Here is a 51,536-nt window from a genome sequence, read left to right as displayed (position 1 = left end):
TGCTGGAATGCAGTGTTTTCCTTTCTCCAAACATAACGCTTTTCATTTAAACCAAAAAGTTCTATTTTGGTCTCATCCATCCACAAAACATTCTTCCAGCAGCCTTCTGGCTTGTCCACGTGATCTGTAGCAAACTGCAGATGAGCAGCAATGTTCTTTTTGGAGAGCAGTGGCTTTCTCCTTGCAACCCTGCCACACACACCATTGTTGTTCAGTGTTCTCCTGATGGTGGACTCATGAACATTAACATTAGCCAATGTGAGAGAGGCCTTCAGTTACTTAGAAGTTACCCTGGGGTCCTTTGTGACCTCGCCGACTATTGCACGCCCTGCTCTTGGAGTGATCTTTGTTGGTCGACCACTCCTGGGGAGGGTGACTGTGGATTGGTGGAGTCCAAACTCTTTAGAGATGGTTTTGTAACCTTTTCCAGCCTGATGAGCATCACCAATTCTTTTTCTGAGTTCCTCAGAAATCTCCTTTGTTCGTGCCATGATACACTTCCACAAACATGTGTTGTGAAGAGCAGACTTTGATAGATCCCTGTTCTTTAAATAAAACCGGGTGCCCACTCACACCTGATTGTCATCCCATTGATTGAAAACACCTGACTCTAATTTCACCTTCAAATTAACTGCGAATCCTAGAGGTTCACATACTTTTGCCACTCACAAAGATGTAATACTGGATCATTTTCCTCAATAAATAAATGACCGAGTACAATATTTTTGTCTCATTTCTCTAACTGGGTTCTCTTTATCTACTTTTAGGACTTGTGTGAAAATCTGATGATGTTTTAGGTCATATTTATGCAAAAATATAGAAACTTCTAAAGGGTTCACAAACTTTTAAGCACCACTGTATTAATATACGGTGATTACAGCCTTGGTGTATGTCAGAGACAAGATGCCAATAGAAAATAATAAATCAGCACAACATTTTCAGTAGAGAAGAATCTTATTCAGAACCACATTCAAGTGGTTGAGGAACTTTGTATTAATGTCCATGGTTTTAAAACAGGATGTTTGACAAGCTTATTGTCAGATTAGCTTTATTTTAAAATGTGCTACATTGGCACATGTTGGGTAGGGGTGTATATTAGGCAGTTAGTGAACAGTTAGTTGGTTAGTTATTTGAGATTGGTGTGATGGAAGCAGAAAAAATAGTTGTAAATAAGAGTCTGTTCTTTTTACTGATCAAAATATAATTATTAGATGATTATAATTTGGGGGTGGTATGTGCTGGGCACTGATGTATTACGTTCTTTCTACAGATTTGATTTACAAAGTGCGAGGTTTAATGCTTGAGCACTTCTCAGATCTTCAGCTGTGTGTTTCAGTGCTGCTTCAGGCTCTGATTCTCACTACTGAGTGAAAATAGATCAGAAACCAGGAGTAGAATTTGCATTTTGAGTTCTCCTAAATGTAAATGATCTCTAACATGGATGAATAACTCACAGATTGGAGTAAATGGCTTCTTTTTACACAATAATTATTATTACTGTCACAATTATTAAAGACCCTTAATTCAGAAAAGTTGGGACAATATGAAAATAAGCTATTTCATATCGTACCTTGCAAACTTAAGTGTTTTAGTATATTTAAAAGTGTTTTAGTATATTTATGCTTTAGTTCCAGCAATTTAAAACAAAAACTGCTTTAACACTATTAAATGATTCAAAATTTTTTGAAAATGACAATTCTATTATGTGCAGATCAAGGGTCAAGGCAGGTCAGTTTGCAAAAGTAAAAATACACAAAAGATCCAACAGTTTTAAGACAATTTTTATACATTGAAGTTATTAAATAGAAATCTGCTGCTTTTATACGTAAAAACAGGCATATGTGCATGGTGTGCAATACTAAAGGGTGACAGTGTCAGTATAAGAGTTGTAGTATGTACTGTGGGTTACACTTGATAATATACAACTTGTTTTAGAGCAATATGATAAAAGCTATTGAAGTTATTAAATAGAAATCTGATGTTTTTATACAAAAAAAACAGGCATGTGTGCATGCATGGTGTGCAATACTAAAGGGTGACAGTGTCAGTATAAGAGTTGTACTATGTAACGTGGGTTACACTTGATAATATACAACTTGTTTTAGAGCAATATGATGAATATTTTAAAAACCATTGAAGTTATTAAATAGATATCTGTGGTTTTTATACATAGAACAGGCATGTGTGCATGGTGTGCAATACTAAAGGGTGACAGTGTCAGTATAAGAGTTGTAGTATGTAATGTGGGTTACACTTGAACAATGCTCAATGAGTGATTGTAAAACCTTCAGGTATAATATATAATACATAATATTAACAGATTTAAGAAATCCAGACAAATATCTGTATCTGTACATAAATGGCAAAGACAAAACCACAACAAATATCTGTGACTTGTGATCATAAAAGTCACGTTAATAATAATAATAATAATAATAAACATCAATTATCGTGTTTACAGGCTTTTATTTTAGCATTTAATGTACTTCTACCCCAATTTACATATTTAAAATAAATACATAGTTTATTGATAGTTAATAACGTGTGTAAAATTGAAATAATTATCAACTAAATGTATTACTGTAAAACTTTTTATTTAGACTTTTTACATGTAATACAGCACAAACTGCCTGATTAAATAAAATGTCACAATAAACATGAAAAACACAACAACCATAATAATAATTCATGTCAGGCATCAGGGTAGCATACAAGTATCATTAAATGATTACATCTCACACTGAAATGCAAAAGTCACATGTTTTTATGTTACTGGAAATGATTTAAATATGCAAATGTGTTCAGAATGAAGAGGAATGTCTTTATAACCAGGTGGCAGAATCTTATACATGTATGAACCTCTGGTTACGGTTTCATGGGCACCAGAGAAACAGGAAGCATCTGTTCTCTAAACTGGAATGGTGTGAAACATGTAAAATGACTGATGGTAAAAAAAAATCTATTAACTTTCAGCAGCATTAAGCAGCATTAAGATTTCAGCAGCTGCGCTCATACAAATTACAAATAATTTAGAGTTCAAATATCAAAACAGTATTTCTGTTTTATTTTGAAATAATGATTTTAACATCCAACACTAAAATGTTTGTACTGCTGCTGTCCAGCCCAACTTGTGCTCAGTCAACTCAATTGACTATGACCACATATTTGTTTATTCATTACTGATTTATTATTATTAAGCCATGGGGGGTCCTGTCATTCTAAAATATGCATTACTTTAACAATTTGCGATGGGAAAACACTGATGGATCCTAACAAGATCTAGTGAGTGGAATGTAATCTTTTGTTAATAACATATCAGTGTAAAGAGGGAGGGAATCATAATGAAACGTTAACCTTTTAAATAAATAATATTGCTGAACAAAACAAAGTTTGGACCCATAATGTAGACAAAATAAACTTCCACTATAGTGAGAGAGTGCAGTATGCAGTATGACATGCAGTATGAATAATGAGATGTAGCCTAGTAGTGATTAACTAGATTGGATGCTGTGGATCCTGTTTGTACCCACACTCGCTCATGAGAGCCTCCAACCTTCAGCTTCACTTGTGATGTTTAGTTTAGATACTGAATGAGCGACCAGGTCTCAGTTCTAATGCTCTAATCTAATTTGCATTTATGGCATTTAGTCAAACTGACTTACAGTATTGTAACAGTATATTATCTAAGCAATTGAGGGTTTAGGGCCTTGCTCAGAGGCTCAACAGTGACAACCTGACAGTGGTGGGGCTTGAACCAGTGACCTTTCGGTTTCTAGTCCAGTACCTTAACCACTAGACAACAACTGCCTAATCTGACAATTTTCTTCAATCTAAGTGAACATGAACAGCTCTTAAAAAACCCCTCAGCAACACTGCTCACATTCAGAATTAATTCTACTCTCTATTTCTTAATATAACGTTTCCTAAAGTCTCTTGTTTAACTTCTTTTTTTTAATAAATCTCTCTGGAACAACTGCCAGCATACCAGCTCAGGCAATAAGACTCACAGACTGAGCACTGAAGTGTTATTAACTCAGGCTAATATAGTGCTGAGTACACGTGTTGCTAATGAGCGTTGATGAGCGCAGTGTTTCATGGGAAATGTAGTTATTCCGCTTGGCGCTTATTTAAGTGTCAGTGTCATTTAAAAACACAACAAACTGTATAAATTATTATCAAATTACTTTCAGTGATGTTTCTATGATGAAGCCAAAGAGTTCAAACAAACGATTAAACTGCACGTCAGAACTTTGCATTCTCTAAATACGCCTCTGTATTAAACCCTTGTGGAAATTTTGCCATCTAGTGGTAGAAAGTAACAACTGCAGTTTAAATGGAAATTTGCCATCTAGTGGAGAATGTATGGCATTACATCAGCTCTAATAAAACCCCAACTAACAAAATTACGTTTTGAGAACATTCCCCAAACGTTCCATTTTGGTTGTGGGAACGTTGCATTGGAATTTTGTGCAGTTTTCTTGATGTTCTCAGTACGTTTTTTTTTAAGTTATGAAAACGTTCATAGAACGTTACCTAAACCTCATTTGCAACCATAATTTAACGTTCTGGGAACGTTGTCTTGGAATGTTCTAAGAACATTTTAAATAAGGTCCTCTGAACGCTCCCTTAACGTTCCATTTTGGTTGTATGAATGTTTCATTAAAACCTTCCCTCAAGGTTATTTTGTCAGTTTCTTGTCAGTTTTCTTAAAATTCTCAAGACATTTAATACAAGTTAAAGAACATACCCAAAAACATTTTAAAATGTTTTAAATGTTACTTTAACATACTTTTAACATAACTACAAATAATGTTAATCCAAGACAATGTTAATCCCTCTGTCTCTGTGATATATTGGATAAAGGAGATTGCAGGCAGTGCAGGCATGTAGATTACACTCGATAAAATACAACTTGTTTTGGAGCAATTTCATAAATATTTTAAAAGCTATTAATATGCTGAATACTCTAAATGCTAATGAATTTATGAATAAAAATCAGTTTCTTATTATGTAATAAAGGGTAAAAGTGTCAGTATAAGAGTTGTAGTACGTAATGTTGGTTACACTTGATAAAATACGACTGAACACAATTATGAGCAGTTAAGGGCCTTGCTCAGGGGCCCAACAGTGTCAACTTGGCAGTGGTGGGGCTTGAACAGGCAACCTTCTGATTACTAGTCCAGTACCCTAACCACTGAGCTATCATTACATGCAAACTCCACACAGAAAGAACCCGGGCCTCCTCACCTGGGGATCAGTGCTACCCACATAATATTATTATATTATTATTGAGCACTGATGTGTCCTGCTGTAGTGTTAGAAGTTACTACATTATAAAATGGACAATTTGAAGTAGCAAATACAATCTAAAGTAAAAATATGGGGTAAATATATTCTATATTCAAATCTTTAATTTGCCCAGATGCTTTAGTTTCCACATGTACACAACGTCAATGTGATTGGTCTTTAGTTTTGAAATTTAGAATGAGGAAAAATGCAGAATTTACTAGTTTAAAGTAGAAAAGAAATCGCTAAAGGCTGCTATAGTTTAAAACAGAACTAGGGAGAAGTCGCCGTCTAGTGGTAAAAATCAGCTACTACAGTTTAAAGCGGAAATGTGCCACCTAGTGGCAAATGTATAACATTACAGCAGCTCTACAAAGCGCTGATGAGAGACTGGAAAACACAGAACATTTCACTTTTGGACAAATAACTGATGCACCGAGACACTACAGTTTACAGAAATATTTATTAATATATACACATAAAACATGATTATTGCAAATAAACATTCTGCTGTTTTCAAATTCTGATCTCATTCTCATTTCTTCTTGCTCTCTGCCCGTGCTAACAGGTTGGTATCAAGCAGCGTCTGTGGTTTCTTGGTCCTGTAGGCTGGAGATTTGGGAATCCGAGGCCCCTTTACAGTGACAATGTGTGGAAGAAGTGGAGGATTTCGCAGACAAATCCCCGCCCCCTCGGGTGCATGACCTCTCAGCAGTAGACGCTCCCCTTCTGCCGCTGTTACAGCAACCCAACCTGAGGAGGAACTTTAATCATTAGAAATTTTATACACATTTTTATAAACAAAGAGTGGTGGGGTTCGGGAAAGAAGGTGAATCTTCTCATGTTTGGTTCCTTCACATGAACAGTGGTCTCTTTCTGGAACAGTGGGCGCTCCGTGTGTGCTGTTGTCTCCGAATTACCTGCTGAAGAGAGTTTGATGTCCGTTACGGCGGTGTTGATTCCTCGACCCTCGAGCTCGAAATCCTGAGACACCAGAGGAGGAAACTGCTTCATCCGCTCCTCTCCACCCATCGGCACCTAAACAGGAAAGAGAATAGGGTGAGTTTGATATCAACAGGACTGAATACATACAGTGTATTCCAGCACTAACTCACCACCAGCAGCGGGTTCCCGGCGTGTTTCTGGTAGACGGCGTCGGCTTTCTCCAGACTGCTGATGTGGACGGGGATTTGGGACGAAGCCACGACGCTAAACCAGCACGGCTGATTCCCCTGCGAGAGGAGAGGAGAGATTTTAACACGCAGCAGAATCACGCGGGTCAGCGTTTCATCTGACCGCAGATCACAGTGTGATGCCACCGTAACATCACCACTGGTATCGGCATTCCTCAAGTTCCAGGGGTTTTAATCCCAGGCTGGCAGTTCATGGACCTGGCTATTGAGTGGACACATCAGTGCCCCCTTAGTGCAGGTCCCAATTACAAATAAAAGATTCTCACCTCCAGATAATCGATGCGTGCCAAAGCTCCCAGAAACAACACCATTCCAGGCTTGAGGACAAACGTCCTGGGCGTGATGGCATGCGTGGGCACCACCAGCTTCACCTCCTTTTCGTTCAGCAGGCTGAGAATCTGCCGATCACCAAGCAACAAAACAGAAAAATACGGATTTAATACGACGGTCACGCCAAGATACTCTCAGAACACGAAACGCAGCGTGACGCTCTCACATCGTTCTCTTTCATGATGCCCGGCGTGTCGTAGAACCAGTGGGCATCTTTGATCTCGTTGTAGCTCAGCTCGGACTCGGGTTCGGGATCCGGGCTGGGTTTGCCCCACGTGTCGTCGTTCAGGTCCTCTCCGAAACTGAGGGTATCTGGGTCGAACTCCACCAGGTCTCTTCTGGAGGACTGAACGCGGAACGTCCGTCCAACACGACCTGCAAATCAAACCAGCCGTGCAGCTTACAAAATAAATCACATATGTATAATAAATCATAATCATTTTTAATTCACTGCTGCTCATTACAGAAACGTTCGATTCCACTATAATGTTCTACCTGAAAACAGCTTCATTAACCTCCGTTATCTCTCCCACTCTTACCGATCAGGTAGCCCTGCTTGCGGAAGCGCTGGATTCTCTCAAGCTCTTCGGGGTCGAGATCCTCCTCCGTCTGAAGCGCCGTCTGTCTGAGTCTCTCGGCTCGTCTCAGCAGCCTGTACGGTGTCGGGTTGATGATGGGAAATTTCAGCAGGTTCAGAGTCGTTCCTATTACAAAAGAACAGCAGCAAGATGATGTTTCTGTACAAGCATTTCACAATTTCACCAATCCTGCTGCTGTGTGAAGCATCGCGACCTTAAATATGTTATTAAATGAGTAAAATAATCAAGTTCATTTCCGTTAACCTTTAGGCTGAACCACACTGACAAAGTCTCACATAGAAACTCTGAGAGTGTGATAAGAAGGAATGAAAATAATCATCCTTTATACTCCCATCAGTGGAAGTATCGTGGTCAGGTGTGCACATACTTTTGACCATTTAGAGAATATCAGACTGGATTTAGATAGAGCAAGGGCATCACTAATGGATCTGTCTGGTTTCAATCTGATCTTGAAACTGAAGAAAATCAGTTTGAATAAAAGCTCGGCACTGATGGACCACGCCTTACCAGGCCAGGGTGATATGGTGGCTTTGTGGATCACATCTGAAGCTCTGGACTTGCAGTAATCCGACTCCAACAGGGTGTTAAACAAGGTCGACTTGCCAGCGTTGGCAGTGCCAACCAGATACACGTCTCCTGTATATTTCCACGAGGTCTGGAGTCTGGTGATCAGGTTCTCGATGCCGTAGCCCGTCTTTGCGCTGATCAGATGAACATCTTTGGGATCTCGGACCGGGACGCCGGCGTCCTCGCAGTGCTGCACCAGCTGCCTCCTGATCCGCTGGAGGTAACTCTGGGAGTCACCCGGCAGCAGGTCGGCTTTGTTTCCCAAGATCACGATGTGCTTGTTCTTTCCCACGAGATGCGGCAGGTCCGGAATGATGGAATCTGGAAGGTCGAGGAGATCCACGATGAGCAGGACCAGCGCTTTTTCAGGTTTGATACCGCTCACAATTTTAACGTACTCCTCTTTGGACATGGTGATGTTGAGAGCTTTCTGATGGTGGGTGAGGAGGAAACAGCGCTGGCATATCGCCCTGCTGAGCTCCTCCTCTTCTAATAGTTGCTTATATTTCTCACTGGGCAGATACCCTGGAAGTTCAGATGCCACACAGTGCATGACGGCTCCACAGCCCGAGCATGAGATGTCACTGACGGGCATTTCGGCGTCAGGGTTTCCAAAGGTCTTGTGCTCCTTCTTGGATTTCTTCTTTTTGGAGCGCTCCAATGGAAATCCTACATCGTGGAACTCTATATGCGATTCCAAGTCTATCTTCTCCTCTGGAACATCTTTTAAAGATCTTAGCTGCATCTCGAGAGCTTTTTTCTTCAATCCAGTTCCAGTCTTTTTGTGCTGCTTTTCTTCGTTCACACTTCCTATCTGATGAACCTCCTCAGGGATTGGATCTTCCTCCTCTGGGGATTCAGAAAAGTCCAAAAAGACAAATTCTTCCTCCTTGTCAGGATCCACAGATGTATAAGTCTCAGAAACGCTTCTTTTAGAGGAACCTGGTGCCTCCTGAGCTTTCTTCTTAGTGCTGTAAAATCTTAAACATTCACTCCTGTATGAATTACACCCGTGATTTTTGGGTTGGAACACACAACAGAGGGCTGAAGGGGGTGAACGCCCCCCTGTAAAGCCAGTCTGCTGATGATGCCTCCATACTGGTCCACATCTCACAGTCTTACAACTAATCCTGAACCTCAGGACCTGCACTAACTTCAACATGATCAAAATAATAACCAATTATTACACACTCTCTCTATATATACATACTCTCCCTATACACACACACACTTTCTATACACCCACACACACTTTCTATACACCCACACACACTCCGTGTACACACAATTACACAGTAGATCATTGCTCGGTGTGTAAAAGCTCCGCCGACATTGAACACACGTGAATTACGCAGAAGTGTTTTTCTGTCGCGCTAAAATGACGTCACGAGAGGTACATAATAAGAGCGGTTACAATTTTTGATACAACACCGGCATGAAAAACTCGCATATGAACGAATATTTAGTTTACATGTAACAACAGTATAATAATAATAAATAAAACCTCTTGACAATAATAAAAAAACCTCAGTTATTAGTGTTGTTTTCTTTTTGTCAGACTATCCGGTGTTTGTATATTCCTTATATTAATGTTTGTATTATTTGTTTCTATTTAGTAAATCAAGTAATTATATAAATCTTATGCTGTTTATTTCATGCATTTATGTAAGGTTACATTTCTTCAAAAGCTTATTATTTTATTTATGACTTTATTGCTAAAAATTAAAGTTATATTTTATACATGTTTACATTAGTTTAATAGATTATTAAATCATTGATTTATTTATGACTAGTACATACAACTTAAGATATTAAATTATGGATGGAATAAATACGTTTAGGAAAACGTGATTTGTGTTAAATGACGTTGGAGGTGTTTCATTATTATTTTTTATTTAAATATATTGATAAACTGATTCAGATTGATTAATACATTATTGTTTTTAATAGTTTATCAGAATTAGAATTAGAATCTTTATTGTTCGCCAAGTACCAGATGTACAAGGAATTTCTCTTGGTGCAGGTGTCAACAAACATACATAAAATAATAAATTAGAAATAATACAAAAGGAATACTATATATATAAGCATAGAATTAAAATTAAAAATTGTGGCAGTGACATAAACAACAACAGGCACTGTGCAATGGAGATATACACTGACACTGACAGTACACTGACAGACCTAAGTATAAAATAGAAATTGTATATTATACATAAACATAGGATATACAAGTATTTACAAGTATTTTATATATTTTAAGATTTTTTGTTTTTTTTCTGAGGATTTATAAAAAAAGATATATAAGAAAACTTCTACTACTACCACTCCTAATAATAATAATAATAATAATAATAATAATAATAATAATAATAATTGACGGGATGTTGATTTTGGTAAAGACGAACGGAAGTGACGTTGCTCAGCGCTGCTGTAGGTTCTAAATAGAGCGCGTTTGTGTGTAGTCAGACCGGCTGCGTGTTTATTTATCTTTTATATAAAGCTAACTTCCTAAAACAAGATGTATGATCAAGATGAAGGTTTGTTTAAACATATAAGATATGATCTCATATGTTTTTGCTTTTGATTCTCTTTTGTGTTTTTTTATTTAATAAATTAACGTATTTTACTGATCTAGTAACGTACCAATATCGGTTAAATTATGTTTCCCACTCGAGTTCGGGCATAAGTCCCGCCTCGTTTGATGCGATTGGTTTGTTGTGTTTAATGTTGAAGTGTTGTCCAATACGTCAACCTTTTTGTGAGTTTTAAGCCAATCACGTTGAAGGAGGCGGGAGTAGTGGAATACGGGTAGGGAATAAAATCTGCTTGTCTGTTCACAAGTGTAGTTAGCATTAGCACAAGCCCTTAAACTAATAAACTAGTTGTAATTATAACTGAATCCAACCATGAATAATATACAATATATTAAGCACTATGTTTTGTACTTATAAAGTGTATAGTATATATAACAACGTGTTTAAGATCAGAAAATAATACTGTTGTTCCAGTTTGCTATGCTATAACGTTCTTGTATTTATGTAATTACTAATAACTGGATCTTGCACTGTGGTTGATTTTACTGTTTGTACGTCATTTAGTGTTTACTTGGTTATTGTAGAGATATTTAAGATACAGTTATTGTCTTTTATATCTTCATAATATTCTCTGGTGTTAGTACAGAAACAGGCTGGTACATGGTCAGGGTCTCTGTCTCCACTAACTACATAACAGCCCTTTAACAGCACAAAAACATTCCCATTATAACATTTATGTTTGGAATGAATTGCCATTTGCTCACAATCCACTGTTGTGCTTTAAAATGTAATAGAATAACAGATAATGGTAAAACATGTTCCTTTCTAGTCCAGCAATAACACTTTTCTCCACGTTGAGCATTTTACAAGGTTCAGTAACACTTCTACAGGGAGCTGTGCCACATTTACATTTAACCGTCTGCTCATGATTTTATCAAATGTAGGGAAAAAAAACATTAACCGTAAGTTAGATTGTCTTCCCACTTCTTCTTTATATCCCGTCTCTTTTTATCTGATGTATTTCCAGATGTGAATATTAAGCAGAATGTCCCAGTAATATTCCCTTAGAATATGTTTCTTGTAGCATTTGTGCTCCACTCTGTTAGACCCTCACAGTCACACGAACACACGAACCACTGTACGTACATGGAAAAATAAATGGACCCACCACCTTGGCGTTTACGTAATCTTTTAGTTAGCCATGATAATAGCCATTGCAGCTGACATGGCGTTGTTCCTTGGTATGTGTTGGCACCTTGTCCTGATCTAAACCCTATCACTGTTCTCCTTAGCATTGGTCCCCAAAGTAATTGTAACCTGTAAACTAATGCATCAGGTTAAACTCAAAAGGACGTGCACTCACAGGATAGTGAATCTGCCCCAGAATGCACCACTTTGTTTTGGTTCATTCCAAAGCCCTCTTCCTGAGCAAAAATCTGATTATGTTTATTTTAGACATCCAGTATGATGAAGACGATGATGAGATCACCCCTGATCTGTGGCAGGAAGCCTGCTGGATTGTTATCAGGTAATGCGCTTTGAGCCACACGTACACAAATCTATTCCAGCCTCAAAGATCAGGAAGGATTTAGTGCCAAAATAAATCGTGTAAACTTGTATGTTCTTTATTCTCCAGTTCCTATTTTGACGAGAAGGGTTTGGTGCGACAGCAGCTGGATTCATTCGATGAATTCATACAGATGTCTGTACAGCGTATCGTCGAGGATGCGCCGCCCATAGACCTACAGGCCGAGGCCCAGCACACCTCAGGAGAGGTGGAGGAACCGGTGAGCACACGCGTTTACACTGTTCTTGTCCTGCTGATATTCCACACAAAAGTGTTCATGTGATTTAAATGTGAAATTAATTGTTGGATATTTTCTTTGCAGCCTCGATATTTGCTGAAGTTCGAACAGATTTACCTGTCCAAGCCCACACACTGGGAGAGAGACGGCGCTCCCTCACCCATGATGCCCAACGAGGCACGACTCCGAAACCTCACGTGAGTTCACCTGTTTACCTGTTCGCTTGTTTGTTTACTGCATTTAGCTCATGTGTTGATCCAGCATAAAATAAAGTCTGTTTTTGTTTTCCTCTGTAAACATTTGTTTACTTAAATATAAATACTCAGCAGTCTCTGATTAAAGCCTTTTAGGAAGTGATACGGTGAAATTGACGGCTTTCATCTTCATCTAAAGTGGGCTCTGTTTAAAGGTGGTGCTATCAGTCAGTCAAATGGGCACCATTGGCTGTGCCTGAGGGAGGGAGAGGGTTGAATGGTAATTTTATTGCTGCTCTGCACTTGCACGTGGCACGTGGATAATAGGCTCGGTCCTCTGCCAGTGCGGGGGTGGTGGAGGCGGCAGGAGAATTCCAGCAGGGGAAGTGGCAGTGATTAGATTATGAGAAATATAGTGTGTGTGTGTGTGTGTGTGTGTGTGTGTGTGTGTGTGTGTGTGTGTGTGTGTGTGTGTGTGTGTGTGTGTGTGTGTGTGTGTGTGTGTGTGTGTGTGAAAAAAGAGCCTAGTGGTTAAAGTACTGGACTAGGAATGGAAAGGTCGCTGGTTTAAGCTTAACCGCTGCCAGGTTGCCAGTGTTGGGCCCTTAAGCAAGGCCCTTAACCCTCAATTGCTTAGACAATTTACTGTCACAGTAGTGTAGGTCACTTTGGACCTGCTAAATGTCAAAAGCGTGAATGTAAATAAGATAAATAATCACATAAGTAGAATCTTAGTTGACTGATGCAGTATATTTATGGACTGTAGAGATTCGTCTTGTCTTTATATTAATAAACCATGTGAATGTATGGATTGTTTAGGTACTCCGCTCCCTTGTACGTGGACATTACTAAGACTATAATAAAGGAGGGAGAGGAGCAGCTCCAGACTCAACACCAGAAAACCTTCATCGGCAAAATTCCCATCATGCTCCGTTCCACCTACTGCCTGCTCAGCGGCCTGACGGACCGTGACCTCTGCGAGCTTAACGAGTGCCCGCTCGACCCGGGCGGTTACTTCATTATCAACGGCTCCGAGAAGGTCCTAGAATCTGTCTCACGTCGTCTCTGAGGTCCGGACGTGTTTTCGGCGGCAGGAAACTGAACCCGGTTTGTGTTTGCAGGTTCTGATCGCGCAGGAGAAGATGGCCACCAACACGGTGTACGTGTTCGCCAAGAAGGACTCCAAATATGCCTACACGGGCGAGTGCAGGTCCTGTCTGGAGAACTCGTCCAGACCCACCAGCACCATCTGGGTCAGCATGATGGCCAGAGGAGGACAGGTAACACACACACACACACACACACTGATCTGTCCTGCTTTCTTCACCATGTTCATGATACCTGAGATACACTTAGACCCTGATCAGAATTTAATGCTTTTTGTCCTCCTTCTCATTCCCAGGGAGTGAAAAAGAGCGCGATCGGTCAGAGAATCGTCTCCACCCTACCCTACATCAGACAGGAAGTGCCCATCATTATCGTTTTCAGAGCCTTGGGATTCGTGTCGGATCGAGACATCCTGGAGCACATCATCTACGACTTCGACGATCCAGAAATGATGGAAATGGTGCCGTATTACTATTAAAACATTGTGCCAAAACAATATGACCACCCATGGTAGCAGTTACGAGGGATCTTCAAAAAGTTTCCTCACTTTGTGGTTAAACACATCCTGACAGAATACCCAAAATACAGCAGCGAAAGATGTAAACTACATATGCCCAATACATTAAAAGGAATCTTTACTCAAGATTATTCAGAAATAATCCTAAAGTACCTGAATAATATAAAACTGAACATATATATACAGTATATATATAATGCAAAACAAATAAAACAAGCATGAAACACCGATTCCTGCCGTGAATGTCATAGATATGACAACATATATATTATATTATGGTTATAAACGGTGAGGGTGGAGGAGGAGTAATCGCTCATGTCTGAGAGACGCTTATAGTCCGGATTTATCTCAGATTTCCACCTTTTTAGACATTAAGAGAAGCTTTAAGGGGAAGAAGATTTTCATGTGATGATGATGATGATGTGAAAGCACTGGCGCATCAGTAGCTACGAGCTCAACCAAAAACATTTTTTGCTGATGGCATGAGTAGCATGAGTTAAAGAAAGTGCGGAAACTTTTTGAAGAACCCTCATATTTGGTAGCACTGGTACATGTGAGCCTGAGGGATCTGATGATGGTTCCTCGTAGTTCAGATCTTGAAGTCAAAAGAGCCAAATCATCTCCAAACTGCACACGGTGCTCACAGGCTCCTGACAGGATGTTGGGCAACCAGGTTAATCAATATCAGAGGGTATGAAGGTATGACGTCTGGTACAGCCAATAGAAGAAGTTGGTGCTATCAGTCAGTCAAACGTGCACAATTGGCTGTGCCTGAGGGATGGAAAAGCTCAAAGTTTGCGTCGTGTCTCTACATACGCAGTGCGGCTCTGTTAGAGGGGGCGGATAATAGTCTCGGTCCTCTGCCAGTTCAGGGGTGGTACAAGCAGCCGTGATGAGATTGGGAGAACTATAGGGGGAAATCGGGGCATCAGTGCATCAAACCGTTCTGTGTACATGGCTGCATGGGCACAGTCCAGTGACTGGAGCAATAGAAGAAGGTCGTCTGGTCTGAAGCATGATCCCTAATTTGGTACCAGATCCCACAAGCTGTTTAAAGAGCATATTAGGCTCCTAGGTGGTCATAATGTTTTGGCTCATTAATATAATATTCGCATGTTCAGTAGACTCTCTTGCCCTGTACAGGGTGGCATCAGGTATCACGTATTCATTACAGGTATTTTGTTGTTGTTATTTTAGGTGAAACCCTCTCTGGACGAGGCGTTCGTGATCCAGGAGCAGAACGTGGCCCTGAACTTCATCGGCTCCAGAGGGGCCAAACCGGGAGTCACCAAAGAGAAGAGAATTAAATACGCCAAGGAGGTGCTGCAGAAAGAAGTGCTGCCCCACGTGGGCGTGTCCGACTTCTGCGAGACCAAGAAGGCCTACTTTTTAGGGTGAGTCCGTCTGATACGTCTGTACATGCACTAATGAAGCTTATTTTCCATGTGACCTGTTGTTATTATATATTTTTTGGTTTGTTTTATTTTTCAGGTACATGGTGCACCGACTGCTGCTGGCAGCTCTGGGCAGACGAGAGCTGGACGACAGGGATCATTACGGCAATAAAAGACTGGATCTAGCCGGGCCGCTCCTAGCCTTCCTGTTCCGAGGGTGAGAGCACGGCATCTGTCTCTGTTTACCCCAGTCCTCCTTCCTCTCTCGGACTTTATATTAATTATTTAACTTTAATTGATTATGCACGAGTGGTGCAATACATTAGTTTGATTTATTTACTATTTTTTTGTACCTTTAGCCAGATGGGTGTCATTAGAGGAGAGTAGAATTAAAGCTTTTAGCAGAGCTCGAGCGGCTCTTCCCTTATTTGAAGGTTCTGTTTTATTGTTGTGGCTTGCATCAGTAAAGGTGAAATACGTTTAGGGAATTGGATACGACTAGATTAGGAGAAAAAGATAAGTTGAACAGTCGAAAGGGGCAGGGAATCTAAACAAACAAGCAGCTCTTCTATAGTCAATGACTTGGAGTTAAAAACAAAAGCAGTTAAAAAGTTCATTATTTAAAATGCAATGATATAAACGATTAATTAATAAATAAATGGGGTAACTTCTTATAAAACAAGATCAGAGGAAATCCTCAGATCAAAGGAATCCTGTGCTAATGGAATGACGTTTAGAGTCACGTTCTCACACGTCTCATGTTCTCCCTATAGGATGTTTAAAAACCTCCTGAAGGAGATCAGGATCTACGCTCAGAAGTTCATCGACCGGGGAAAAGACTTCAACCTGGAGCTGGCTATCAAAACACGGATCATCTCTGACGGCCTGAAGTACTCGCTGGCCACCGGCAACTGGGGCGACGTCAAAAAAGCTCACCAGGCCCGAGCCGGCGTCTCTCAGGTCCGATATTCTCGCACAACAGTGAAGCTGTGGTCTGGTAGAAGGACCAATTTCATAAAGCTGGTTGTGTTTACGTTCTGCTCTTCAGGTGTTAAACAGACTGACGTTCGCCTCCACGCTCTCTCACCTGCGCCGCGTTAACTCGCCCATCGGCCGAGACGGAAAACTGGCAAAGCCCAGGCAGCTCCATAACACCCTGTGGGGCATGGTGTGCCCCGCCGAGACGCCCGAGGTACAGATACAGAACGTCGAGCATCAAACCTACACCCGCACATACATCTGAGGTACTGATCCCCCCCCGAATTCTGTGTGTTCGCAGGGTCATGCCGTCGGCCTGGTGAAGAACCTGGCGCTCATGGCGTACATCTCTGTGGGTTCTCAGCCCTCGCCCATCCTGGAGTTCTTGGAGGAGTGGAGCATGGAGAACCTGGAGGAGATCTCGCCAGCCGCCATCGCAGAGTCAGTACCCGCGGTGCCACCTGCACCGGATTCGTGCCTTGTTTAGTGTAAACCCGGTAATTAACATCCAACGACGCTTGTTGTGTATTTTTTTTCCAGCGCTACGAAGATCTTTGTGAACGGCTGCTGGGTGGGGATCCATAAAGACCCCGAGCAGCTGATGAACACGCTGAGGAAGCTCAGGAGGCAGATGGACATCATCGTGTCTGAGGTGAGAATCATTTTGTGTCTTTATATTGCGGATAGATGAAGGTTGATGATAAACTGGTGCTCAGGTGGTGCAGTGGTTTCGAATCTCAGCTCTCAGCTCTGCTGCCGGCAGGCTGGGCGCCTACACAAACAGTGATTGGCTCATTCATAGGGAGGGTGCCGGAGGGGATTCCTCATAACTGATCCATAGTGCTGCACAGAGACGGGGGATGATGGAGATCAGAGCGTGGCTCTCCATGCGCGATCCAGATCTCTGTTTTGGATATTGCACACGTGCCTGTAGGGGTGTGTGATAGCCACGGCTCTCCTCGGTCAGGATTGGAGGTCGGCAGCAGTACAGAGGAAGTGTAATGCAATCGGGTAATTGGATACGACTAAATTGGGGAAACAATGCTAAAAAACTGACCCTGACTGGTTGCTTTACTGCCCCCCAGGTGTCGATGATCCGTGATATTAGGGAGCGAGAGATCCGAATTTACACCGACGCCGGGCGCATCTGTCGCCCGCTGCTCATCGTGGAGAAGCAGAAGCTGCTGCTGAAGCGGCGCCACATCGATCAGCTGAAGGAGCGAGAGTACAATAATTACAGGTACATACAGACCGCACCTGATTTACGTCCATCACTGGGTTGTATTGACTTCCAAGTGCACTACTGACATGTGTGTGTGTGTGTGTGTGTGTGTGTGTGTGTGTGTGTGTGTGTGTGTGTAGTTGGCAGGACCTGGTAGCGAGTGGTGTGGTAGAATATATCGACACGCTGGAAGAGGAGACTGTGATGCTGGCCATGACCCCAGATGACCTTCAGGAAAAGGGTGTGGCCTACTGCTCCACCTACACGCACTGTGAAATCCACCCGTCCATGATCCTGGGAGTGTGTGCGTCCATCATACCTTTCCCCGATCACAACCAGGTACGTTACTGCCCAGGTAACACTCGTACTCCGGTCCGTGATGCGCCCATTATAGAGTCCTTGTTCTGTCTGCTGTTCAGTCTCCCAGGAACACGTACCAGTCTGCTATGGGGAAGCAGGCTATGGGCGTGTACATCACCAACTTCCACGTGCGTATGGACACCCTGGCACACGTACTCTACTATCCACAGAAACCTCTGGTCACCACTCGCTCCATGGAGTACCTGCGGTTCAGAGAGCTGCCAGCAGGTGATGCTGCACACCAATCAGTGGCGATACGTAAAGTCCAAATACCTCTAGAAATTCTATAGCAATTTTATTATGGGTGAAAATGTTTTACTTTCAGAATCTTGTGACCAATAGCTGCAGAACAACACACACTCTGCTTTAGATTCCAAAATATTTAAAGGTTCAAACTTCATATCATATGTACTATTCTTTCTATAGGCATTAACTCCATCGTAGCTATTGCATCGTACACGGGATACAATCAGGAGGATTCCATCATCATGAACCGCTCGGCTGTGGACCGAGGCTTCTTCAGGTAGATCCTTCTCCGTTACTCCGGTACTAAAAGCTCCTGCTTGTGCAGAATAATCTAAATAATCACGGCGTGTTTTCAGGTCTGTGTTCTATCGCTCGTATAAAGAACAAGAATCGAAGAAAGGGTTCGACCAGGAGGAAATCTTCGAGAAACCCAAACGTGAAGAGTGTCAAGGTGAGTGGAGTATTAAAAAATAATAATAACACTTGGATTGAGTTTTTCTACAGATATGCATTTATTATTTGTTCACATTTTGTCTGTTCATGATGGTTTACATGACAAAAACAACAAGTAATTATCAATTTAAATAGATTTTACCATAGAAATATTATTTTTAACTCTTAAGACTGTTAAAGAATCCTGTTTAAAAAATACATTTAATTATCTAGAAATGTCATTGTTGATTGAAATGCTTTTTCTTTGTCTTAAAACAACATAGCCAACATTTAATCCTACTGTTCTTTAATAAAACACACATAATAATTATAGACTCCTCATCCTTCGGACTTTCCTAAATCCCCCTCTCTCCCCCAGGTATGCGTCACGCCATCTACGACAAGCTGGACGACGACGGCCTGATCGCGCCGGGCGTGCGCGTGTCCGGCGAGGACGTGATCATCGGTAAAACGGTCACCCTGCCCGAAAACGACGACGAGCTGGACAGCACCAACAAGCGCTACACCAAGAGGGACTGCAGCACCTTCCTGCGCACCAGCGAGACCGGAATCGTAGACCAGGTCATGGTCACTCTCAACCAAGAGGGCTACAAGTTCTGCAAGATCAGAGTGGGTGACCGTTCCTCTCACAGATCGACTTTGCTTTAATTGAAGGAAAGGCGTGGTGTGTGATTTGTCGACCTGCTGTGCTTTTTGAAGGTGCGGTCGGTGCGAATCCCTCAGATCGGGGACAAGTTTGCCAGTCGACACGGGCAGAAGGGAACCTGTGGGATCCAGTACAGGCAGGAGGTGGGGAGACGTTCACCTGTAGAACGCTGTTGATGTGTGAAATAGGTTTTCTTGGTGGTTTTGAGAGATGAAAATGCAACTGCTTTAGTTTTTTAAGTGTAAAAGGTTTAAAATTTCGATTTGTAAAAAAGAACAGGAACAGATTTGATGCTTAATGAGAAGAGCCTTCTTAAAATGATCTCCAACTGACTTAAACATCCTGTTCAGTGTGTTTAGCGACGTCTGCAGCTGTTTCTTTGGCCGCTGCTGATGTTTACATTAGTTTTTTTTTCGCATTTAATCTTACTAACGTTGTTTATTAAACAGTCATGGACTGGACAACTGCGCCGCTTCACTTTGCGCGTGTTTGTATAATGTGTGTGTGTGGCGTGTTTATAAATAGCTGATGTGTGTGTGTGTGTGTGCAGGACATGCCGTTCACATGTGAAGGAATCACCCCAGACATCATCATCAACCCCCACGCCATCCCCTCCCGAATGACAGTCGGTCACTTGATCGAGTGTCTGCAGGGGAAGGTATCTGCTCGTATATCCTGTGTTCTATCATTTAAGGAGTTTGAACATCACTGCAGGGTTTTGCTACACGCTGTGTGTGACTGTTTTGCTTCTAGGTCTCTGCGAACAAAGGAGAGATTGGTGATGCCACACCGTTTAACGATGCCGTGAACGTGCAGAAAGTGTCCAACCTGCTCTCTGAATACGGCTACCACCTCAGAGGAAACGAGGTCAAAATCAAATTCATGATACACGCACGCACACACACACTACCGTCCGAGCTCGATCTGAGCAATCATCTCAATCTTCTCTCTCCCTTCTTGTAGGTTCTGTATAACGGTTTCACGGGGCGTAAGCTGACCTCGCAGATCTTCCTCGGACCCACCTACTATCAGCGCCTCAAGCACATGGTGGACGACAAGATCCACTCACGAGCGCGAGGCCCCGTCCAGATCCTCAACCGGCAGCCTATGGAGGGCAGATCACGGTGAGATCAGATCAGAACGTACAGGCCAGGGTCGTGGTCGGTCACAAAGTTAGGAGATCTGGTTGCTGATTTGCATACGGACACGCCCACAATTAACCATATATGGTAATCATGGATTGGGATTGTATGTGAGGGTCGTGTCCTTTTCCTAATGTTATTACTATTATACATTCAGGCCACGCCTTCAACAGTAAAGGGATGGGGGCTGTCAGAATTTTGGGGCACAGAAATTACACACACACAAATTTCCTCTGTAGAACAGCCGCTCATCTGAAAAGGCCATGCACAAGACTTAGAAGTATGTCTGTGGGAATTTGTGCCCGTTCAGACAACAGATGACGGCGATTGTAGGGTCAGGTACTGATGCTGAGGTTCCAGTTTATTCCAGAGCTGTTGAGTGGGACAGGACACTGGCGTTTCTTTAAACCGAGCTATTCTTTAGAAAAGGGCCTTCCCTAAACTGTTGCTGCTAAGTTAGAAGCATATAATTTCCTTTACATGATTTATTTGTTTATTTGGAATTAGAAGGGGCGTCCAAATACTTTTGTCCATCTAGTGTAGTTTGGTTCAGGACTATCTTGTATCTATGTGGCTGTGAACTGAAAGCTTGTCGTGTGTGTGTGTGTGTGTGTGTGTGTGTGTGCGTGCGCGCAGTGATGGAGGTCTGCGTTTCGGAGAGATGGAGCGAGATTGTCAGATCGCTCACGGTGCCGCTCAGTTCTTGAGGGAGCGTCTGTTCGAGGCCTCCGATCCATACCAAGTGCACGTGTGTAACCTGTGTGGTCTGATGGCCATCGCCAACACGCGCACACACACCTACGAGTGCCGGGGCTGCCGCAACAAAACTCAGGTGGGTGTCCTGAGTGAGAGACACGAACTTAATGAATCATTTTTATTTACTGATCACTTCAGATGAAGAGTAAACCACACGTTATAATCTCTGCTCGTTTCAGATCTCGCTGGTGCGGATGCCGTACGCCTGCAAGCTTCTCTTCCAGGAGCTGATGTCCATGAGCATCGCCCCACGCATGATGACGTCCTAAACCCCGCGCCACTGGATCATTAAAGTGAAAGGATTTCGGAGCGAGTGGAACAGGGTGCACTTGCCTGCTGAGGCTCGATGATACTTTTGTTGGAGTATTTTTGGTCGTATTGTTGTATCAGAAGTGAATTCTGACAGTTGTTTGTAATATGTTGAATGAAATAAAGTTTTTTTCTTTTTAACGTGTCGTTTCGTGCTGTTTTGATGTTATTTTAAATGATCTCTCGACTCACCAGGTCAGCTGGTGGACAGAAACTCGACAGTCACACACCTTAATATATCAAATAAAAATGTGCACAATAATGCTATCTCTTTTTTTGTGATTTGAAATGCAATGTTTCCCTTAATAAAAAGTAATAAGTAAAAGCTCTTTCGTTTGGTTATCGTTTCGTTTAATAACTTTTTATTCAATAACTTTTAAACCAGTGGTCATGTTGCTTTTAAAGTAATTGTCGTATTGCTCCAAAACAAGTTGTATTTTATCAAGTGGAACCCACATTACATACTACAACTCTTATACTGATACTGTCACCAATTATACAACTTGTTTTGGAGCAATATGACCACTGGTTTAAAAGTTACTGAATATATTTAATAAAAATCTGTTATAACTATGAAATAAGGGGTGTCAGTATCAGTATAAGAGTTGTAGTATGTAATGTGGGTTCCACTTGATAAAATACAACTTGTTGAAATTATTTCATAAAACTCAGTTATTACTTTGTAATAAAGGGTGACAGTGTCAGTATAGCAGGTGTAGTTTGTACTCTGGCTTACAATTGATGAAGTTCAACTTGTGGAGCGTTTTGAAGAATTGTTTGGAAGGTATTGATTTTTTTTATTATTAAATTCTGTCAGCTTAATAAGGCAGTAGTTAAGTTGCCAATTTAAGAGGTGATGTTTGTCATGTTGGTTCCATTTGATTAACTTATTTTTCAGAACATCTATTCAAAAGCCACTGAAACTATTTCATTTCAAAAAACCTCACAACAGTAAACTAATAACATGTGGTCTGAGAGGTGTAAATATTGTGTGAAGCCTTTTTATTTATTATATCATAATTCAAAGTGATGAGCTGTTAAAAAGCTATTAAAAGTATTTCCTGAAACAAAATAAAAGGTTTTAGTGCTTGGACCCCTAGGGTTAGGGTTATGATCTCTGTCTGCTGCTGTTTCTGTGTTATGTGAGTGTTTAGACTCCCTGAGCTCCTGTAGCGGTTACAGCACAGTGAAAGCAATAATGTATTGTTTACGTTTTGAAAAGCATCTATTACTGTAGTAATCTGAGATGTAGTTAATTGTCTTGATTGTCAACAGTAAGCAGTTACACAGATTAGCCTTTTACACAGATTAGCATCTCTTAAAAGCTATTGAAGAAAGAAATCCGAATATGCTAATATAAAACCAACTTTACCGCAGTAAGTTCTTTTGACTTGTAAAAGAAAACCCGAAGCACCCAGAGGAACCGACTCGGACACAGGGAGAACATGCAAACTTTTATTTTTGTAGTTTAAACGTGACACGTATGTAATGTGCACTGAGACAAAAAATATTTAAGCATCAAGTATCTTTTATTACAAAATTGCAGTGAGACAGCAGGACGTTATGTTAGTCCAGCAATAAAATATTGATATGATACCGTGATATTAAAATAAGTGCAGTAGACAAATGTACTGTTTTCATATAAAGAAAAACACATCAAGTAATCCAAGACAGAATCATGTTCTCACATCTTTATCATTTCTAAAGCCAACTTTAAAATTAATCCATAAAAAATCTGTCATTCACATACAAACCAACCACTCGTTAGATTAACGTCTCATACAGCTCCTCATTATACTAAAAACATTCCCACATCCTGCATGAGAATAAACTGATTAATTTTTTTATTTATCTAGGTAAAGTTAAGTCAAATGAACACTTATTTTGTTAGAATATTCAACTACAATTGTTCCAACCAAATTCTTGAGAATCCTTTCAACAACAGGCACCTGATTAAAAACTGGCTCATATTCACCCTCAGATCCATAACCTGGTTCTGACTATATTACACATCTAAAATACAAAACGTTTACAGATTTTTATTTCTAAATCTCCTTCAATCCATATAATCGAAATACATAAAAGCACCTGCTAAACAAACGTCCTGCTTTACACACATGACATTTTTCCAAACATTAAAAAGTGTCTAGACGTGAGAGATTAAGTCCCTCATCCCCATGAGCCGAGCTTTACGGTGGAATGAGAACATTACGTGTACGGAAACGAGCAAAATAAAGAGTGTTTTTTAGTTATTATCTCAGAAGGAAATAACAGGAGTCTGTGTGAGATGTTTGAACTTGTGTCGATCTGAATCTCTGCTTCAGAGTTTTCAAGCTGCTTTGTGATAAAAGTGAACGATGGGTTAGTGAGAGAAGGGTAACGATGCTAGCATGACATGCTAAGTGTGTGTGTGTTTGTTGTATTTATCCTTGCGTGTGTAAGTAAACAGCAGTCTGATCCTGGTCCCGGTCCTGGTCCTGCAGTAGTCCCATATTATAGACAGGCCCTTTACAGCTCGTCATCTTTAACCACTACACACACACACAAGAGAAACGTTTAATAGTACATTTAATACTAAAGCTAAAATCAAAGTTAAAACCATCTGTTAGCAATGGTCGTGTCTGAAATACCAAATCCACTAGTCAAAAGTGGTGTCTACATATTTCTGGCTTTATAAAAGAGTAAATAAAGAATAAAACTAGTTGTACAGATGAGCTGTGACTTTTAATGTCATTTATTTACATTCTGTTCTGATAGATCTGTAAATAGAACTAGAACTGTAAATGGTCATTCCAAAGTGGAAATGTCTAGGAGCGATAACAGCTCAGCCATATAGAAGCAGTTGTTTTCCCTTGATTGTAACATCTACAAGGTTCCAAACTGCCTCCAGAAGCAATTTTAGTACAAGAAATGTTTGTTGGATGGTGGTTATTATGGCCGAGAAGCCAGTAATGGCCACAAAAACAAGCTGTGCATCATGGGGCTTCAAGCAAGAAAGCTCCAAATACTGGCATCGTAAAGCTTAACTAGTAACGCTTAAAGTTTGTGGTTGATTACATGGATAAAGAAAATCTTTCTGATGACTTTCTGTGACAACTGTGTTTAAATAAAACAAGATTGTTTAGCCACAAAGACCAGAAATAGAGTTGGTGGAGAAATATGAAACATTTATACCTAAGAACACTATTTACTATCCAAATCAGGCTGAAATGAAGCTTCTGAAATGGCCTGGAAGGTTAAGTTCAAGCTGTAAAACCAACAAGATACCAATTTGTTGAATACCAAAATACCAATTCTTGAATACATGGCTGTCCAAAAAAGGCGTCCCAAATGCCCTGATGTTCTGTGGTCGCGTGGTGCAGGAATAACATGAGGGTGATCAGATACAGAATCCGGCGGTGGTCTGATAATCTAATCAGCACAGTAAGATCTCAGAGATTCATGAGTGCACTCGGTTCTCACGAACGGTCGACGCACAAACAAACTCCACGTCGGCTGGTTTTCTTCAGAAATCAGAATTAAGACTGGAATGTTGAATCTGTGCATTTGATGTACAGAATTTGATTATTCAGAAATGTAAATAAAACACACTGCTCACCCTTCTTGGAGGGGATGTCGTTGATGGAGTCCACCACGTGGATGGTGCCTCTAGCTGAGACTTCACCCTTGGCGTTGCTGACGTAGCACTCGTACGTACCTTCATCCTTCTTGGTCAGCGGGGAGATCTAAAAAGCACATTTATTTATTTACCTCAACCATTAGTTCAGTAAGAGACATCATGTCCATCATGATCACATATATCATTAAAATTGTAATCATTTATGCGTCTTTTTTTTTTCTTTTTTGGGACTACATGATTGGGACTCATGTCTTTTTGTTCATTTTAAACTTAAATCCCTTAAACTAAACCTACAGGAAATTTAGCAGGATGGTCAGATGTAGTTCAAGAAGCACCAAAACCAAATCTGTCATCAATTAGAAGCCACTAGAACATGAATGACACTGTGCACAGTCAAGTGAGCTTTAAATCATCGAAAGCTTTGAGGCTACTGTGCAAGAAGAAGGTCCTCCTTCCAGAATCGGACTGAATTTGGTGCCGGTAATGTAAATACATAGTAAATATAAATGTTTCTATTTACAGACTGCAATAAAGTTAATAAGTGAAATTACTGGAACTTTCTTCTTGTTTCAATTAAATAAATCACAGATTTTTCTTTTTACTGCGTTTTACGTCCCAACTTTTCTGGAAATGGCATATGTAAATGTGAATCAAATGCAGTGGAGGGTTGTGTTTCCAGGGTTTTGGAACGACGTGCTCACCAGAACCCAGCCGGTAACCTCGTGTTTTTCGGGACCCCCTCGCGTCTGGATGGCCAGGTTCTGCTGATCTGAAGGCAGCAGCAGCGTCTTCTTGTTGTCATCGCTAACCTACAAAAAAAGGGTCATAATTCACTTTCAAACACAGAACAAGAACAGCCTCTCAAAAGGGCTGGTTTGTATGGCCGGGCAATGATGTTGGTCAAGAAAACCTCAGTGTTCTACTTTCAGAAGCCATCTGTCCGGTACCACAAGTTAAAATCAAAATCCTCTATAAGTTTCTCCAGACAGTTGATCTTGTTAGAGATCAGGACTAGTCCCACAAGACCAGGAGCGGAGCATTTAATTCATGAAGGACCTTGCTGGAAAAGTTTAAAGTCACTGAGCTCTTCAGATAACTGGACGGTGAGTCACTGAGGATGTGTGTGTGTGTGTGTGTGTGTGTGTGTGTGTGTGTGTGTACTGTCCGGCTCGGACTGTGTGAAAGGACGCACAGCTATGAATAACACCATAAATAAAAAACAGCCGGAAACAAGAGGGTCATGGGGGGGTCATGATACAGATGAAAAATCTGCAAGAGACATTAATCCTCCCAATTTAGTCATATCAGATTCCCTTACTGTATTTCACCTCCACTCCACTGCTGCAGACCTCCACTCCTGACCGAAGAGAGCCATGACTAACACACGCCCCCTCCGACACGTGTGCAGTACCGACCGCTTCTTTTCACCTGCACCAGGCGGGTTCATATGGAGATCCGAATCACGCACGAAGAGTCACACAACAATCCTCATTATCCCCCATCTCTGTGCAGCAATCCCGTTACGAGGAAACCCTTCTGTCTGCATTTTCAGAGCCGAGATTTGAACTTGCGGTTTTCATTATTACTCTGGACAGGGTGCCAATTCATCACAGGACCTCCTGACACTGCTATTCGTGTCTGTGAAGACTAGAACAAAGCTGAGTATCTGAGTTTGTAAGGAACTTACCTTCCTCCAGGTGAGAACAGGTGTTGGGTAGCCAATGGCTTCGCAGCTGAGGAACACATTAGTACCCGTCACATTCCACACCTCACCTGGAGGCGTAACAATCACCGGGGCTGAAAAAAAAAACATTTAAAATATATGATGGAAATAAATCTGACAGGATGATGAGTGGAGTGGTTTCTTTGAGTGGTTTCTGCAGTTAAGGAGGATATTTGGAGCTGAGAAGGTCACTGAAAGATCAGGTACGTAAAATGACGTGTACAGCAATGCAAACGGTTTGTCATTTAATTACATTTTTGTCATTTAATTACATTTCTGTTCTTCTAGATCTGCCTTATAGGATTGTAGAAGTGCTTCATAATGTGTTAACAGTTTGGGGATTGTCCTTTCCTGTTTCAGCACAAAGCTAGCTCCGTAAATAAAAGGTCTGGTGAGCTGAAAGGTTACTGGTCTGCACAAAAAAACATCAACCCCATTAAACATCTTTAGGATGAACTGGATTCCAGACTGTGCAGCAGGCCTCAGCATCTGACTTCAACCTCACTAATGCTCTCATCGAAGAAAATTCCAGCAGTCATGTTCCAAATCTAGTACAAAGTCCTCTGATGAGTGAAGGCTGATTTAGTGGTGAAGGCACAATGGTACTGAGTGATAGGTCGGTAAACACAGCGTACAGCGTATAACGAGGTAAAAAGGTGATGAAAACCTAAAGCAGAGAGGAATTTCGTCTCAGCTGTGTGAAGCTCAGGTCTGGATTTGCTCCAAGCAGCACTGTGATCACAAATGAGACTCTGATATTCCATCAAGTCCGATCCATTATTCATTAATCCAAACTTCTGCCGTGCTGGAATTTCAGACATGTCTGCTCAGTGTGAAAACACTGGCCTCCAGCCACGTAGGTGTGTGTGTGTGTGTGTGTGTGTGTGTGTGTGTGTGTGTTTATTTCTCAAATAAGCTTTGAGGGAACATATTGTCCAAGAATCAGTTCTGCATATTTGATCAGCCGAGACATGTCTGGAATCTGACAGGTTTGCACTGAAGCTGTAAAGATGAAGATCTTCTGGGTATCTAGAAAATCTTGTGAGAAGCTTTTCAGTAAGTTGGAGTCAATATCATATACAGTTCATGTTCGATTGTCCACATATTTTTGATTAAATCACACAAATTGTGCTGCATCTTATTATTCTAACTTATTACCCCATTTTCCTATTTCAGTCATATCCAATTCCATGATCATATTTCACCTCGACTGCTGCAGACCTCCTCTCCTGAACGAGGACAGTCATGACTAACACACACTCTTTCTGAAACGTGCAGCATTGACCGCTTCTTTTTACCCGCACCAGGCGGGTTCATACGAAGATCCGTATCGCGCACGGAGAGTCACGCACCAATCTCCATCTCCATTATCCCCCATCGTTATTATATTAAAGCCACAGGGGGTCAATACCATATACATGTCTATGTTAAAGTGTCCACATACTTTTGGTCATACAGTTCATAGTGCTCAAGACTTGAAATGTGTTTGGACTGTAGGAGGAAACCGGAGCTCCAGGAGGAAACCCACACAGACACAGGGAGAACATGCAAACCCGGGACTTTCTTGCACGGAGCCACAATTAATATTAATGAGTAGTTTTATATTAGGATGCCTTTCCAAATTTCTAATCGTACCAGTAGGTGGGTTGACACCCTGTGTGTGAAGTAGAGGTGGTTTATATTATATTTATATAAATTTTCATTAACCTCACCTCAAAAAAGCATGCTGATACACTATATGGTCAAAAGTATTTGGACTTGTAAGACATTCCACTGAATTTATATTAAATAATATAAAACTTAATAACACTTAATGTGCACTTTGACAGAAAGGCAGATCCGAACTAATGCAAAAGTTTAGGTACCCCGCATCAAATGCCATGTTTTATCATGTTCTGAATGAAACTGAGCTCACAAAAGATATTAAATATTCACGTCATGCTTTATATTATTAATTATTAAACTTGTGCACAGTATTGCGCATTTACCTGCAATGTTTATGAGCTTTATATTTAATTCCTTTTTTATATTTTCTGCATTATATAAAACGACTGAATGCATTGTTGATGTTTCAGTAACTATTTACTCTGATTTGTGTATAAATGACTTGCAGCTTATGGTTTAAACTTCATTTAAAATGCATTTTGGGTTCCTCACCTCTTGCGCATTTGCCCTTTTTCTGCACTTTGATTGCGGGTTTGTGCGCGCGCTCCGCTATGGCACTGGCCGCTTTGAGCTCGCACGCGCTCCGGTACTCCACCCCGTCCGAACCGCACACCTCGAAGTCCCCGGCTTTGCACGCACACACCCCAAACTCTCCCTTCTTAGTCAGCGTCCTCACACCGTTCCGCGTTATGACGCAGTCGAGCCCGGGGACGCACCGGGCAGCCGCGACTCCTTTCCCGCCGCACGGCTCTCCGGCCTCGGCCGCGCACATCTCACAGCAGCCGCACGCGTCCATCAGCCGGAACGCGCATCCTTTAGCCGGGAGCGCCGGGCACGACCCAGGCTCGCACGGGCCGCAGGATCGCGGGACACGCGAGGCCGCACCGACCAGAGCTGGAACCAGAGCTGGAACCAGAGCGAGAACCAAGAACCACTGCATGATGACTGGAGACCAAAGGAACCGGAGGAACGCGCGCAGTACTGGCTCCGGTGCTTCTGATCCCAGCGCTTCCAAACCGGGACGCACAGTGGAGCTCAACTCCACCCCGCACACACACACACACACACTTAAACTACACAACATCTACACACACACACTCCCTGTACCAACACCACATGACATTTACTTTTATTCTGCTCATCATGTAATAACCTGAGGAGCGCATGATGAGAATCATGGGTTCTAAGAGTTCAATTCTCGTCTGTCCTTGGAATTTTGCATGTTCTCTAATTGAGTAAACATACAGATGGTAGTTTGACAGCTCCATATTACTCCTAAGTGTGATTAAGCGCATTAGATTGTGTGTTGCCCTGTCACACATTGGTGCCTTGTACTGGGTTTATTTTTTGTTTTCTGCTGGACCCACCTCGACCCTGACCTGAATAAAAGCCCTTAGTGACAATGAATGATATTCTCTGTGAGCTGTGCTTTTAGAGTAAAAGTATTCAGACACACTATATGGCCAAAAGTATTCGGACACCTGACCATGAGGTTGTCGGACGTCCCGTTTCAAAAACAATTAGTATCAAAAAGCCTCCGCTCTCCTGAGAAGCTTCTGACAAGACTTTGAAGTATGTCTGTGGGAATTTGTGCCCATTCACTCAAAAGATGAAAAGTTGCAAAGTTGGAGGCATAACATTTCATTTATATAACTGATTTATTACACCTGTTAGAGCTGAATTAGAAGGGGTGTCCCAATATTTTTGTCCATATAGTGTAGGTTTCTTATTTCCTGATGGAGCTGCTCATTCATCCATCCATCCATCAATTCATGAATTCATCGTTCCATAAATCTCTCTGTTTTATTTCTTCTCATAAGTTACATTTACATTTTTGGCATTTGTGGTGGGGCTTGAACCGGCAACCTTCTGATTACTGGACCAGTACCAACTATCCCCATCAGTTATTCTGCCACTTATGTTTACATTCATCCACTCATTCCAAAACATTTAAAAATGATAAAAACACATCACGATCGTTCACTTCATGTATATTGTAACATGACTGTGGGTTCACGTTTCATCTCTGTCCACTCCATTAATCAGATCCGTCCACTTCAGTCCACACTGAATTCCACAGGAACTCGGTCCAGTCTCTGCAACCCTCGATCAGACTGATAACAAGATTCCTCAGAATCCGGTCCATATTATTTATTTGATATATTTGGCGACGAAGGCCGCTGCGATGTCCTTGTAGGGCGTTTCGGAGTCGGAGCGAGTGGACGGGATTCTGCAGAGAGAGCGGAACCGTGGGGATCGCAGGAGGAGGTTGTGACCCAGTCCGACACAGCTGGAGCTCAGCCAGTACAGAGCCATGGACTGAAAAAAAAGAGGAAAAATTACTTTTACTGATAATGATCATGTACAAACAGCCGCTCATGTGTTCTTGGTTTGCAGTTCCAAGCAAGAGGTCAGAACCATTAAGAAGTGTTTTTTATTTGTAGTTAAACTCTGGTTAGAAACTTGATCTAAAATCTTTCCAAAAACGTTGATGTGAATTATATACAGTATTTTATACAGAATTAAATTTCGTATCACTCACAGACGGGACGGTGGCAGCTAAAGGAATCATAACCACAGAAATCCCTCTGATGAAGTGGGTCACGTACTTCTGGAACTTGGATGTTTCGAGTCGTCGCAGAGCAAAAATCTGATAATAAACAAATAAAACAAAATAAAAACAACATCATCATGATCACTGTAGTTGTGCTGCAACAATCTGTAACGATACACCACCATAATAAAGTCCTTTCATTACAAACCACTGTCTTTAACATCCTTTTGGTTACCATTTTGGTCAATATTCATATATTAATACACAGTTTTGCTAAAAGTATGTGGACACCTGACCACGAGTTTGTTGGACATCCCATTCCAAAACCAGTAGCACTGATGTAAAGTTATACACAAGATGTTGGAGTGTGTCTGTGGACATTTCTCTCTAAAGTCGGCTGCACCAGGCCCAGATTGCCACAAACCCCCTCTGGACACATCTTTTCACCTGCCAACTGTATATGGACCGCATACCGAGAGCCTCACTGTTCACACCGCAAATTATTTATCTATTTATTTATTTTATTTATTTATGGCATTTAGCAGACGCCTTTACCCAAAGTGACTTACAGTACTGTGACAGTATACAGTCTGAGCAATTGAGAGTTAAGGGCCATGCTCAAAAACCCAACAGCAGCACCTGTCAGTGGTAGGGCTTGAACCAGTGACCCTCTGATTACTAGTCCTTTACCTTAACCGCTAGGCTATGGCTTATATCGCTTTAACATTCAGTGTTCCAGTTTCAGATATTATTTCCACACGTGTCCAATTTTCTCATTTTTATCCTTCAGCAATGTTCAGAACAACATAGCAGACCAGACTGTATTCATACAAACACTCTATTATTCACCATGCCAGTTAAAAAACAAGAATTGGAGCCGGAGGTCGGCACTCCCGGTTCTATTGTGTTGGAATTAAAAATAAAGTCTGATTGTTCATGCTGTTTCCTTTCATCCTGTGTAAGACGAGACCTTAGGCCTGAATAACAGGAGGATAAAAGCACTTTTCCACTTTAAAAAAAAAACTAAATTACCTTGAGGAAAATAACATCCAAGGGCAAACGTTTACCCCGGTCAGTGCAGTGAGCTTCTACTACTGACCACTGGTCCACTTTATTGATGCTGTTTAGCATAGAATGTATTTCCTGTTTATGTTGTTTAACATACGTTTGACATGGAAAATTAATTAAATCATTTTCTACTTTTTGACTGTTATACCTTGACTGAAGGCATAAATTCCCACAGATATACTTCTAAATCTTGTAAAGCCTTCTCAGAAGATGTCGCTCTATATTCAAAGCATTTGATTTTGAAACAGGAACGTCTGACAAGCTCAAGGTCAGGTGTCCAAATACTTTTGGTCATACAGTGTATGACATACCTGCCCACTAGGGGTACAGGTAAGCTTTACTAAACTCACCTCTGTTATGAGCAGGTTGATGAGACCCAGACTGACAGGGATGATCCAGGTGGAGTCTGGGAGTGTGAGATCTGGAAACCAGAGAGCGCCCCCTGCTGCCAACCCCTCCTGCACCCCTGCACAGACAGGACCAACAAACGGGAATGTTATTTCCTCTCACAAAACCCACAAGTACATGCTGGCTAAGGCTAACCATGTATAAACAAATTCTAAAAGTGGCTTTTCGGGCTGCTGACGTCACTTTCAATCCGAGGAAGCGCTGAAGGATCTTTGTTTACACTTAGTAGGAACATTTTAGGGACGTGGAGCCCCGGCGCCGCATACCAGAGATCCTAACCAAGAGATTTGGCTTCTACTTTCCTAAGGATAGATGGCAGAGCAGTGAGGAGATCTCACCCCTCAGACATGCTCGTATACCTCATGATGTTTATTTATCAATAAAAATGGACTGGATTACCTGGTGTGACGTGATCCGCTCCTAAGCTGAGGTTGCGCAGGGCTAACGAGATGCAAACCCACATGGGCAGCTGTACCCAGATCAGCAGGCTGGCCTTAAACGGGTGGCAGTTGTCCCGCACGTAGAGCTCAGACACGATCCGCCGGAGATTCTTCCTGAAATGGTACCTGAACACGACACAATAAACAGAGCTGGATCAGAGCTGAGGATGCTGATTCCACTGCCAAGTTGTCACTGTTGGGCCCCTGAGCAAGGCCCTTGACCCTCACTATTGTGACTAGCGCCTGAAATCTGAGGAGTTGATGATGAGATACCAGGATGCACCACGTTTCCTACCTGCATGTTTTTTCGGACCAGCCCTTCTCCTTGGCCCGCATGGAGATCTCGTAGTGCAGGCGCTTCGCTAACTCTGCGATCTCCTTCTGCAGGGCTTCAACCTGTCTGAGACAAAGACCAGCACACGATTACTGATCTGAGACAGGCTGCTGGGCGGCCAAGACTCACTGATGGCATCTGGTGATGATATAAATGTGTCCCAACACACAGTGCATGCCAGTTAAAGTGCCCATAATAACTTCTGTCCATGTTAAAGTGCCCGCAGTGGGCACACAGGGCGTCAGAACTCTGTGGTTTGGAGGAACAAGGGTTCATGGGAGTGAAATGTTCCTCTCTGTCCTCTGGCAGGGAGTAACAGGGATGTAATTAGATTTGGGGAGGTGCACTGTTTGCTTAAAATGATCTGCTGACCTCCGAGACGTTCCTCTAATGTTTCTGCTGGGTTTTTGTAAACAGATGAAGTTCAGTCAGTGACCAAAAGTATGTGGACACCAGCTTGTAAGCTTGTTGGACATCCTATTCCAAGACCATCAGCATTAACATGGAGTTAACCCCACTTTGTGAATATATAACAGCCCCCATTCTTCAGGGAAGGCTTTTCACAAGATTTAGAAGTGTGTCCATGGGAATTTGTCCCATCTGCTGGCCTGAATTTTCATGATATGTTGAGTCAGCTGGCCCTATAGGATCGGGACTGTCCACTCTGGCTTTAGACAAATAGAGATTTGTAGTAATCAGGGATGTTGGGTTGCTGTCGTTCTGCCTCTCACATACGAACACTCAGATTTGTTGACTGTGGGGAAGGTAATAAAGGATTTGAAATTATTCTAAAATTATTTCTAGACATGTTTATTATTTTGCATTCCCACCCTGAACTACGGGACAGGCACCATGACCCTGATCAGGACTGAACTAAATATCTCGAGCTAAAATAAAAATTTAATAGAAACATTTACATTGGCAGTTTGCTCATTAATAAATAACTAAAATGTGAACAAGACCTTTGCGATGATGACGGTCTGGTAGACGGCGAGGGGCAGAGTGACCACAGTGCGCAGTGCCAGCGTGGTACAGATGATTCCCACCCACCACGGCAGCCCCGTCGTCTGCTGGCTGGAGATCAGGAGCTGCTCGACCAGATGAACTGGGGCGGAGTCGGCCACACCGTCATACCAGCCGGGCGTGGCTGAGCTTGCGCTCCTGTGGGGCTGTAGAGAGGATGCTGGTGCAACGGGGATGCATGGTGATCTGAAGTCGGGTTGAGATCTGAACACACACTGGGAGATACATCGAACCTGAAGTGTCACCCGGACTCCATGGTAGTGTGACCTCATGGAGCCAGAAATCACAGGATGGATCAGTTTCAACCAGGACATGGTGGAGGACCTGAGAGAGAGACAGAGAGAGAGAGAGATGAGGAGATACTTCAGTCATCTAAATCTTTATCAAAAGCACACGTGGAGTAAATTTTGTCATTAGATTTAATGATTGCATGGATCAAATGCTTTAATTATTTAAATGCTTATAAATGAAGTCCACATACATTTGGAACTTTGTGGAACTTTAATAAGTAAGAACTTGTAGTTGAAAGGTGAAGGTTACCAGGGATAAATCAGTCAAACATTTATTCATTATTTTTTAAAATATATATATTATTTATTTATCCTGGCTTCAGTCCATCATATTGATTTATTAAATGTTTACCATTTTATATTATTATTTAATTCACAATATGTTTTTTTGGGTTTTAAAATGTATTTTATTCGTGTTTTACTATTTAAACAATAAAATGATTCATTTAAATCTCTTCTTATTACTGAAGCTGCACAATTTGTATAATAAACAGCAGAAAATAAACAATTTTGCAATTAAAAATTCAACAGAATATAACAAAATGAAAGTAAATATGGGATAAATTCAACAAATAAAACCATAAATATGGACTGTGTTATTTATAAGTATTATTATGATTATTATTAATACTATTATACACTAAATTACAGGACTCAAATTAAACCTAATAGCATTGCTTAATAATTATAAGATTTTAGAATGCAAAATTAGAATGCAAACACAATTTAAAAAAAATAATACATGTAAACAAACTGTTCTGTGTTTTAGAGACCTGCATTACATTACAGCAGATCAAAATGAATGAAGCTAACCATTATTGCTAACCAGGCTAAATAAAGACATAAATACTCACCTTACCAGGTAATTCCACACATTTATACCACAAACCTATCACATTTAATACAAATACACAGAACTAAACATTACACACATTTCTTTATGTCAGTTACTAACATGTACACTTGGAAATGTCATGCCTGGAGTGTAGTAACGCGACACAGGCTGTGTTCCAAATCGCACTACAGCACTTAGACGCTCTGCGATCGCTTCCTATACGGCTGCTGCTATTCTGACTCACTACTTAGTAAAGTATTGTGCAATTTGGTATACGGCCTGCGGGCGAATGTATATGACGTACTGTAGTATCCGCGATGTTCACTAAAAGTCTAACATGTTACAACTAATTCTAACACTGGGTAAAGTGCTTAGAATTGGACATAACGTTTTTAAACACCGTTTATAAAACCATTTTAACAAGATCGCAACACAGTTTTAAACGCAGTGTGTGTGTGTGTGTGTCTCTCTCTCTCTCTCTCTCTCTCTCTCTCTGTGTGTGATTGATTACTAAATAAACAAATCAGATTGCTAAATGGAAAAATCTTTCAGCCAATCATATTCTCAAAGGCGGGACCTGTCTTAAAACGGGTAGGAAAAGCATAGATTTTTTTTAAAACGCACCCAAAATGAGCAAACTGATGAATAGTAAATCATTGTGTTAATAAAAAGCGGGTGTTAATATTCATTAAGTGTTCATATTTATGTAAACATAATGTTTAAAATATCAGCCTGCCATTTACAGAATATACAAATGATGAATCTGTTGGATGGACTGAGAGTCTAATTTGGGAAATAATGTGGCCCTCACATACTTAGTAAACATCTAATGAACGTGAGAGGAACAAAAGTACCAAAAATATCAGAGAATGATTTTATCACATTAGCTAAATGATGATAAGCCTAAACATAATGCTACACTAAGTCGATGCTAAAAAGTAGATAAAGGTGCTCGAATGGCCGTGCCCGTCTTTGACCTGAATCCTTTTATAAACGTGTGGAGGATTTACTCCCTAATTTATAAAATGCAAGTTTATTAGAAGGACCCTTGTGTCCCTAAAAAACTGAAGACAGTTTGCTAAAAGGAATGGATCAATCACAGGGGTAATGATTTCTGATTGTTGACACCTTAAGACTTCAGTTGCCAACAATGTACTGATGTTATTCATTTGTGCTTTCTTATTTCTTCTATTTTTTGTATTTCAAGCTGATATATTAGTTGATGTTGATGAATGTGTACCTGTTTGGTCACACATTAATACAGAATAAAAATGCTTTGTGTGTCAATTTAAAGTAAATATATGTACTGGGAGTATAATAAATAAAAACAAAAGTGCTTGACTTGTTTCCCCTCAGTATATTTATTGACATTCACATTTATTGATCTGTTTAGTTGGGTTGTGTAGAAAAGGGTTTAAGAGGAAGATAAAATATGAAACCCAAAACATGAAATGAGCTGGACAGCCACTCCAACACCCAGTGTAGACTTGTGGTCTTCTCTGGAAAAACTGAAAGTGGTGCGACCAGCCGAGTTCAACAGTAAAAGATTAAGGGTGTAAATATCAGAAATAAAGGAAAATTAATTTGATCTGTACATCACACAAAACATCTTGAAAAACACAAATCTGGACTGAACCCACTGTTTTTCATCACAAGTACAAACATGGCACACTCCTATGTTAAATGGCCAGTGTTGTTGTGGTTCTTAATAGCTACATTTTACCAAACAGACCTTAAAAAAACAAAATTAAACACTTAATCAATAATATATACGAACTTGTGATTAAACTAAACCCCTTCCACTTAAAGCCCCGCCTGAGCCACATGTTGGCGTGTAACACGTCGCCGGTTGAGTTCTTTGGTCCCGCTTCGCAGTCGGTGTAGACGCTGCAGCTGTGATTTGGAAATCTTGCCCCTCTTGTTGAGGGCGTCTTTCAGCCTTTGCTTGACCCTTTTTTTAGATAAACGGAAATCGCAGATGGTGGGGTAATGTTCGTACTCCACCCTGCAGGAGCGCATCACTGGTACGTATCCCTCCGCCATCACCATCACCTGGTAGTCTCCGGGGTTCAGCAGCCGCCAGTAATCGCCATCGGACGCTGCAGATACAAAACAAAACCAATTTGTTAAGAAATAACAACACAGGTTAAAAGCTTTACCATGTTCTACTGATTTGACAAAATTAAATGTTTTATAGACTAAACTAGATTTAAATGTGCAGTGGGTAGCGCGTTCGCCTCACAGCAAGAAGGGCCTGGGTTTAGATTCCCTGGCTTGGTGGCCAGGGTCATTCTGTGTGGAGAGGGCAGTTTGAAAGGTCGCTGGTTCAAGCCCCACCACTGCCAGGTTATCACTGTTGGGCTTAGACAGTATACTGTCACAGTACTGTTAGTCACTTTGGATAAAAGCGTCTGCTAAATGCTATAAACGTAATGTAAATGAGATTTTGTTTATTATTCATTTATCTTCATTAATCTCATCATCTTGATCAGGGTTGCAGTGGGTCCTGAGTTCACCCGGAAAAAGACCCATGAAGACACAGAAAAATGCAGAACTCAGACAAGACAGCCCACTGAAGCGAGGTTTGAATCCCCGCTTAACCAGCTTTTACATTTTGCAGAATGTAAACATTGTGCAATACACACATTTTTTCAGTAGTGGGAAAAAGTATTTGCCCCCTCTATTGTTGAATGATCCAGATTATTAATAAAGATAACCTGATAAAAATCTGATGAAATCACAACACAATTTTTTTTTTCTTACCGGATCTGATATGATGATCAATGTCGTCCACTTTAATGATGGCATTTGCGATTCCAGTTCCTGTCTCTTTGTCTCTTATTACTCCTCTGATGCCTCGGTGCACCTATTAAAGGTTTACAGGACAAATATAGTGAAACTGAACCAAGTACAACAATATTCATCTGATTTTCTAATATAAGAAAAGAAAGAAAATGTTTTTACATTAATGACTATGTGTGTGTGTGTGGGGGGGGGGGGGGGGGGGGGGGGGGCGGTTCTCATATATATCAGAGGTTTATTTAGGATAACTGGGTAAAATTTTGATTTATGGAAAAATTTTGATTTATTGGGCAGCACGGTGGCAGTGACTGGGAAGTGAAGTCGCCTCACAGCAAGAAGGGCCTGGGTTTGATTCCCCAGATGAGTTAGCATGTTCCCCTTGTGCCTGTTTGGGAATCCTCCGAATGCTCCGGTTTTCTCCAACAAGTCCAAAAACATGCAGTCAGGTCAACTGGCGCTAATCAAAACTGCCCTGTGATGGACTGGCGAGGTGTCCACATAGCTGGTTTTCCTACCTGCTCCATGTAGACGAGAAGAGATTCTTTGTTGTTCTTCCACTCGATGGGCAGCTCGCTGGCATGAGGGAACTTATCGCATGAGAGCTCCACTGTCACCTCGAAGCAGTTTGTGTGCAGGTAGCTGAAATCGTTCATACCTGTAAACCAAGGTGGAGTGACATCAGCTGGGCTGTGTGATGCCCATCAGTGCGAGGTGAGCGTACCCGCTTACCACCTCCTTCTCATCATCAAACAAAGTTACATTAAACACCACAATAAATCCAATGAATTTTGTGACCGTCTCAGATACCCACTGCCTGGCACAGTGTGCCAGTTGGCACCGTTAACAATGTTGTTCTGCTGGGTGAAGTCCTTGTTGTGGCAAGGCCTCCGGTTTGGGTCGGACATGACGTGGTTGGTGCTGGCATAGACAGTTGCCAGCCAGCGGAAGAAGCTGTCGTCCGGGGTGGGTGTGTGTTCACGTGGCGCCCAGTCCCTCGCCATGTCGAACGGGTAGGCCACCACCAGCTCGCCTCCGTGCAGGTTGGCACTGAGCACGAAGGGGATCGACTGCATCCAGGTGATCACGGCCCTCGTCTCCGGAGCCACCTACAGCCGCCGTGTCAAGAGATAATGCATCAGCTGACCAATCATGTCACATTCACACTGCATGGCCAAAAGTATATGAACACCTCTCTTAATTATAAAGGACATGTGTTTCAGCCACACCCATTTCTAACAGATGTATAAAACAATTATAAAGATGATATAAGTTTGGGGGAGGCTATTTCCTGTTCCAGCATCAACTCTATTAAACACCAATGGGATGAACTGGAATGTCAATTGTGAGTCAGGGCCTCTTATTTATCGTTAGTTTATCATAAATGCTATTTTAATGAATGTGCATCAATTCCCAATTTATATTTCACATTTAACTTCATATTAATGTTTTGAAACAGGGTCATGATTAGGTGTCCACATAGTTTTGGCCATGTAGTGCACATTAGTTTTACAATACTGTTATAATATGACTACTACAATCTTTAAGTCATTAAAGAATCAATTTGAAGTTTTATTGGCCTTAATTCACTTTAAATTATAAAACATAATTCTATATATATTTTAGTTTTGTATAAATATTTTATATTAAATATTCATATAATAATAACATCGAATATATATTTTTCTATTTTTTTTATTTTTATAGAAATGTAGGCACTTTTAACTTTAATTTTATATAAAAATAATTCTAAAAGGTAATTTAATATATATTTTTATAGTTTATATATATTTTTATATTTTATTTTTTAAATATATTATACAATTATAGAAATGTAGGCACTTTTAATTATAATTTAATATAAAAATTTACGTTTTAACAGTTAATACAAATGTGCTGATTTATTAATGTTAATGTAATAATTGTATTTATATCATATATCACATATATATATATATATGTATTTATATATTAATTGTCAAAAGCTTTAATAAATCTTTATTATTATTTATTATTATTGCCATGATAAGATTATAAAATTATTAAATCAGGCTCTATTTAGTAAATACAGTTTGGATCTCAAGTTCAGTGTTACTGACCAACGCCTCCTCTGACTGGTACATTTTAGGAATTGGGACGTGGTGGTTGATGAGTTTGGACGTATCCGCTTCCAGCTCCGCCGCGTCCCACATTACAGAGTTCAGGTCAGCAAAGTTATTGTTCATGTCCAGACCTTCATAACTGTAACGACCGAGGGCCCAACCGGCCAGTTCTGACCCCTGAACAGGAAATAGAACACACACACACACACACACACACACACACACACACACACACACATATACATTACATATACTGTATAATGTAATGGAGATACATTTCTGAAGATGCCACGTACCTTCTTGTAAGCCATCTCGTAGCCGTCGGGGTTCATGGATGGCAGCAGGTGTATTCGTGTCTCTTTAACCAGGTGAACGATTCGCTGGTCGCCTTGTTTATACTGCTGACAGAGATACTGCATCAGGTTCAGCAGCAGCTCTCGACCCAGAACCTCGTTCCCATGCATCCCCGCCACGTAACGAAACTCCGGCTCACCTGACGGGGCACAAACGGGCACCTTTAAACCCCCCCCAAAAAATCAATACGCCCGGATTTTATATTTATGAAGTGATATGAGTGTCCTGCACGGAGCCCTGACCTCAGTCATACTGAAGAGCTCTGGAATGAACCCTGAAACGCTCTTTTGACTTAATGGACACAAATTCCCATACACAGAGACATTTTAAACTCTTAAAGAGCAGCGTCTGTTATGGCTGACAAGATCACATACAGGTCCCTCAAGTTTAATACAGTTTGTTTTGGAAACAGTACGTCCGACAAGCTCACAGTCAGGCGTCCAAATACTTTTGACCATATAGTGTACATTGATTGCTCTGTGCCTGTTTGTGGAACAGTTGTTTACTTCCAAGGTCAGGGAACTGTAACCAAACTGTACTTTATGCCAGGTGAAATTTGTTTGGATGGTTTGCTATAGTAGAAACTGCTACACTTACTGTCCACAGCCAAGCAAGCTTGGTGTTGCCATTAATCAAAAAGTAGCTCCTGATCCCAGATCAGCATCTTGAAGGTGGACAGTTGTTCGTTGTTTGCAGAGATAAAATAGATAAAAGTAGCTGATCGCAGAAGTTTATATTGAAGTTCTGACTTAGGGAAGTAGAATAAACGGGCGGCACGATTATCGATCCTGCTGTTTTTACTCTGTGTACGATACATTTTCCTTCATGCGCAGCTACCGGCTGTATTACGGTGAAGAACCAGACCACAGAGACCACAGAAACCTGATCTCAGTTCCTCTCTCACTACTAACAGACGGGTCTGAAATCTGGCACCTTCCCTAAAACAGCCCCACAGCACAAACACTCCATACATCCACTCCACAGGGTCGAAATCTATAGAATTAAACATGTAAAGGCTTGAACCAAAGTTACCTGGCAGTAAATAGATGTGCATCACATTATAGTGTTTCAAGTCTAGCTCAGCAATTAGGGCACTTCACTAAAATTCAGAAGGTTGCTGGTTCAAGCCCCACCACTGTCAAGCTGCACTGTTGGGCCTCTGGGCAAAGTTCTCAACCCTCAACCCTCAATTGCTCAAATTGTATTCTATGATAATTGCAAGTCACCTCAGATTAAAGCGTCTGCTAAACGCCGAAACTAAAAATGTAGTCTAGATGAGCCTCTGGAAAGTGTTTAATAGCATGTTTTGTTTGTATGGGCAAACATACAGCCCACCGAGCATTTACAAAATTGTCCTTAAGACCTTTTTCCTTCAATACCGCACTTTTTAGTTGATTCCACTAGATGGCGCACTCCAAACACTACCGACCTTTGTTAAAGCCTACTGCAATTGAAAAGACAGGTAACGATCTAACTACCCACCTACCTATCTATCTATTTCATGAATGTGAGCCTCCCCAGTCACCAAATCTGAGCACTCCTGGGGTCTGGTGGAATAGAATATTTGCAGCTTGAATGTAAGGCTGACAAATTAGTTGGTGTAATCATGTTAAGATGGACCAAACTCTCAAAGGAACGTCCATAAAACCCAGCATTTCCTACCCAGTATCAGCATGGTGTTCCTAATAAAGTGGTCACTGAGCATACATGTGCCTTTTCACGCCTGATTTAGTTCCACAAACACAAATTTGGCTCCAAAATTCAGGCCTGTACGGTTCGTGAAAGGAGCTTTTTGGAGGAGCGCCGGCTCCTCTCCGCTCAGCTCTGGAGAACAGTGAACCCATTCAGCTTTTACATTCCCGCACAGAGGAGGAATCCGAACCCTGCGCCGCTCTGACCTTCGACCTCCACACTACAGACCTGGAGGAGTAACACGGAGTAAAGCCGCTCGTTTCGTACCCAGCTCGTGTTTGCCCGGGTTGTTGGAGATCTCCATCACGTACAGTTTCAGACCCATGTGGCTCCTCCCGATGCTGTAGATACGGGTGATATCAGGACACGCTTCGTGCACAGATCTCATCAGCTGAGGAAAAGAAATAAATACATTAAAATAAATAAATAAAAAATACATAAATAAATTTTTTTATAGGAACAGGAGCTTCTTTCTTCTGCAGCAGCCTCGAAGCCTACACTGAGCGCTTGACTGTGGACAGTTTCTCCTGTTCCAGGGGTTTGGAAGTCGTGACGGACGTGTTTTTGGTGTCCCAGTTAGCAAAACCCCACTTTAATACATATTTGAAATCCCAGAAGAGCCGTGATGTGTCAGGTTTAGGTATACAGTTTGTGATGGTGCAGCTTGTGCATCAGATTAGTAAGATCCACTCGGAGCTCTGGGTAAAAGACGGTACCTTTCTAATTTCCTTGTAATTGTGATGTTTAAAATCCAGTTTGTCCTGGTTCTCCTCCTCCGTGTTCCGGTGGTGAATGTTGTTTGGGTCTAAAGAGACACAGAGTGAAGAGCAAACAGAAAAAAAGTCTTTAGAAGTTTAAAGATTCATATCCTAGTCATATCCAGCTCCCAGATCGCATTTGGCTTTTTCTGACCGAGGAGGCTCATGACTATCACATGCCCCCTCCAAAACGTTTAAAGTACTGACCGCTTCTTCTGCAAAAGGTGGGTTCATATGGAGATCCGTATCGTGCACGGAGAGTCACGCACCGATCTCCATTATCCCCCTTCTGTGTAGGCACCCAGTCGGCCGTTAGCGTGGCAGTAGAGAAGTAGATTAAGTGAAATCATTAGATGTTTTTATTATGCAGGATGAGGTGTGTTATGTTACCTGGTACTGCACATCCCAGCACTTCTGCTCTCAGGCAGATGGTTCCATTTTTGAACCACGTTTGTGGGTTGATCCGAATATATCGAGCCACCACAGACTCAGGAAAGACGGCCAGGATGGGCGTGTCAGTGTCACGATTCCCTTCAAACACCTGTCAGTTTGGAAACAGTGTTTAATCCAACTGGTTAAGTGTTTAGATGACAGATTAGTTCCATCATCCATTTTAGTTCCTACATGTCCATCCATCCATCCATTCATCCATCCATCCATCATGGTTCCTACATGTTCATCCATCCACCATCTATCATCCATCCATCATCTATCATCCATCCATCCAACCATCCATCCATCCATCCATCCATCCATCCATCCATCCATCATGGTTCCTACATGTTCATCCATCCATCATCTATCATCCATCCATCATCTATCATCCATCCATCCATCCATCCATCCATCATGGTTCCTACATGTTCATCCATCCATCGTCTATCATCCATCCATCATCTATCATCCATCCATCATCTATCATCCATCCATCCATCCATCCATCCATCCATCATGGTTCCTACATGTTCATCCATCCATCGTCTATCATCCATCCATCGTCTATCATCCATCCATCATCTATCATCCATCCATCCATCCATCCATCCATCATGGTTCCTACATGTTCATCCATCCATCGTCTATCATCCATCCATCATCTATCATCCATCCATCCATCCATCCATCCATCCATCATGGTTCCTACATGTTCATCCATCCATCGTCTATCATCCATCCATCATCTATCATCCATCCATCCATCCATCCATCCATCCATTCATTATGGTTCCTACATGTTCATCCACCCATCATCCATCTGTCCATCCAGTAATTCATCTCACCGCCTCCTTTGTGCCGTTCACCGAGGGCCTCCAGGTAACCGAGTCGTTACTAAACTGCACCTTGAAGCTCTCCACCCAGTTCCAGCTAGAGAGGAAACATTAGAACTCATGACCTGCTGCAGAGAAGCTAACATGGGTGGGTGACGATCATTAAAATGTTCTGGTATCGGTGCATCACCTCCAGATTGAACTGCGACCTTGTACGACGACCCCCGTGAAGCGAGTGGCTCTCAGGGCGTCCACCTGAAACCACTGTTTCCTGTCTTCGTATGCTGCACACCAACCGCCATCGTAAACATCACCGTCATTGATACCAGACTGCACTCACACACACGGATCAGGTTTATCCTTCTGGTGTCTTATTTACATCCATAAGGTTTTATTTAAATAAAGTTTTAATTATATTTAACTAAACATCTATCCAGGGAAGTCTGGATGAGGTCTTAACCTGCCGTGAAAACAGAGACTGATTTAGCTGCTACACCTACGACGACGCGTACTACTCTATAGGGAGAAAAGTATTGGGACGCCCCTTCTAATTACTGAATTCATGTGTTTCAGCTACAACAGTTACTAACAGGTGTAATAAATCAATGATATAAAGGATATATATATATATATAATGGCATGGCAAGTGGGCATCATCCTGTAACACATGGATCTGATCACCATTTTATTCACTAATAAACCTCTTATATATCACATCTGTAGCTCAATCTGGAGACATTAAACCCATGTTGGAAAGGTGTTTACTGGGAACCATTAAGTCAGGTTCCATTGTGGTGGTGCAACAGAAGCTGAAGGACCGTTGGTCTTGCCTGTATGTTGAGGCGGCCGCGGTGAGGTCCGAGACCACGGCGCTTGTATGAGGAGGCCTGCAGTTGGGCGTCTTTAACCCTCAGACTCTCCAAACCCAGCGGAGGGCATTCTGGTACACACAAACACAACACGCTACACACACATGAACATTTCATCCATCTACTCAACAAGAGACGAGAAGAACACTTTTGGAACGGGGTGTCCAGCGAGCTCACTGTCAGGTGTCCGGATACTTTTGGTCGTATAGTGCATCTCAGATGTTCCAGGTTTGTTTATGTGTTTTTAAATATTGATGCGCCCCTGGATCTGTGATCAGTATCAGCTACACGTCTCACATTTACAGTTTTTTGCACGCTGCATTAATGATATTAATTTTTACACAAACATTTAGTTCATTCTGAATTTCTGTATTTAATAATCGTACCTAATTTGGGGGGCTGATCCTGTTGTCCTTTTTTACCCCACAGCCGTCTCTCCAGGATCGGATCGATCTTCTCTGTGAGATCTTCGGTCCTGAAGCGTCCCACAGGTTTGGGTTTAGTTCCTGCAGTAAAGATCTTTGCTGTAGGTTTTACCGGCGTCTCTTTCCTCCTGTGTGTAATCAGGACTGATGTTTGATTAGATTTCAGGTCAGTGGTCACTGCTGCAGGTCCCACAGTCCTGACCTCAGTTAGAAATGCTGTATAACACACGAGGAGCAGAAGTGACCCGAGTGATGCCATGTCTGCACTGACCGGCTTCCAGAGCCCATGTAGAGGTGCATGAAACCCCCCCCTGATCCTGCAAAAACCACATTACTCAGAGTAGAGGGACTGTAGAATGTACAGAAAAAAGGTAAACACACACACACACACACACACACACACACACACACACACTCATAGTATCGGGTGCCATAACACCAGCAGGTCCTTCAACTTCTGTATGTTGTGAAGTGGATTAAACACACACACACACACACATTTTTAATTTCAGTAAAACAAATGTAGTTCACACTTTTTAGATTTGCAGTTTACACTGGGTAGTATGTAGTGTGTAGTATACACTGGAGTAGCAGTGTGTAGTATGCAGTATATACTAGGGCAGAATGGTATGCAGTTTGAACTGGGGTAGTATACAGTAAGTAGTATGCAGCAAGTAGTATGTAGTATACAGTATATACTAAGGCAGAATAGTAGTGTGCAGTATACACTGGGGTAGTATGCAAAATAGTAGTATGCAGTATGTAGTGAGCAGTATGTAGTATGCAGTATGCACTGGGTAGTATGGAAGCACGGTGTTTGTGGTATGCAATATATACTAGGGCAGAATGGTAGCATGCACTTTGAACTGGAATAGTATATACAGTATGTACTGGGGTAGTATGCAGTATGTAGTATGCAGTATACACTGGGTAAGATGGAAGCATGCAGTTTGTGGTATGCAATATATAGTAGAGTAGAATAGTAGTATGAACTTTGAACTGGAGTAGTATGCAGTTTGAACAGGAGTAGTATGCAGTATTTAGTATGCAGTATATACTGTGGTAGTATGCAGAATGCAGTATACACTGGGGTAGTATGGACGTATGCAGTTTGCGGTATGCAGTATGTAGTATGCAGTATACACTGGGGTAGTATGCAGAATGCAGTATACACTGGGGTAGTATGCAGTATAGACCAGGTAGTATGGACGTATGCAGTATGTAGTATGCAGTATACACTAGGGCAGACTGGTAGTATGCAGTATGTATTGGAGAATTGAAGAATTCTCCCATAATACACTGGGTGGCGCCATAGGACTGTAAACAGGTTACACGCACACGTTCCGAATTTATTTAAACGTGTTACGTTTAGTGGTAAAATCAGAACAGAGGTTCAGGGGGCCAGAAGTATGTGGACACCCTGTTTATATATAAAGTGCTTTACATTAACGTAAAAACATCAGTGCTTTGTACTTTAATCAGTTTGGGGAAGACCAGTTTCTGTTCCCTTCAGAGTGACCCTGTGTGGTTTGTACATTTAATAAAATGCAAATAGTGTCAGTCCATGTTTCTGATGTGACGGTCACAAATTCACACAGACACACTCCGAAATCATATGGAAGGACCTCCCAGACAAGTGTCCAATGGTAGAGCCAAAAGGGTTAAAGGTGTTCGATTCCACGTTATTCGCCCATGGTTTTGGAATGGGATTTCCAACAAGCTCATGCTCAGGTGTCCACATACACATATAGTGTAAAATTTGGCAGCAACAGTTTAGGGAAGACCCTTTCCTGTTCCAGCATGACTCTATAAAGACTGAAGAAAATCTCCAGCGTCCTGCACCGAGCCCTGAGCTCAGCCCCACTCACCAGCTCTGGGATGAATCGGAACATCAGCATTAGTGCCCAGACGTATAAAAGCTGTAATTTTTGTGACTGAATGGACACAAATTCCCACAGACATACTTGAAAGTCATGTGAGAAGCTTCTTAGAAGAGCAGCTTTTGTTCTAGCTGAACATCACACAGAGGTCGGGTGTCCAGATACTTTTGGCCATGTCGTGTATAACGGTTTTATTTCTCTCCTCTGTTTATGTGGCTGCGTGTTCGTCAGGATATTAAAACTTTCAGGTACTTGTACTTGTACAGTGCAGGTTGTGTGTGTGTGTGTGAGTGTGTGTGTGTGTGTGTGTGTGTGTGTGCGGTGGTATGAATGTTAGCAGCGTGTGGTTTTTCTTTAATGACCTTCGAGCTTTGAGGGCTCACACACACTCGGCCGAGCTGCAGCCCCGCTGAGCAACTTCTGTTCATCTGATACACACGACGACCTGCTGCACAGTGTGTGTGTGTGTGTGTGTGTGTGTGTGTGTGTGTGTGTGTGTGTGTGTGCAGTTCCACCACACAATTAAAGCTTTTCCCACCGCACAGCACTGAAACTTTGGGAACTAGAACAGGAACTTTTTACTCCTTATTTCTTACTACTTACTTTTTACCAAATGGTTCCAGTTCCGGTACCAACGGTTTAGTTCCACTTTGGTACCAAAGATTTCACTTTACCTCCAGTACAAACGATGCCAGTTCCAGGTCCAGTATGGTACCAAAGGTTGTGGTTACAAAAACAGTTTTAGTTCCTGGTGCTCCTGGTTTTACTATTACTAACACTTCTGGTTTCCCTCTGGCACCAAAGGTTAAGGTACCAGAACCAAATGCATCCATTTCCAATACCAAATAATTTTAGGTCCAGCTCCAAACGCTACCAGTATCAGTACCAACGATTTGGTTCCACATGGTACCAAAGATTTCTGTACCAAATGCATTCAGTACCACTTTAAAGCTTTCACCTCCAGTACAACTGATGCCAGTTCCACTACCACATGATTCCTGTTTTAGTGCCAACAGTTCCAGAGCCAGTCTGGTATTAAAGTTTAGGTTCCAGAAACAAAATACCCAGTTCCGGTAATAAATGATTCCATGTTTAGTTTCAATTTGCAATTTAGAACAATTGCAGTTCCTCTTAGGGCACCAAAGGTTAAGCTACTGGTACCAAATGCTTCCGTTTCCAGTACCAAACGATTCCAGGTTTAGCTCCAAATGCCACCAGATTTAGTTCCTGGTGCTGCCAGTTTTATTACCAGCATCTGCAGCTCCTCTTTGGGTACCAGTACCAAATATTCCAGGTTCATTTCCAAATGCAAACCAGTTCCAGAACCAAATTCATCCAGTTTTAGTTCCAGTATGAAACCAAATCTTCGTGTTTTAGAACAAAGTATGTGCAGTTCAACTAACTAAATAACACCAGTTCCAGTACCAAATGTGCCCAGTTACAAGGTACCAGTTCAGGTTTGGTACCTACAGGACCGAATGGTGCATTATATTACCAATAGTATGTGGACAACAACATTTTTTCCCCAAAATGTTAAAAAGTGCTCATTTATACTCATTCAGTCAGTGCCTGACTCACAGTAAACATTCCAGTTCATCCTTAAGGTGCTCACTGGGATCGATGTCATGGCTCCGCTCAGGTCCCCAGTTTCTTTGACTTTGCGGGTCTTTGTGCACAGGAGAACATTTATCTTGGAGCAGTAAGGGACTTCCCCAAACTGTTGCCTCACAACTGGAAGTAATTATGAGGGGTGTCCACATTATTTTGGCAGACTCGTGTACACGCTCAGTTATTCAGAGTGTTTGTTACACTGCACATCACCAAAAACAAAAACCTTAATATAAAATCCCACAAAGTTCAACCTCCTCAGTCTGAAAACTTTCCTCAACTCTCTCTCTCTCTCTCACACACACACACACACACACACACACACACACACACACACCACAAACACAGCGAGCGCGGCTGTAATACTGATGCGCTCAGATCTCTCCTGATGCCCTCCGTTTGGTCTCTCTCATGTTCCATAAACTATTCATGATGTGCATCGCAGCTCTTCCCTCGCTTCCCATAATGCATCTGTAATGTTACAAGCACACACACACACACACACACACACACACCTGAGTATGGTATCAGGGTGTGATGGAAGGTGATCCGCGGTCTGCTAAAGGAAACTGGGATATTATTATTTTATCATCATTCATTCTTTTGTTTATTCAGTCATTCATTTATTTGTTCATTTGTTTGCTTGTTCATTCATTCAATTATTCATCTAATCATTCAATTATTTATTTGTTTGTTTGTTCATTCGCTAGTTAATTAATTTGTTCAATCTTTCATTCATTCATTCGATCTTTCATTCATCCAATAATTTACTTGTTTCTTTGTTTGTTCATCAGTTTGTTCGTTCATTTATTCATTCTTTTGTTTATTTATTTATTTATTTGTTTATTCAGTCATTCATTGGTTCATTCATTCATTCATTCATGCATCTAATCATTCAATCATTTATTTGTTTGTTTGTTTGTTCATTCATCCATTCATTCATTCTTCCAATCGTTCATTCATTCATCTAATCATATAATCACATATGTTTATTTGTTAGTTAGTTCATTCATTCATTCATTCATTCATCCATTCTTTCATTCATTCATTCATTTATTCTTTCATTCTTCCAATCGTTCATTCATTCATCTAATCATATAATCACTTATTTGTTTGTTTATTTGTTACTTCGTTCATTCATTCATTCTTTTGTTCAATCCTTCATTTATTAATTTGTGCTTCCAATCATTCATTCATTTACTCATTCATTTATTCAGATTAGCCTGGCTGAGGAACATTATTCTTTCAGCCATCAACACATTATCAGACATGAAGCTTTGCTGTTGTAATATCACACACACACACACACACACACACACACACACACACACACACACACACATCGTGCTTTTGTTGCGTTTGGTGATGAATTGTCCAAAAAATGCGATCGTTCAGTTGGCAGGAAAAACACAATTAACACGAGTGTGTTTGTGCCAAGCATGAGCGGCGCTACAGTGTTTACCTGAACCAACATCACCAAACAAACATTACAAGTGGATACCGCCGGTGGCCCAGGGGGGTGAGGAGTGTGTGTGTGTGTGTGTGTGTGTGTGTGCAGAAGTTTGTTGTGTGGACAGGACAAAACATCGATGCTGCCAACAAAGAACCGCCAGCCAGCAGCGCAATTTGGGAATCGAACACACAAACACTTGAAAACCTTAGGAATCTGCATGGAGCTGCTGCTATAACAGGCACAGCTCTCTGAAAGCTTGTCGTTACATTTTGAAACAGCACTGCAGGGATTTACACACCTCACTGCAAAAAAATTTACTGTATAAAATCACTCACTCACTTTTTGAGCTGCTAATCCTAATCAGGGTTGCGGTGGGTGCTGGACCCTATTCCAGCTCTCTATGGGCGCAAGGCACACAGAAACACCCTGGACAGGGTGCCAGTCTATCACGGGGCACACACACACACACACACACACAGAGTTAACCTGACCGCACGTCTTTGGACTGTGGGAGGAAACCGGAGCTCCCGGAGGAAACCCACACAGACCCGGGGAGAACATGCAAACTGCACACAGAAAGGACCCGGACTGCTCCACCTGGGAATCGAACCCAGGACCTGCTTGCTGTAAGGTGACAGTGCTACCCACCATGCCACCCTACATAAAATCAATTCTACAAAATAAATTATTCACACTGATGCCTTACAGCAAGAAGGTCCTGGGTTCGA

At 41.6% G+C, this 51,536-nt stretch overlaps 5 protein-coding genes across 6 annotated transcripts; 1 reads left to right on the top strand and 4 right to left on the bottom strand.

Moving 5' to 3' along the window:
* Window positions 1-5,732: 5,732 nt before the first annotated feature.
* On the bottom strand, window positions 5,733-9,288 carry noa1 (nitric oxide associated 1). The gene is made up of 7 exons (XM_063018674.1): window positions 7,916-9,288; window positions 7,349-7,513; window positions 6,976-7,184; window positions 6,746-6,877; window positions 6,402-6,518; window positions 6,207-6,324; window positions 5,733-6,039 (listed from the first exon to the last, which is right to left on the bottom strand). The coding sequence occupies exons 1-7, from the start codon at window positions 9,135-9,137 to the stop codon at window positions 5,822-5,824; spliced, it is 2,181 nt and encodes a 726-aa protein (XP_062874744.1). The 5' UTR covers window positions 9,138-9,288; the 3' UTR covers window positions 5,733-5,821.
* Window positions 9,289-10,438: 1,150 nt separating this feature from the next.
* On the top strand, window positions 10,439-21,782 carry polr2b (RNA polymerase II subunit B). The gene is made up of 25 exons (XM_063018729.1): window positions 10,439-10,515; window positions 11,968-12,040; window positions 12,149-12,299; window positions 12,402-12,514; window positions 13,331-13,550; window positions 13,633-13,791; window positions 13,914-14,078; window positions 15,333-15,529; window positions 15,627-15,746; window positions 16,303-16,489; window positions 16,578-16,721; window positions 16,809-16,948; window positions 17,048-17,159; window positions 17,593-17,747; window positions 17,870-18,068; window positions 18,149-18,317; window positions 18,516-18,612; window positions 18,692-18,786; window positions 19,147-19,397; window positions 19,488-19,577; window positions 19,985-20,092; window positions 20,188-20,301; window positions 20,398-20,558; window positions 21,213-21,408; window positions 21,512-21,782. Exons 1-25 carry the CDS (start codon window positions 10,497-10,499, stop codon window positions 21,599-21,601), a joined length of 3,525 nt encoding a protein of 1,174 aa, XP_062874799.1. The 5' UTR covers window positions 10,439-10,496; the 3' UTR covers window positions 21,602-21,782.
* Window positions 21,783-23,082: 1,300 nt separating this feature from the next.
* igfbp7 (insulin-like growth factor binding protein 7) lies at window positions 23,083-29,634 on the bottom strand. The gene is made up of 5 exons (XM_062984814.1): window positions 29,141-29,634; window positions 26,948-27,057; window positions 25,962-26,069; window positions 25,240-25,366; window positions 23,083-24,172 (listed from the first exon to the last, which is right to left on the bottom strand). Exons 1-5 carry the CDS (start codon window positions 29,586-29,588, stop codon window positions 24,150-24,152), a joined length of 816 nt encoding a protein of 271 aa, XP_062840884.1. The 5' UTR covers window positions 29,589-29,634; the 3' UTR covers window positions 23,083-24,149.
* An 803-nt stretch (window positions 29,635-30,437) lies between these two features.
* On the bottom strand, window positions 30,438-35,736 carry LOC134336143 (cytochrome c oxidase assembly protein COX18, mitochondrial). Of its 2 annotated transcripts, XM_063018838.1 has the most exons (7): window positions 35,620-35,736; window positions 34,415-34,799; window positions 33,414-33,514; window positions 33,078-33,244; window positions 32,621-32,736; window positions 31,191-31,298; window positions 30,438-30,967 (listed from the first exon to the last, which is right to left on the bottom strand). In XM_063018838.1, exons 2-7 carry the CDS (start codon window positions 34,787-34,789, stop codon window positions 30,800-30,802), a joined length of 1,035 nt encoding a protein of 344 aa, XP_062874908.1. In that variant the 5' UTR covers window positions 34,790-34,799; window positions 35,620-35,736; the 3' UTR covers window positions 30,438-30,799. The 2 variants fall into 2 exon arrangements, with proteins under 2 accessions (XP_062874908.1, XP_062874909.1); XM_063018839.1 differs by lacking the exon at window positions 35,620-35,736 and having other exon boundaries at window positions 33,414-33,518; window positions 34,415-34,489.
* Window positions 35,737-37,403: 1,667 nt separating this feature from the next.
* Window positions 37,404-46,126, bottom strand: LOC134300359 (probable carboxypeptidase X1). The gene is made up of 13 exons (XM_062985077.1): window positions 45,829-46,126; window positions 45,404-45,513; window positions 44,764-44,903; window positions 44,586-44,670; window positions 43,696-43,846; window positions 43,264-43,352; window positions 42,815-42,938; window positions 40,798-40,994; window positions 40,499-40,678; window positions 39,214-39,508; window positions 38,918-39,057; window positions 38,364-38,466; window positions 37,404-37,699 (listed from the first exon to the last, which is right to left on the bottom strand). The coding sequence occupies exons 1-13, from the start codon at window positions 46,124-46,126 to the stop codon at window positions 37,404-37,406; spliced, it is 2,208 nt and encodes a 735-aa protein (XP_062841147.1).
* Between the last annotated feature and the right edge of the window lie 5,410 nt (window positions 46,127-51,536).

The sequence above is a fragment of the Trichomycterus rosablanca genome, chromosome 22, assembly GCF_030014385.1.
Source record: "Trichomycterus rosablanca isolate fTriRos1 chromosome 22, fTriRos1.hap1, whole genome shotgun sequence".
In the NCBI taxonomy this organism is placed as follows: Eukaryota; Metazoa; Chordata; class Actinopteri; order Siluriformes; family Trichomycteridae; genus Trichomycterus; species Trichomycterus rosablanca.
This window is presented reverse-complemented; position numbering and strand designations above follow the sequence as displayed.

What these genes read in the sequence shown, in the direction of transcription:
- noa1 (XM_063018674.1), bottom strand. Translation starts at nt 9,137, where the DNA reads ATGTTGAAGTTAGTGCAGGTCCTGAGGTTCAGGATTAGTTGTAAGACT. An exon ending in CACCATATCACCCTGGCCTG is followed by an intron (nt 7,514 to 7,915) that starts GTAAGGCGTGGT and finishes CTTTTGTAATAG; the next exon opens with GAACGACTCTGAACCTGCTG. An exon ending in CAAGCAGGGCTACCTGATCG is followed by an intron (nt 7,185 to 7,348) that starts GTAAGAGTGGGA and finishes TTTGATTTGCAG; the next exon opens with GTCGTGTTGGACGGACGTTC.
- polr2b (XM_063018729.1), top strand. An exon ending in TCGCCAGCCGCCATCGCAGA is followed by an intron (nt 16,949 to 17,047) that starts GTCAGTACCCGC and finishes TTTTTTTTCCAG; the next exon opens with CGCTACGAAGATCTTTGTGA. An exon ending in CAAACGTGAAGAGTGTCAAG is followed by an intron (nt 18,787 to 19,146) that starts GTGAGTGGAGTA and finishes TCTCTCCCCCAG; the next exon opens with GTATGCGTCACGCCATCTAC.
- igfbp7 (XM_062984814.1), bottom strand. Translation starts at nt 29,588, where the DNA reads ATGCAGTGGTTCTTGGTTCTCGCTCTGGTTCCAGCTCTGGTTCCAGCT. An exon ending in AAAGGGCAAATGCGCAAGAG is followed by an intron (nt 27,058 to 29,140) that starts GTGAGGAACCCA and finishes TTTTTTTTTCAG; the next exon opens with CCCCGGTGATTGTTACGCCT. An exon ending in AGGTTACCGGCTGGGTTCTG is followed by an intron (nt 25,367 to 25,961) that starts GTGAGCACGTCG and finishes TGTGCTTTTTAG; the next exon opens with ATCTCCCCGCTGACCAAGAA.
- LOC134336143 (XM_063018838.1), bottom strand. Translation starts at nt 34,789, where the DNA reads ATGTCCTGGTTGAAACTGATCCATCCTGTGATTTCTGGCTCCATGAGG. An exon ending in AGCGGATCACGTCACACCAG is followed by an intron (nt 32,737 to 33,077) that starts GTAATCCAGTCC and finishes CTGTCTGTGCAG; the next exon opens with GGGTGCAGGAGGGGTTGGCA. An exon ending in TCAACCTGCTCATAACAGAG is followed by an intron (nt 31,299 to 32,620) that starts GTGAGTTTAGTA and finishes GTTTATTATCAG; the next exon opens with ATTTTTGCTCTGCGACGACT.
- LOC134300359 (XM_062985077.1), bottom strand. Translation starts at nt 46,126, where the DNA reads ATGGCATCACTCGGGTCACTTCTGCTCCTCGTGTGTTATACAGCATTT. An exon ending in CTGGCACACTGTGCCAGGCA is followed by an intron (nt 39,058 to 39,213) that starts GTGGGTATCTGA and finishes CTTGGTTTACAG; the next exon opens with GTATGAACGATTTCAGCTAC. An exon ending in TTCTCGTCTACATGGAGCAG is followed by an intron (nt 38,467 to 38,917) that starts GTAGGAAAACCA and finishes AACCTTTAATAG; the next exon opens with GTGCACCGAGGCATCAGAGG.